The sequence below is a fragment of the Rhinolophus sinicus genome, linkage group LG02, assembly GCF_036562045.2.
Source record: "Rhinolophus sinicus isolate RSC01 linkage group LG02, ASM3656204v1, whole genome shotgun sequence".
In the NCBI taxonomy this organism is placed as follows: Eukaryota; Metazoa; Chordata; class Mammalia; order Chiroptera; family Rhinolophidae; genus Rhinolophus; species Rhinolophus sinicus.
Genome location: NC_133752.1, coordinates 175,137,844 through 175,209,932, shown reverse-complemented (window position 1 = coordinate 175,209,932; position 72,089 = coordinate 175,137,844). Strand labels below are relative to the sequence as shown.

Sequence of the window (72,089 nt, the reverse complement as noted above, 5' to 3'; positions counted from 1 at the left end):
GATTTTTTTAAATGCAGCACATACCAATAGGATACGGACTCTGCTCATTCTAAACACAAGTAAATACAATTTTAGAAAAACGTAACTACTAAGCCAAGTATGAATTGGAATGGTAAATCTCCATGTATCAGAGATTAAGATGGGCATCGAACTTAGAGAAGTAAGAGCATAGGTCAAGGGTGAGATGAACTATGTGGGTAGTGGCTGTAAATATAGGAACTAGGCCCTGAGAGCCATGGTTTTAACACTTATATGGGAACATGGGCTTGCGCCTTTGAGGGTGGGGCCCATAACAAGTCCGTTGTGGGTAAATAGTGGGATAGGAACTCAATAATTCCATAAAAATGTCTTTATTTTAAAAATCCAGTGTCAAAATGTTGATGTGTTAAACTGAATGGTCAGTACACAAGTGGATACTACATTATTGTTTGTAGTTTTCTGTATAGTTGAAATAGTTCACAAGATAAAGCAAAGTTTTAAATAAATAAGTTAGGAGATTTCTTTGTAAGTCAGTTTATATCTCTGTCCCAGACGTTATTTCTTGTGTACCACACTGACTATTCCTACCTCCACTTTGATACTTAATTATATTTCAAATTCAACATGCCCAAAACAGCATTCCTGGTTTCTAACCTTCCCCTTATAACCACAGAATTCTTTCCCATTTCACTTGGTCACATCATTATGCTTCTAGTTGCTTTGTCCAAAAACTCTGGAGATATCTTTGACTCCTTTATTTCTCTCACATTCCATTTCATTCCATCATGCATTCATCTCCACTGATAACATCCTAGTTGGAGGCACCATCATCTCTACTGGAATACTTCAATAGCTGTCTGTTATGTAATATATCTGTTTCTATCCTTCCCTATTCCAGTCTATTTCCAACATATTTGCAGGGTTAGCCTTTAAAAATTCACGTCAGATGAGTATTTCCTCCGCTCAAGATCCTGTCATGAATTCTCACTAGGCTTAAAATACAAGCTAACTAAATCCCTTACAATGTTCCCTAACGCCATAAATACTCCCTCACTCTGCTCCAGGTACACAGGGTCCTTATTATTCCTTGAATATGCAGATATATTCACATTTTAGGACTCTTACACTTTTTTCCCTCTCTATGAGGCTTGTTCTACCTCCATATATGCACATGGCTAAGTCCCTCAACTCTTCAAATCTTTGCTCCTATATCATCATCTTAATTAGGAATTTATGGTATCTCTATTTAAATTTGCAACCTACCATCTGTGAATCCCTAATCCACCTTACCTTGTCTACTTTATTTCCTATACGATTAATTACCTTCTCATATATGATGATGTTCAGGTTGACCAACCATTCTTGTATGCCTGGAATCTAGGGTTTCCCAGAATTCAGGACTTTCAGTTCTAAAACTGGAAAAGTTTTGCACAAACTTAGACAAGCTGGTCATCTTATTTTATGTTTTTAAGTCCATTTATTACAACTACCTTCAATAGTGTAAGAGGTTCATGAGGAAAGAAATCTTTGTGTTTTGTATTGTATATATCAGTAGGTGCTCAATGAACACTAATTGAGTTGGTGGATAAATGGATGGATAATGGGAAAGAGGAAAGTAAGAAATCAAGAGGAACAAAATAAAACTAACTAACATCAAACCAAGAACATTTTCATGAGAATAAAGAACATCATTAACACTTTTGCATGTAGATTTTATATTTAAACTAAATGTAGTTTATTTGTGTAGCTTTTTTATTTGTTTTTGTGCAGCTATATGTAAATTCCAGAGACCATTCATGTCACAGAAATTTGGGTTACCTTCTGATAATGTGTCATCCAACAAATAAAATAATGTACACTGGGGGCTATTGTTAGCAGAAACATAAGAATAAGGGGGGGAAGTACACGAGGTGGTAGATGTGTTAATTAACCTTGATCTTGATAATTACTGTATAATGTATGTGTATATCAAAGCATCTCATTGTACCCTTTAAATATATACCATTATACTTGTCAATTATTTCTCAATAAGGTTAAAAAAGAAAAAAGACAAGAAAGAAAATTGTGATCAGTGAGATCATTAGTCACGTGGAAAAGAATCACTTTAGGGAAGTGGAAGTGAGCCTATTGATATTATTTACTGGGTAACTATGCATTCAGGCTGTCTGCGTAGTGTGGGAAGTGGTACGTGTCTGGAAGATGAAGAGACTTCCTTCTAATTCAGAGCCCTTGAAAGAAAAATAAAAAGTGGAGACTTGGAATATATGTAACTTCCAATGCATGCCTGAGGAGAACAGAAGGGAAGGCTGACTTGAATACAGCTGGATATTATGAAACAAAAAGAGAGGAGAAAAAAAGACAGGAATGAGGTGATGCTTCTAGTCTTGTTCAACAGTATTTATCAGAGCATGCTTCATCTGCCACTGGCATTGTCATCATAGGCAGTTCTTATTAAAATGCAGATCTTCGGTACCCAGACAAGTCATACCAAATTAAAATAACTGTAATTTAATTCAATTTATCAGCATTTTTAACTTGCATGATTCTTAAAATTTGAGAACTATAGTGACGAGTTCATTAACTTCTTAATGGGGAAGGATTTATAAAGACATTATCAAATACATACTACTGTTAGGTCTCCATGTGCCAAAGTAAATTGAGGAATAACCCTGTATTTTATGTACTTGTAGTGTTATTTTGGTTATTTGAAGTCAATTGTTTTTATTGTTTAAAATGTCCGAATTTGAAGAATTCTTTCATATATTATAACACAGATGTATCTGAACTAAATGATCTCAATAACTGAAGATGCCCTGGATGCCCAAAGTCAATATTAAGTGTGCCAGACAACTAGTTAAATAATACAACTGGTTAGTTACGTAATACAGTGGTTCCCAGGTACACTGATGGCAAAGTCAGACCCATGTTGACAGATATCCTAAGGGCAGAGGGGAGGATAGTGATCAGAACTCACTTACCTCCAGTTTTGTTATAGAGCTCACGACAGAGTTTTTCAGCCACACGCTGCAGAGTTTCTGCAAGCTTCCTGTTCTGAGCTTGGAGAGATTGCAGCTGTTGGGAGAGATTTCCCAATCTTTCTTCCTTTTCAGAAATACTGTCTTGCTGACTATTGGAGAGCTGGTAGTACTGAAAAACTAACCCAAGTTACTAAGTCAGAATGTACAGCTTATTTCTTCATTTCTATTTCTATTTCTATTTTCTACATATAGTGAACACAAAACAGTGTATTGTTTATGATCTCAGGACCTGAGATCTCATATCACCTATATTCAAGTTTGGACTGTAGTCCATAATAAATTGTATTACCATAGGTAAATTAATTTCTCTAATTTGTTTTTTGATCTGAAATGTGGAATCATAATAATAATTTCTAACTTCAGGAATAAATTCCTTAACCATATTTACTGCTCAATAAATATTTCTGTGTATATTCTCAAACCATTACTCAATGTGAAACCACAAATCCATGTATCCTTTGAACGTTATATTGAGTATTGACAATGTACCATACATTATCTCATTCAGTCATTAAAATAGTTATGTTATTATTTCTATATTTTAATAGATTTGCAATTGGGCTCAATGAGAACAATTAACTTCTTTAATATTATCTGGCTAGAAAAATTCAACATTTAGGTTTAACTCTCTAGGTTTCAAAGTCTAAGTAGAGAAATGTTTCATGAATCATGAAACATGATTCATGTTTCATGAATCATGAAAGCTGCTTCATATCCTTAAAGAGAATAGTGTTTTCAAAACAATAGTTATATCAAAATGAAGTAAAATTTTGGGGGTTAGAATAGAAACACTAAGAAATACAATTTTTTTAATTTGAAAATTATAAACAAATGTTCTATAAGAACCAAGTTTTTGATATTAAAATATGCTTTTCAATGTAAACTTTTACCTTGAACCACTTTCTTCAACTATTAAGGAAACTGTTGCAGGGTGTGGATCTAATGAAGCAAATTTACCCACTTCTTTTTTTACATTTTTCAACTTGTCCTTATTAGTTTGAAATTTAAAGACTTTTTACACATGCATTTTTCCTTGTTTGATTTTCACAAGTGTATTCAAAATAATTTTATAACTTCTTGAACTTTTTGTAAAAATATTATAGGGATTAAGGACCTGATCTGTTCTTATATTTTGCAGATGGAATATAAATAAAATCTCTTCCCTCTGCATTAAGCCCACTGAGCTAGACATACTAAAAATAAAAAACCACTGCCTGTACTCTTTTGAGGAATGGAAGAGGGCTGAAGCATGCATTCATTCAAAACTGTTGATTTTAAATATTGGCATATAAACAGACAAAACCTTCTTATCTCAAACAGAACACAAGAGTCTAGCTGGCAAGTGATTACTCTATTTTAATGCTTCTTCCACTACTCATCATATACATAGGTACTTTAGAATAAGATACATTGAATTATCCACAGGCTCCAGAATTAAATTTTAAAAAAATTCATAACAAGTATTTCTCATCCTGGACAAACCTTGGAACCAGGATTCTCCCCCAAGTCAGAGCGCAGACTTACACACAAGCCCCAGCGCTGCCAGGCCCATCAGCAGCACCAGGCACAAAGTGAGGAGGGTCAGGGCCGCTGGACGCCAAGCTAAAGAGGGCGGCCGGTGCTCTGCAGGAACAAAAGAAAAGGCAGGGTTTCGCTCTTTCTTCCTCTTGGATCTGTATCAGCAGCAAGCGAGAGGAGTCAATTCTGGGAAAGAACATATTCTGCAGGACAGCAGTAATCAGGGACTAGATAACATTCCTTCTGTCCTCAGAAACGTTGTCATAAGGCTCGGTGCCAAGCTTCACTCATCACGGCTAGATTCTTTCACAAGCCCCACCCATTTCTATCCCCCACACCCACCCCATCCTACTTTCCACTGAATCAAGTTATACATTACCATTTATTATCTTTATATGATTGTTTGTATAACCTTATTTTTGACAAAATTCGAGTTATGAAAGACTCTCATGAAAATGTCTTAAGAAAGAACAACTTTTAACATCATCAAAGAAGAAACAAAATTAAATTTTGTTATTTTTGCAAAACGCCACCCCACCCCAAAGTTCCATATACGCTTCCGCTAAAAAGCAAATTGCATATCAGTAATGAGAAACAATCATTTTACTGTTTCTTTTTGGGATTTCTTTGTTGAAAGTCCCTTTTTTGTAAGGATTTTGTTTGTTCATCCATTTGTTTCATACCTCTCCAAAAATAGATTATAGAGAAATACAATCATCGACTTCTCAAGGATGGAGCTAATCTATCTCACTTTTGAGCCGATGGAAAAACTGTAGGTAGCATCCCTTGCCCACACCCCCACACGTTTGCCTTGTGGTAATTTTAGGGGCTCCACTCAGTGGAAAGTAAACCCATCACCTAGTGAAGTCAGCTATCAATCTGAATGACCTGAGATATCTGACAAGGAAGACCCCCTCTCCCCCAATCAGGTGGAGGTAGCATCTAACACTGTGATTAAAATGAAACAAAGGGAGAGAAACCCTCAAACAAACTGATCTCTTCTTGACCTGAGCGTTTTACTTCCTTGGGAATTCAAGTCAGGTTCCAAAACAGAAAGAGCAAAGAAACAAACTCACTTCCTCTTTAGAAAAGCCCTCTGCATAATATATTCTAGGCACAGAGACTTATGTTAAATATTATTTCCAAATAGGGAATGAGAAGTGGCAAAGATAGTATAGAAATAGAAAATATCATTACTATTCTTTGGAACTTACAATCTAATAGGGAAAATAAGTAAAAATCCTGGAGCCCTGGGAGGGGTCCATGTGTCCATCTGTAGCATATCACCCTGTTGTGTATGTTTTTAAAAAATAAGATTATTAAGTATTATTTTCATGGTTTTTCTGTTTTTGAGTACATTCTATCAAAACAGTGGTCTTGTCTATCTTGTTCACCGGTGTATTTATAGTACTAGAAATAGTGCCTGGCACGTAAGGGCTGAATACATATTTGAACGAGTAAATGAATGAAGAATTAAATGATGAAAAATTAAAATTACCTAAACTATGTAACTTTTACAAAGGCACAGAAGATTATCTAAAGTTAAACCTTATAGGTTGACTTTTAAAAATCTATTGACTTTTCAGCAATAGTTTTTGTCAGCAGACGGGGGGCAGCTAAATTCATCTCCCAGCCATACTGGCTTCTATACACTGACGTGAGATTTTGAATCATGCACAGATCCCAGAGAGTTTTGCTTTCTCCCCTACTTCTTTTCATCAGCTGGCCCGTGTGGTTTGTTTTAAATTTTCCTGAAAAATTGCTGACTTCTCAAAGCTTTGCCCTTAAGGATATCTCAGATCAAAACATCATAAAAGAGCAAGAGTCTAAACCTCCTCTCCAAAACCCAAAGCCTTTTTAAAGTTCTGTGTAACTGAAGAACATTAAGCATGCGGATGTGTCTAGATTGCAGAGGTAAAAGTGCACCAACTATCATGGTGGCTTTTTCACCATATCTGTTATTACCATCAAATAATTATATATCTTATTCCTTTTGATTTATATCTGTCTTACTCCAGTAGAAAGTAAGCTCCTTCCTAGAAAAAGATCATTGTCTGTTTAGCATGTAGGACATCAGTTGAAAAAAAGCTCAATTAATGTTGAATGAATGAATGAATGTATGTGTCTATTATATACAGATATCTCTCTTATATGCCTGTCCACCCCTGCTTAGGTGCATTTACATTGATACAAATGTAAAAGGAATCATTTTTTAAAATGCTGTTATGATTAATATTTCTCTGGCCAAAACTAAAAGTAATAAGAAAGTAAAGGAGAAGAACTATGAAATCAACCTAATTATTCATTCTTTAAGAAATCTGCTTTCCCTCCTATAATATAAATATAAATGAAAGTATTGATTTTCTTTCCAAAGGATCGAAGAGTGAATTTAAATCCTTACTGTGAAGTGGGGGCATGGACTTTAGGAATTAAGATATTATTTAATAACAATTATATCTATGCAAAGAATAAATACACGATCCTTTCTAAGACTGCCTCTAGGACAGAATAAGAAAGAAGTGTAGTAAATCTTCTGTTAAGGAAACAGAAGAATTTAAAAATTCCCTTCTAAGGAATTAATCATCTTTCCTTGATCATTTGGAAATTTTTCTGCTTTGATCTCTCTCTCTCTCTCTCTCTCTCTCTCTCTCTCTCTATTTTTCCCTCCCTCTCTCCTTTCTTTCCTCCTTCTCCTTTTCTCCCTCAATATTTACAGTCTCTTCCTATTTTATCTAGATATCCAGAGAAGCACAATCCTAGGGAGTTTCTATACCAGGTATGGTCATTTCTTAGGAAACCAGTTTTCCAAGATTGAAAGTTTCACTTTTTTTTTTTTCTTTGATGCTGTTTTCCCCCTCTAGGTATTTTTTTTTTCTAACTGTGGGTTTAATGTTCCTGAGTTTTATTCCAAGTGCCCCTGATTATAATGAAGTCTCTCTCTAGGGACCACTCTCACACTAAAATAAGAAAAATAAGCTGCTTGGGAGGTGTTTCAGTTTGGTTTGGCTTTATTGTGTCTTTATTTCTTGGAAGAAAACTCTCATGCTGTCTCCTGAGGCATGTTTAGAAGAAGGTGTGGACAGGCCAAAGAATGATATAAACATCCCTAGGAATAATAAGATATATATACAGAAAGAAAGAAAAAAAAACAGCCCTTTCCTGTATCCTCTTACTATAAAAGGCTGCAGTGTTAAGATCAAGTTTTGAGTACAAATTCCTTTGTAGTTATAAAAAACTTTGTGGATGAAGAGAGTTGTCATATTAAACCAGTTACTCTTCATCGGCATCATAGAGAGGAAATTTTATACACTTCCATTTCTTGGGCCTATAAGAAATGAAACAGACATTATTAAATGTAATCTATTAGCATGCCTCCAACATAGAAAGGATTATAGAAGCTGGAAGAGACCAAGAGAATTTAAATAATTTGCACAAAGCCACACTGCAAACGATTAGCAGAGCCAGGATTAAGCTGCCATGCTTAACTCCACTCTGTATACTTCCCTGTGAACCAGGATCCACATAGAAACAGGGGCTACCCTGATGGCAAGGTACTTGATATTTCAGAAAATACATATCTTCTCCTTTAGATCACTGTACTTTTAACATTTTTTAATCACGAGATATTACTAGCCCATATCTGTTCCTTGGATATAGTTTAAATTTTTAAATGTTGTCTTTTCAGCAACTTCTTGTTTCCTTAATCTTAGCATGTGGCAGTAAACCTCCTCATGAGAGTATTCGAGGTTTTGTGGGTTAAGAGTATTTTTCAGTGTTCATGAAAATGCATGTTTGCTTTCTCTTATGAATATATTACAAATACTTGCTGTTTTCACTCTCTCTAAAAGTAAATGGGTGTCATGCTTCCTATAATTTCAAAAGAACATATATCTAAAAACATGTTATTTCCAGAATATATCAAGTTTCCAATTTACAGCAATTAGAAACTGAATTATACATTTTCTTTTGAGTAAAATGTAAATGAATCAATTTTATATCCCGATCAAGGAGTTTTATTTCTGAAATATAATTCAAAAATAACATTACTATTAATGACAATTGTTAACATGAACTTCTGAGATAAATGCCTTATAAGAATCATATCATCTATCCTTACAAACACCCAATGAGGTAGATACTAGGATTATAATACCCCTTGTACAGGTAAGCAACTGAGTCCTAGAGGGGTTAGTTACTTTACTCAAGGGCACCCAGCTTGTGATAATAATACTCACTGAGTGTGTTATATATATGCTGTGGTATTTCATTTGTATCTCCCAAAAATCATTCAAGAGTATGCCATTTTCAACCTTTATTTGGGTAAGAAAACTAAAGTATGGAGGAGTAACTTAGTTTGCTTAGGGTTGCACAACTAGTAAGTGATGGAGCCAGAAGTGTTATTGAAGCCACTTATTCTAGAGATGAATATTTTAAATCATTCTCCTATCCCTTCAACAAATCCCACATTAATATTTGGTCTTATATGTCAGTTCCATATAGAATTATAGAAAGACTCCAGTGTTTTGCCACTTGCAAATTTTCACTTCTATATTGTGAAATATCTCAGTAATACCCACCTTACATTATACATTCTCCACTCTACCACCAAAGTGAACTTTCTAAAGTATAAATTTAATCTCGTCCTTAAGGATAAAACCATTACTTAGCATGCTATACAAGGCCCTGCATAATAGGATCCCATCCTATGTTTTTGCCTTATCTACTTACATCCCCCTCATACATCACTCCTTTTGAGGATTAACTATTCCTCAGCCCCATCATCTACTGTGCCATCATGTTTTGCCTGCTGACGATCCCCAAATTATCTTACTGATCTAATCTCAATCCAAAATTAACATTTCATCTTTCCCCTCTGAACCCTTGTCTTTCTTAATTTTATCTGTTAATACACTGCACCAAGCTAGGTCCTTACCTCTCTGCTTTTGTGTTTGCAAATGTGATCCTCACAATGGAAATGTCACCCAGTGCGCCATCTTGCTCTACCTGGAAAAGTTGGGCTCAGCCTTACAGACCAGATCAAATGTCATCTTGTTAAAAAACACACACTTGATGTAAACACAATTAGTAACTTATTCATTGCTATTTTCTTCTGTGGCCTCCTACATATATTCCATAGCACTACATAATATTTTCTTATAATTATTGATTCAGATTATTCCTTCCACTTCTCCAAGCACTTAAAAATACGGTCTCCCAGCACCTACCATAATGTTTGATATTTAATAGGTATTCATTAAAGATTATTGACTCAATTAGATGTGATTTATGCCATGACTCTTCAATGAAGGGTTTATGTTGTAGTTGATAAATGAAGCTAAACATTTGGGAAAATTGGAGAATATTGTAATTAATATGAGTAAGGAAAAAGTGGAACTTGAATTTATCATTAAAGTTTTCTTTCCCTTAAATCCAAATCAGTTTCATATTCTTTTGATAGGACTACATTTAATCTTCAGCAGGAATTTTGGTTCATCAGTTATTTCATTTTCTCTCTCCCCAGTATGTTAGTAGTGTGAAGTGTTCTAGCTGTATTCTTTTCAAGCTACAATTGAGTTAGAATCTGCCAGATCTTTAAAAAAAATTTTTAAAACACTCATGCAGCCCCATAATACCTCAGCTTTAACACTTTATCTTTTGTTTTTATAGCTAGGGTCCTCAAAAAAGAAAAGAAAAGAAAAATAACTTAAATTATTTATATTCCTATTTAACGATTAGTGCCTTCCAAACCTATGCTATTAAAAATTACCAATAATCTATTTTCCTTCTTATTGCTAAAATGATAAATTGTTTTTAGACTTCTTATTCCTTGAACTTTCTACAACATTTATTATTTTTTTTAAAATTCACTATTCACTACTACTGTTGTTTTTATCCATTTCTTTTAAAGTTATTGTCTCTTGGCTTCCTAGATGCTTTTCTCTCCTGGTCCACTCCTACCACTGTCCATCATTCATTCGTAGTAGCTCTTATTGCAATCTCTTACTGCCCCTTAATTTTGTATTTCCTAAAATTCTTTCCTTGGCACTCTTATTCTTGCTTTTTATTGCTTGTCTTTTCATTTCACATTCTCTTCTTCAGTGATATCACTCATTCCCATTCTCAGAAGGTTTAATTCTTACCTAAATGCTGACAATTCTCACATAAATATGTAGCTCAGAATCCCTACCTCCAATCCATATGCTGTACATACAAGTGTCTTCAGGCAACTCCAATTGCATGTCCCTTTTCTTACAGGCATCTCAAACTCAAACTGAATTCATCATCTTATTTCCTCTTGTAGTTTCTATCTCAGTTAATGGCAGCACCATTACAAATGAGAAGACAAGGAAAGGAACCTAGTTAACCAATGCTCCTTTCCTTGTCTTCTCATTTGTAACCAATCACAATTCTTTAAGTTCTACCTCTTCAACATCTCTCATATTTGATTCCTCTTCCGCATTCCCATACTACTTCAGTTCAGGTTCTTTTAATCCCATGCTTAGACTAATGCAAAATCTGGGTATTAGCTTCTCTAGTTTCATACTCCTTCAATCCATCCGCCTCATTGCAGCCTAGATGGTCTTCTAAAAGCACAAAATTGATTATATTACACCTGTTTAGATCCTTCAGTGACCTCATTTTACCTACTGAATGGAATCAGAATACTTAAATGTGACATAGTAAGTCCTCCTTAGCTTCCCAGACTTACCCTTTGTTAAGCTTCCCCCTCACTGACTTTAAACCTTAGCCGTAATATATTGCTTCTAGTTCTCTGAAACACAAAGTTACTTAAGATCTCCATAGTTTTCTCTCATTTGTCTGTCTGCCTGTAGCGCCCCTAGTCCCTTAAACCCTCCCATCTCTGCTTCCATATCATGAGGAACATCTTAAAGTCAACCCAACTCAATGATCACTCTCTCAAACCTTTCCAGATCTCCTCTACCCCTACCAGACAGAAGTGACCGAGCTCTCCATTTTACCGTACACATGGTTTCATCACGGCGCCTTATCACACTGATTACTGACTTGAGAATTGTATTGGACTTTAAGTTTCCTCATAAACAGGAATCATATCATGTTTGGCATTATATCCTCAGTACTTTGCAATAGGACTGGCCGAACATGACCCCAAGCACCAGTTTGTGGAAAGGCTTTAGGGTATTGCCTTTCATTTTTGCTTTCTAGCTTCCAAATCATTTAGCATTTTTAACATAATTATAACTATATTTTGAAAAAAATGAAAATCTAGAAAATAAATGAATGTATATTACTTATTTTTATTAATTCTAAAATTTTCCAGTTGTAATTGTGTCACAATATTATGTTGAACCTGAATCTTCTGCATTGCCAAAAAATTTCCAGAGTGATTTTTGTTCTGTCATTTTTAACAGTCAAAATTATATCAGATCTATTTTCCTAAGAAATAATTCAACTTCATAGTGACCTTCCTCTAAATATTTGCATTATCACAAGACGAAAACAAGATTCTATACACACAGGGTAAGATAACTGTTTTCAGATGTTTGCCTAGAAGACACTGTTTTGCAAACTCTACTCCTACTGTTTCAATTTCCATTTCTTACAAAAAGGTTGTCAGATGTTTTAGTTAGTGTTTTATTCCGCACCATCTCCTTCTCCACCCTCCAACCTCAGCAGAATTTGTTACACCCTGTTCCTGATTATGCTGATCACTAATTCTCATGAGAGTTCCTGGCTCTAGTCAATAGTGAAAAATGAAGTTATCCACAAGCCACTTAAAACCACAGCCTTCAGCAGTGACTCTTCACAGGATTTGTTGAAGAAAAATATACTGTATCCTATTATACATATGTAGTGGCTACAGAAACTGACATACCAAAATTGTCACTGTATTTCACACCAACGAAGCTGGAAATCCCCAGTGTCCCCTCATAGCTTACTAGATAATTTAGAAGAGAAAAACCGAAAGCACATAAGTGAGTCTCAGGTGACCAATCATTCAATAAAGAAAGTGAATAGAAAGGTTTAGTAGAGGAAAGGAAGAACACATAACGTTCCTTGGTTAAGAGAAATGGAAGAGAACAGGGTAAGAGTGTGTGCCAGATTTACAGAGGTGAAGAAGACCTGGATATGGTTAAAAGAAAGAACATATTAAGATACAGGCACTTGGTATAGATCTCTTTGATGCAGATTGACACAGAAATGTTAAATAGAACATTTTAGGAATTCTCAAGGAATGGATATTGAAAAGAAACTCACATTGTGTTGTGACTGAAATGTACGAAGGACTTTATGTAGCTAATCAACTTTAGCACTCATAGTCATCTTATTTATAGGAGAGGTTTTGTTACCTCTATTTAACATCTATTAACATGAGTTAATACGTATAAAGTGCTTAAAAATGCCCAGCACATAATAATCACTATATACATGTTTATCATCATTAACATTTTATAAATGAAAAAACTGAGGCCCCAGAATACTTAATTAACTTGTCCAATACCACACAGTAAGTGGCATACCTGGTGTTAGAACCTAGTCTTTTCTGTATTACAGTGTGAGGTCATTTTACTACAACTCAAGTCACATTTTTGCCTTAGATTGGCTGAGTTGCCCAGGAAATAAGATCCTTTTCTATCTATGCATGTAAGTTATCTCTTCTGTGGACTGAAAAATACATATTTTATTACTATGTCACAGGATGAATTATTGGAAATAAAACATAAGATGGAAGCTAAAAATGTAACTGAAATTAAATATTTTTATAATTTAATTCAATTGTCTCAATAATATTCTGGGAGACAATAGGATTTAATTGCACCTGAGGCCACCATTTAGCGCATCAAATCACAGAATTTCAGCGTTGAAGGGCCCTTAGAAAGCATTTGCTTTAATTCCTCTCATTTTACAGATGATAAAACCAAACAGCTGATGTTGACATGACTTTCCCAAGGCCTCTCAACTTCAAGATGCAGAATTATTATAACAAAATACCAGGGTTGACATTCCTGCTTGGAAAGCTCTGTCTAAAGCCATGAATTCAAAACTAACAGAAAGGTAGCCTCTATAAATCTAAATTTCCAGATCAGATCACAGATGGTTAATAAAACAGCATTGGATGTGACCTTCATGGCTGGTGGGAAGGAGAAAGGACATTGCTTTAATTGTAAACGCAACCACACCTTTGCAAGCTATACCCACTTGGTAAAAGCAACACACCCTCAAATGTAAAGCACCTTGCCAGCAACAGAATCTTAGAAAAACAAACATCTGTGCACATACTGAGTTTAATTTTTTAGAGGCTCACATGTGTGGCACACAAGTGGTAGAAAGCGAACAGTTACACATTATTGCAAATCATGAAAACATTTTTCTGTTTTTCATCTATTTTGCACATTCCTAGGAGAGGTAGCTCATCTCATGCATTTATCAAGGATCTGGCCAATTTAGACTTCAAGAGACAGAGACAGAGTACCTGTGTGCCTAGGCTCTGGCCGCTGGGTTGTAGCAGAGGCTCGAGAATACAGGCTCATGGTGGTGCCTTCATCAGCATCCAGCATGTTCCTTGTGCTGCTGTATTTGGCCTGCATCAGGATTCCTGCAAGGGTGAGGGAGAGCTCTGGTTGGATTGCCCCAAGATGCCTGGCGGCTATGAGACAGTTCAGGAACCGAGACACTGAAAGGCACTCCTAATGTTCTTTTCTCCCAGCAAGTGGCAGGGAAGCCTCTGACTCTAGTTCCTGCCTGGAGAGGCCCAGCCCCTCTCCTGTGAACTTGTACTCTGGATGCCAAATCGGTCAGGCCAAGGGGAAACAGCATGTGTTTTCTGTTTGGGCAGTCTCTGTCTGAACAATTACTAAAGGGGTTGTTGTGCTTTTCAGATCTCTTTTGTTCATCTGCTTGTACTTCCTGTTTAACTGCATAAAGACGGCAAAACCATACAATCACACAGAAGTTCCTTCAGGCTCTGCAAAGCAATAATCAATCAGAGGATATACATATACATACACACACACATATATATATATGTATCATATACATATACATACATATACATATATATATATCATATACATATACATACATATATATGTATATGTATGTATTACCTACTTTCTTACCCATCATACAATCACAGAGTCACTTAGATTAAGTTTAATCTCTGTGCTTTTGTGAAGACAGAAGAGGATATAGGACCAGCCTTTTCCTCTTCCCAAGGGCATAGTATAAAGCATCATAGATACGTAATGTCAGTACAAAAGAGTCCTTTTGAGGCTATCTAATTGATTCTATTCTTTCTTATAAAAAGGGAGATTGAAGCCCAAGTAGATGAAGAGATTGCTCTAAAGTTACATAGGTGGTTAGTGACAGAATTAGCTACAAAAATGCTCTCTGGTTGTCAATTCAATGATCTTTCTTTTTGCAGTATGTGGACTCAATTTAACATTTTATAGCACGTTTGGTACATCATTATCATGAACAATTACATATTTTACTGGAAGTAAACACTTTTAGAATTATTACTAACTACCTGTGACTTGAGGAAGCCAGGTAACAATTTGTGCCTAAAATTTCTAAATTGAGAAGGAAATGAGAAGATTATTTTAAATAATGTCCAAAAATTCTTCCAAATCAGTACAGTAGAATTATATTATCCTACCAATACTTTTCTATATTAAGGATAATAACTTGGCTAAATCAAGCATATGAAATATAAGGAATGTGGAAGATGCTTGGGTTAGGACAGCGAGGTCCTATGAGGGATGGATTAACAAGTATACGTTGTGGATTCATTATGTGTCTTAAGCTGTGTATTGTTCATCAGTTATTCTAAATGAAACAAACCTGAAGAGACTTTTTTCTTACATAATACCTTGTAAAAAGGACATACTCAAAAATTATTTGGTAATTTGCATTGGATTAATGTATTAGAAATTGTTATAAAAGAGAAGACAGTAAAATATTTGAAGAAAAAGATAAGTGAAACACATATGAGAATGAAACAAGAAGATGGAATATAAGAAATCACAATAGCTAGGGCTTGAAAAAATACATCTAGGAAGTGCTGATAAGTATGATTCTAATGAAATAACAATTAGAACTATTTTCTAAACTTCAGTGATTCATGTAGATCCTTGATAATTTTTACCAAAGAACTTACACTAACATTTTACTACTAGTCCTTTACTACTGTCACTTTTTTCAACAATGACAAAAGTATTTTCTGAACACCTACTTTATTGCAGGCACTATTCAAGGATACATTAGTATAAAACAAAACTCTCTACTTTAGAGTCTACTTTCAAAGGAAGAAAGCAGGTGATATACAAGGAAGATAATAAGTAAACAGTAGAGTTTATTAGACGATGATAACAGTTATGAAAACATATGGAGGGTAAGGGAGATTAAGAATGTGCAGGAATTTGCTGTCAAGATGGTGGAGTACATAAATGCTGTGTTTGGTGACGTCATAGGAATGGTGGCAGCGAAGTGGTCTTCTTGAGTTCTCCTCCGAAATTTAAAACAAATTGAACATCTATAACCCATCAAAGGACTCCCTGCTCATCACACAGAACAGCTAAGAGACTCGTACTACGAGGATTACTTGAAGGTGAGCAAATTGGGCGAGCAGGGGAAGAGGAAAGGGAGCGGAGTGGAGACACAGCCCGCATAAGAGGCTGCAGAGACTCAGGGGGTCACAGGATAGAACGGAGACCACAAGAGCCAGGAGGTGGGCTCTTTCCCTGCGTCCCACAGCTGATCTCTCCTGCCGAGAGAGCAGCATATTCAGCTTTTGAGGCAGTAACCTCAGCTGAGACCTCCAGCTGGGCTCTAGGGTTGGACAAAGGACATAAACACCATACCTGGGCCCCTCCAACGACTCTCCCAATCTGACACCCGCCCTTCCAGAGACTCAAGCTGGCCCCAGAACTGAAGAGTAGTGTCAGATTACAGAGAAGCCATAGTGCTCAGGATCTGGGAAGACGCGGTTTGCAGCTCTGACCCAGGGAAGAGGCTGGGAAGAGTGTGGTATACTGCTGGGCTAGAAGAGAGAAGACTCCTCCATCCCCAGCCCCCACCTTTTCTGGCCTGCCTAGGACAGGGCAATTACAACTGCAGAGACACACCCAGGGGTCAGCGGTAGGCAACAGATGCAGCTCTGGGCTTTCAGCAGCTCAGAAATCTCCCGCCCTCCACACACACACACACACACACACACACACACACACACACGGAAGAAGTGCCCTAAGACTCAGGAGACCTGGGCACAGGGCTGGTTGTTTTACTCGCAGAGCGCATACATGCAGGCAAGAGCAGAAACTGCACTGACTTTGTAAAAACTACCATCCAGACCTGATAGCCCTACTTATCTAGAACTGCAGTCCTAGAGTCACTCTGGTTACCAGGTGACCAGCTTTGCCTGCGCAAAACTCAGAGGACTCTTTGAACAGCACAGGACAACATGGAGAATACTTGGTGGACTTAAGCCAAGACTTGTGCTGCTTTTTTTGTTTTGTTTTGTTTTTGTATTTTTGGTATTTTTGCCTGTGTTGAGTGTGGGTTATTGGTTATTTTTACATGTGAGTGTTATTGGTTTTTTCTTTGTTGTTGTGCTTGGTGATTTGCTTTGTTCTGAAATTGCCCTACACCAGGGCCCAGCCCAAAAGGCACAAGATTCAACACACCCAGAGGCCAGCTCCAGACCAAATGAGAGTATTACTGGGTTTGACCTACACGTGACACACCCAGAGGGAATTCTCTACAGGCATAAGAGCCCATAGGGGCCAAGCCTCATTTGAGCGGTCAACCCTCATGCAGCAGAACATCCACTCTGGGCAGAGCCAAGTCTCACAACTAGTTAGCCTAGGAGTCAATCCCACCTGCTGACATGCCAAAAGCAATTAAAGATCAACTTTAACAGGACAATATACACAACACAAGAGTCACCTTTGGAGCACATGCACAGAAGAATAAGGAAGTGGTGCAAGTCAAATATAAAGGACACATACTACAGCAAAAACCAAGAAACCTAGGAGATCTACCTAATACATCAAAGCAAACGCAGAAAGTCAGCCAGAATGGGGCAACAAAGAAACATGTCCCAAATAAAAGAACAGAAGAAACCTCCAGAACTGGAACCAAATGGAATAGAGGTAACCAACCTATCAGAGACAGAGTTCAGAACACTGATGATAAGAATGTTTAAGGAGCTTAGTGATGACATAAAGAAGGATAGAGAAATCATAATGAACTACCAGTTAGAACTAAAGAATACAATAACTGAAATAAAGAACACACTTAAAGGAATTACCGGCAGGTTAGATGAAACAGCCCCACATTAGGCTCCCCAGATCAAAGTAGCAGTGCCAGGAAGAGAAGTCCCTACAACTTCTAGCTGTGAAAACCAGCAGAGATTGTGGCTAAGTGAGATGGAGGGCAGCTGCACTCCCAGTTTCTCCTCTTAAAGGGCCCAGGCACAGACTTGCTGGCTGACAGACTCACTTGCTCTGAGCTCCAGTGCTGGAGCAGCCCCTCAAAAGGTGCCAGGGACATACGAGGAGGAACTGAACTGCCTGGTTTCCTGGCAAGGGCTGGAGGAGAAGCTTCCTCCCAGACAAAAGTGCTGGCAGAAGCCATTGTTCCTTTATTGACTCCTCCCCCATCCCAGTGTGCAGACGCAGGCACGAGCCATATCTGTGTCTCCATCAACCAAGCTAATACCATTTGCCCCACTCTGGTTATTCCCTGAGACTTTGCCCCATCCAACTTGCAGTCCCATCCAAGCCACTTCCAGTGGCTTTTATGAACAAATGGCTTGTCTTGGTTCATGCTTCAGACTCTCCAAAAATTATCTCATAGGTTCACAAACCCCCCAAAAGCAGCATCTGGCCTCAGAATGCCTTATATCTCTTGCTAAGCAGCCCCAAGTCCAGCATTAGAAGCAGCTGGCCTCTGTTCATGGTTTAGCCCATCCCAGGCACCTCCAAACCCAGCACAAATGGCAACCATCTATAGATCACTTTGTAGCTCATACCAAGTGGCCCCAGGTAGTGGCTGAATTGGCCTGCAACAGAGCCTCTCCCAAGAGATCCCATGAACCAACACACCCGGTGGCCAGCTTTGGACCACACCAGAGCACCATCCATCCACGTCCATAAACAATACACCAAAAGGGAAGACTGAGCAAGCACCAGAGCCCTGCTAAAGTGAATCCCGCTCTGTAGGGTCAGCCACTGCACAACAGCTCCTCCACTGTACTCACAGCCAGTCCTCACAACCAATCAGCCTGAGGGTCAATCCTCTCATTGATGTGCCAATGGCAACCAAGGCTCAAATACAACAGGAAGACAAATACAACCCATACAAGGGAAACATCTGAAGTACCTGGCTCAGATTACCAAGGAGACTGCCAATGGCCCCTCCTGACACCTACTACATAAAGCCACTTTACTAAGACCAGGAGACATAGAAGTTCTACCTAATACATAGAAATAAACACAGGGAGACAGCCAAAATGGGCAGACAAACATATCCCAAATAAAAGAACAGAACAAAGCTGCAGGGGAAAAAAAAAAAAGAAGAAGAAGAAAAAGATAAAACCTAAACAAAATGTAGATAAGCAAGCTACCAGATTCAGAGTTCAAAACAGTGGTTGTAAGGATGCTCAGTGATAACTTCAACAAAGAGATAGGAAACATAAAAATGGAGATAGAAAACAAGAACGAGAACCAGACAGGAATGAAGAATACAACAATTGAAATGAAGAACACATGAAAGGGAATCAACAGTGGATTGGATAAAGCAGAAGATCGAATCAGCAATTTGGAAGATAAGGTAGCAGAAAACACCTAATCAGAACACCAAAAAGCAAAAAAGCATCCAAAAAAAAAAAAATGAGGATAGTTTAAGGGGCAATTGGGGCAATATTAAGCATACCAACACTCACATCATAGGGGTACCCGAAAGACAAGAGAGGGAGCAAGGAATTGAAAGCCCATTTATAGAAATAATAGTAAAAAACTTCCTAACCCAGTGAAAGAAATAGACATACAAGCCCAAGCAGCACAGAAAGTCCCAAACAAGATGAATCCAAAGAAGCCCACACCAAGACACATCATAATAAATGCCAACGGTTAAAGACAAAGAAATAATCTTAAAAGCAGCATGAGAAAGCAGTTATTTACCTACAAGGAAGCTCCAACAAGACTGTCAGCTTATCTCTCAACACAAACTTTGCAGGCCAGAAGGGGTTGGCACAAAAGATTCAAAATAATGAAAAGCAAGGGCCTACAACCAAGATTACTCTACACAGCAAAGCTATCATTTAGAATTAAAGGAGAGATAACGAGCTTCCCAGACAAGCAAAAGCTAAAGGAGTTCATTACCACCAAACCAGTATTGCAATAAATGATAAAGGGACTTCTTTAAGAAGAAAAAGAAAAAAAAAAAGATAAAAAAGATGAATGATAAAATAACAATAACTACATATATCTATCAACAATGACTTTAAATGTAAATGGATTACGTACTCCAATCAAAAGACATAGTGTGGCTGAAAGAATAAGAAAATAAAAGCCTTGCAAACAAGACCTTGCGTACAAGAAACTCACTTCAGATTTAAAACACACACACACACACACACACACACACACACACACAATGAAAATAAAGGTATGGAAAAAGATACTTCATGAAAACAGAAACAAACAAAAAAACAAACAAAATTGGGATAGAAATACAGACTTTAAAACAAAGGTTATAACAAGAAACAAAAAAGGACCCAGTAATCCCACTTTGAGTATTTACCCAAAGAAACCCAAAATGCTACTTTGAAGGGACAAGTACATCCATACATTCATTACTGCATTATTTATAATAGCCAAGATAAGGAGGCAACCTGGGTGTCCACCAATGGATGAATGGATAAAGAAGAAGTGGTACATACAAACAATGGAGTCCTAATAAGCCATAAAAAAATGAATCTGCAACAACATGAATGATACTAGAGGGTATCATGCTGAGTAGAGTTAAGTTAGACAGAGAAAGCAAACGCCATGCAATTTCACTTATATGTGGAATCTAAAGAACAAAACAAATGAGCAGACACACATAGAAACAGACTCATAGATACAGAGAACATTTTGATGGTTGCCAGAGGGCAGATAGGTTAGAGGGATGGATTAAAAAGTGGAAGGAATTAAGAAGCGCACAAATTGGTTGTTACAATATAGTCATGGGGATGTAAAGTATAGCATAAGGAATATAGTCAATAATATTGTAATGATTTTGTATGGTGTCAGATTGGTACTAGATTTATCTAGGTGATCACTTTGTAAGTTATATAAATGGCTAATCACAATGTTATACACCTGAAACTAATATAATATTGAATGTCAACTGTAATTGTAAAATAAAAAATTATTTTAAAAAATGTATGTACAGGAAGGAGGGTTGCTAATTTTAAATAAGGTAGAGTGAGCTTCTTTAAGAAAGTGATATTTTTGTAAAGGCTTGAAAGAGGTAAAAGAGTAGTTTCTGCAGATTTCTGGGGTAAGAATCATTCAGGTAGAAAGAGCAGGAAGCTGAAAGGCTCTGAAGTTGGGAGACAATATAGAAACCAGTGTCCTAAATGGAATGAGTGAAGAGGAAAAAGTAGATTAGCTCAAAGGAGTAAAGTGGACCACAGTAATTGTCTTATAAGACAATTGTAAATGTCTTCTGCTTTTTGTTTTGACATCTTTTTTTTTTTTTTTTATACTCTGAGATATATGGGAAGTTGAGGAGAGTTTTAGTAGAGGGCTAACATGATTGGTTTTGAATTTAATGGAATCACTCTGCTATGTTTGAAAATGGACACTAGAAGGACAAGGGTGGATACTGGGAGACTACTTTGAAAATCACTGCAATAGCTCAGGCAAAAGAGGATGGTGGCCCTTCAATAAGAAAGTGTTTCCTCGTTACTCATCTTGAATTTAACCCTTAGACATAAGTTCAGCTAGCAACTATTTCCCCTTATATATCTCTTAGAAAAGTGTGGGTGTTTTCTATTCATTGCCATGTACATTTCCAAGTAAGCTATGGTATAAAATGTATTAACTAGTCAGATATAGTATGTCTTAAACAACCTAAAACAATCTTCCTTCACACCATCACTTTTGTTGTATTCATGCTTTTATTTTTAAAGCTTAGGTTATTGTCGCTTAGCCTATATGTTCTATTAGGTTGGTGCAAAAGTAATTGCAGTTTAAAAAGTTAAAAATAATTGTAAAATCGCAATAACTTTTGCACCAGCCTAATAGCTAGGTACAGCTGGACATTCAGCATCCAGAATTATTTTCCTTTATTATCATGATTCCTTCAACTCATCCAATCTATCCTGGGGACCCAGAAGGAAACAATCAAGCCAAAAATTAAAATTAAATTAATTAAAAAGCTAAATTTAAATTCAAACTCAAATTAAAGTACATGACATCTCTTCAAAATTCCACCTTGTATCTTAATTTAACTCTCAACCTGAATTATCTTTCCCCTTTCCTCATTTCTTATCAGATAGTGACAAGTTTGTATATTAAAAGTCAACAGTAAATTCACCAAAAATCTGTCCTCTCCTCTTAGATTTTTAAATATTTAAGACCGCAAATTTATTCTTCAACACTAAACTATCTACTACACTAGCTTTTCTCCAGTGCCAAATTCATCATCATTTTTGTAGAGAGGGCAAATTGTGATAGTGTTTATTACACAAAGCATATCACTTGGAGGCCAAAGATTGTTTAACATTTTTTTTTATTAAAGTGAAATTTGCATTATACAAAATTAACCATTTTAGAGAAAAAAATCCAGTGAACTTGACACAATTTCTGTTCACATATTAATAAACATAGGAAATCAGTAAATGCCTCTCCAATAATATGGAAATCCCCCCTGGAAATAAAAATAGCACTGGTGGGAAAGTTTAAAGAAAACAAAAAGAGACAAATCATCATATGAGGAAACATAATTATGTTCCAATACCGTTTTTTTAACATCAATTACTGAGGAATTGCTGAAAACTGCAAAACATTATTCAGTTTTAAACACACTTTGCATTCTAAAACATTAATAGTTCTGTCAATAGAATTTGTTACTTTTTAAATATTCATTACCAGATCTTTTTTTGATTGATGGTATTTAAAAAGGAGAAAACTTTCTTATAATAGCAGTTTCCCTACAATTTCACCTTATACAAGATCCTTTTACTCAGAGATGTAGCAGACATGTTCTCTGGGCTATTTCATTGTTAAAAAAAAGATGGGTTTGCTGTTGTTTCATGATGCTTTTGATCACAATCATGACAATATTGATGAACAAAATAATAAAATAGCTCTGATTGTAACGAAGATTTTTTAAAAATTTCTTTAGCTATTTAGAATTATATTGTGCCTTCCACCTGTGTCTGATGCATTCCTAGATGTAGAAGAAAAAGTCATGGAAACATACCACGTGTACTCCAGTGGCAATTTTTAAGGACAAAAAGCAACTCTGGTAGAACAAGAAATTAAAATCTCCTTGAAATACCAAGGAGTTGTGGCTAATCCTAGATAAATACCAAGTCAATGGTAGAATAAAAATTCAAGTTCAGCTGCCCTGGCTCCATTTCTGGGCTGTTAATTAGAACATGATACTGTCCTACCATTAGCATTATATACAGAAATCAATGTTTCCATTTTGTTTCTCAGCAAAGATTAAAATTGGCTAAGTTTTCTTGATATTTTCAGCATTTATTTTGACCTCAGATATTTCTCTTTTCTGTTTTGTTTTCTGCCCTCTCATATTTCTGCCCTCTCATATTTCTGCCATCTCATATACTTCTCTCTGCTCCTCCACACCAGTACCACCATTGTTATTTCAACAGCTTCTTCTCACAAATACTGAATGAGTACACACTACATGGTTGGTCATAAATTATTGAATCGTGAATCCATACACAATTGTGAGGTGAGGTTTCCTGGGTAGCTGTGCTTCTGATTTGAAATCTGTTAAAATAAAATATAGTGAGGTAATTAGAACAAACATTATGAATAGTGTCCAATGTCTACACAGTGCTAAAATAAACTGATGATGATATTAGTGAAAAGAGTTTCTAAAGTGTGTATATTATTGGAAAAGGAAACTTGAATTTAGATTGTATTAGTTCTCAAATGGTAACAGAATAGCCTTCACAATGTTAAGGCATAAAACTTTTCAAAAGAAATTTAAGGTATAAATTTTTTTTAAAGAAATACTGCTAGTTGCATAAAATTAAATAAACTTCTTACAAAAAAAAAACCAATTAATATTCTATAGACAGTTCTCTTCTTATCGCTCAACCTCTTACCTAGAAGTATATTTATGAAATAAAACAACAGTTTAGTAAAATTATTATTGGGTGTATTTAGTGAGTAGAGCAAGATTTATTGCTGAAAGGAATCTAGAACTAAATGAGGAACAACATATATATATCGTTTTTATCCTTTTATCCTTCACAATCCTTCACGATATATATATATCAAGTGATATATATGCATATATATATACATATATATTTTAAATGCAAGGCATATATGTATATATATATATATTTTAAATGCAAGTGATATATATGCCCATATGCATATATATAGATATATATTTTAAATGCAAGGCAGATAACCCTATATATTTTAACGCATCCTTAAGGCAGAATTATATTATTATAGAATAAAATGACAGACAGTTATAACAATTACCATGGGTAAGTGGAAGCACAGCTCTGTTCTATTTGCTCGTCAGTCTCCTTGAAGCAGCAGTGTTAATTACTCAAGCTCATAGGACATCACCAAGCCTCAGTGTAAAAGCTATAGTCTGATATTCTGCATCTTGTGTATCTATCTCTTCTTGGCTCTGGGCTTGGAGGATTGAAAGCATTCTTTTGTAGAAACCACTAGGCTAAGGACATGAAACAACTTTGATCCAGGCCTCAGGGAGAATTCTGACGAGTGTTCTCTAAAAATTTGCCTTCACATACAATAGTTTTTTTGGATATGAACAGAGCTAGATTAAGTTACTGCCACCCAGGAAACCAAGGCATAGTAACATATCAAAATGTTAATTTGGGCCCACTCTTGTGATTTTAGAAAGAACCCATTAATCATATGTTTAAAATAGCAAAAGAAAGCTCAAGACAAGTGCTATGGAAAAGTGGATGTATATTTTGTCAAGATTGTTAATGAATTTACTGTGCTTGTGTTATTGGCAGTCATATATTAAGTGGTGTAAAAGTAAAAATGTCATCATATTCAGCAATTTGTCTTAGTCACACCAAATGGTGCCTGCCAGAAGCAAATGAAAAGCTACTCTGTAAGCTTCAAATTAATTCTACAAACATTTAAGATATAATGTTAAGCACACATCACAAATAGTAAGGCATATAAAAAATCAACATGAATGAAAAATAGGAGAAAAATGTAGTAGAAACAGACACATGAGTATAAGACATTGGAATTATCAAAGACAAATGTTAAAACAACTATACTCAGTGTATTCTAGGAGTTAAAAGACAATACTGAGAATGTTGGAAGTAAGCTACTAGGAATTATAAACAGTGACAGGGTAAATTTAGAAAGAACTAAGTTGAAATTAAGAACTGAAAAATTCATTGAACAACATTTAAAGCTTTAATGAATACTTTTAACAACAGAATAGCAGGAGATGAGAAAAAAATAGTGAACTGGAAGATATATGAGAAGTAAATAAATGGATTAATTGTGAAGGATAAAAGGATAAAAATATATGAAAAAGAAACACGTCATATAAAATATTGTGAATGGGTTTATAATACACATAACTGGGATCCCAGAAGAAGGGAAGACAGGAAAAAAGCAACATTTTAAGTGAGAATGGCTGAGATTTTTCCAAAGCTGAAAAGAAACATCAGATTAAAAAATTTATTACCTTCAAACAGCTTACTTTTCAAAAACAGCAGTAAAAGAATAGAACACATTAGAATAATATCTTTGAATGGCTGAGAGGAAAAATTAAAAATATTTAATTTATACTCAAAGAAAATATTTTTTAGAAAAGTTGGAATAAAACAACTTTAGACAACCAGAATTCAACTCTAAAATTTCAACTCTAAAAGAAATACTAAAGAGTATTCTCCAAGTTTAAGGAAAACAACTCAAAGTGGAAGGTAGGAGAGACAGAAAGGAATAAGACACAAAGAAAATTATAGAAACTTGAGAAAATCTAGACGAACTGACTGCATAAATCTATATGTCTACTGTTTTCTAGGGTTATATTTTTATTGAATCCAAGATGCCATCAATTGTTGATGTACTAGTTATTTAATCTAATACAGTGAAATAAATTTATCAAAGATAGAAATGTAAATGAAAACCTGACGGAAGTTAGAAAACAAAGGACTATTTTGGGGATGGAATAAATGAAAAATTAAACTACTGAATAGAAAAGAATAACAATGAAAAGTGCATGTCTCAATCTTGCCACCAGGTGGAAGATAGGAGGCAAAAATTATGTCCCCTGAAAAGTTGAACCACAAACTTGTACTCATACAATTCTTCTATCCGTCTGAATCCATAATACCAGTGTATTGGGGGGAAATAACATGAAACAAACATTCAAGTGGAATGTTTAATTTAAGAAGTCTCAAAAAAAAAAAAAAAAAAGAAGTCTCAGGTTTGTGGTGTCTCTCTTTGGCAGAACAATTGCTAATCCTCCTTGACAATGCTCAACTTCAGTTCAGGCCTACAGTGATTATAAAAGGCCAGCAGTTTGCCAATTTTAGAGATATTAAATGTGGAAAAAATATGTGTCAACATTAAGTTATGCACAAATAATGGCATGTAAATTGAGGACGGAATACACAGAGTAAAGGAATATTCTAATATTTTTATATTGCCCAGGAAGAACATAAAAAGGCCAATTAATATTAGACATGGATGAGTGAAGAATAGTTGTTGTAATCTCTAGAGAATCTAGTAAAATATTAGTAAAAGAGTAAATCTACATTAATATAAGAAAAGGTGGAATAATAAAAAGTATTAAATCAGTTCAAAAAGAAGAAAGAAAAAGTACCCTGAGTAGACCACATACCTGTAAGATATAATAATTCTAAGTCTATATGCACCTAATAATGTGGCTTTAACACATCCATTAAAATATTTGCAGAATTGTAAGTAGAGCCACAGTGGAAGATTTTAATATAATTCTCTCCATATAGGAAGAAGAAGAAGGTGAAAATAAGAAACTTCAATCACACTAAGTATGTTCTCTGACCACAATGAAATTAAGCTGAAACTTAAAACCAAAGGATAACTATAAATATAGATATTTATAAATTTAGAAATATGTTTTGAAGTAACTTATAGGTCAAAGAACAACTTTTGATGCAAAAATAGAAAGTATTTTGAACTGAATAACAATGAAAATACATTAAAATTATAGCCTTAAATGTACATATTTGAGACAAAGAAAGGGTGAATTACGGGAGTCAAGCATAAAATAATGTTGGAGAAAGAACAGCAAATTTAACACAAAGAAATTGGTTGAAAAGAAGTAATAAAGATGAGAACTGAAATTAATTTAAAAAATTTTAAAAACACAGATAAAAGGAAAGAGAATTAACAAACCCAAAACTTCTTTCTTTGAAAAGATTAATTAAATTAGAAAACACACCCACTGAAATTGATGGGGAAAAAGAAAAAAGAAACAGGCACACACACACACATACACACACGCACACACAAACACACACACCAATAATAGAAACTTAAAAGGGGAATATAATTTCATATTCTGCAGGTATGAGAAGAAAAATGAATGACAATTGCAGTGAGGAAGATTTCGATTCGTCACTTTGTGATGGTTAATTTTATCTGTCAACTTGACTGGTCATACCCACATTAAACATTATTTCTGAGTGTCTGTGAGGGTGTTTCTGGATGAAATTAGTATTTGAATCAATAAACTCAGTAGAGCAGATTGCCCTCTCTAATGTGAGTGGGCATCATCTAATCTGTTGAGTGCCAAAATAGAACAAAAAGGCGGAGGAAGGAAGAATCCATTCCATTTTTCCTGTTTCACTTTGTGAGCTGAGATATCTCAGTTCATGTCATCTTTCCTTGCCCTGTTACTGGGTTTTACACCATCTGCTCCCCTGGTTCTCGTTCCTTCATACTTAGCCTGAATTACAGGACAGGCTTTCCTGGGTCTCCAGTTTACAGAGAGCAGATTGTGGGACTTCTCAGTCTCCATAATCCTGAGAGCCAATTCCTCATAATAAATATCGATACAAAAATTCTTCCTCATTGTGTGTGTATTTTTAGGGTTCTTCAGAAAAACAGAACCAATAGGCGATCTACATAGATCTCCTTCTCTGGAGAACTTTGACTAGTACATACACAATGAGGAAGAATTTGTAATCATGCAAACATGAAATATGTTTAAAGGAACTTTATAAAATGTGAAATGTAGTTGCTTTTAAAATGAATAATAATAGCTTGTATTACACATTTACTATGTGCAAGACACTATGCTAAGTGGTTTTGCTTTTATTGCCTTCATCTCAAAATCCTGAGAGGTAGATACTATTTTTAGTTTTATTTTTAGATGAGGAAAGAGGCTCGGGCAGGTTAAGCAACTTATCCAATTTCACACGTGAGTGAGCCAATCATGGACTCAAGCTGAGACCTGACTCCAAAGCCCATGATCTTAATCACAGTTTTACACTGACCAACTGTGACTGCCCTGTACTGGACAACTTCAAACAGGTGCTAGATGCCCTCCTGGTGAGAAAGCTGAGGGAACACTTGTGTTGATAGAGCTAGATGGACACTCAGTTCTTTTTTACTGTGAAGTCCTCCACTACCCTCTTTTTCTCCTGGCTCACTTTTTCTTTCTCCCCAACACTATTCATCATTCTCTCTGTCTTTCTTATATATGGTGAACAAATCGAATTCTTAACTGCTTGACGTGCTCTCACCTTTCTGAGATACTTACAAGTTAGAAGAGAACATTGAGCCGTCCTCCCAGAGCCATGGTCCTTTAGTCAGCTGGCGAGAGAGCCCTATCCAAAATGAATCAGCACTTTTGAAAGAGCTTTGCTTTTTTATAAATGTCTGTAGGGAAACAAACACAAATACATGTCAAGGAGAGACAGAGATAGAGATAGAGATAGAGATAGAGATAGAGATAGAGATACACAGACATAATAGAGATAGAAAGACAATGACAAAGAGAAACTTACATTGAGAAAGGGACAACAGATTGAATCACCTTGGTGAAGGATACATGCATACACACTGGCATCAGCCTAGAGAGAAGTGCCAATTCTTGAATGCCACTGTCTCAAAAGGCATATTTCATTTCATCAGAGTAATTTGTTTAATTTTCCACAAAGAATAGATTCATAATGTCAAAATTGTACTCCATTTAACCTCCCTGACAAAATCCAAGGACAACAGGTTCCTTAGGCAATTTTCAAAGATGATTGGTCACTATCTTTTGCTCAAATTGAAAATATAAATTTATATGATCATTATGAAGAAATGCTTCTCAGAGTTAGATGACAACTTAAAAATAAATTTGTCTGGCTGCATGTTTTATGAATAACTAATCTGGGGTGTAATGATGACATTTGAATTGTTGACAAATATAGCACCATATAGAGGCAATTACAGGAAGGTCTAAGAGCCAGATAGACTTTGGGTCCTTTTCTTTTTCTTTGCCATACATCTATTTCCATTAATTTTCATGTGAACTACAACTGTTGGGTAAGACAGGACAGAAACAAAAAAATTAAGAGTAGTGAAAGTAAATGTAGAAGTTACAGATTGTTTAGATTTACAGTGTTGTTATTTCCTGATTATTACCCTCTTCTCATAGCCCATCTGAGTTCTATACTCCATTCATAATGCATTGAAAGTCCCACTTTTTCTGTAAAACTTTATGTCCACAGACCAATCTCTCTCTCTCTCTCTCAATTCCTATCACATTTATTGGCAATACCAAATATTTAACTTTTAATAGCTGTTGAGGTGTTTATTTTTTCTTACAAATTATATATGCAATGCAATAATAAGTTTACTTTTTAAACCTGTTTACCATTCCGAGTATCCTGCAAGGAGCAAATGATTTATAAATGTATATTAGCATTGCTGTTATTTTTCTTAATAATTATGATGACAAGTAGGAGAATTTTCTATTTTACTCCACCAAATTTAAAAATTGAAATCCAAACCCACAAAAATGAGTAGTGACCTGATTATTATTAGTTATGCCGATTTGCAGTGTGTTTGAAAGGGTTTGTTTTAAAATGAAATGTGTTTATTTTTTAATTAATTAATTAAAAAGAAAAGCATATAAAATGTACTTTAGCCTGCTTAATGCATGCTATTATTATAATATAATTAAGGAGATATTAAAAATGACTTTCTCTTGGGGAAAATTATCATTACCTGGAATCTAACTCTGTTTTTCTGCTCAATATAGACCACAGATAATCATAACTGAAATCTACACTCACCAATTCATTTGAGCTATCTATCTTCAGGAGACTAGCGCCTTGTTGAGAGCATTGTGTTTTACTTCCCTCCCAGGTATCCAGCGGTGTGCTAAATAGGTAACAGCTGTTCTCATGTATAACCCAATTAGGGGGACAAGAGCTGGAAAGAACTCCTGGAAATAAAAGATAAATATGATGAGATTCATATTATACCACTTTACTCTGTCAGTGCAAGCACCATTCATCCTTAGGATACAATAAATAATCAACAAATTGCCATTAACATATTTCATTTTCAATTCAAACTATAGAGATATGATTTTACAAAAGAAACCACATTAAAATATCCCCATTCATTTAAAATTACAAAAATGAATTGAGTAACTATAAAAGTGTTATAGACAGTCAGCCTTCTTTTCTTTCTTGACTTGTCTTCCACTCCCTTGAATTCAGCCCAGAACTCCCTTTCTTGATAAGTCTTAAAATAAATCAACTCAAAATCAATCATTAAGGTATACAGTAATTTCATGTTAATTTATTTTACAGGTGTAAGATCCATTTCAGAATGCAATTTTCCGAATGAGAAAAGTATGAGTAATTATTTACATTACAGAGTATCTCTGATTATATTAATTATTTGATACATATAATGAAGAGATATGGGTCCAGAGATGGAAAACTGAAGTCAAAATATCATCATAGTCAATCATGATGCCATTAGAAATAAAGGTAAGTGTATATAAAATTGTAATGAAATAAATAAAATTATATGATTAAAGAAAACAAATTTAACCAGAGTTTTCAGGAAGACATCTAGTAGGTCTATTTATTTTGCATGTGTTTAATTTAGCCTCTTAATCCTTATCAACATTTGTCCTTTCCTTTTTCTCTCCCTCTCTTCCTTTCTGATGTGTTATTTCTTATTCTTACTGTATCACCTTAAAATATTAGTAACTTAAGGGCAGAGAATACATTTCAAGTTATACAATCTCCTGTATGCCTAGACACACAGCCAAGAATAGTTACTGATTTGAAAAAATAAATACAACTTAGAACTGTCCAGCCAAGTACATGAGGGTATCTATGATATCACTTTATTGTATATATGACAGGGGCATATTAGAGTGAGATAATACTGATGTGTGCTTTCGTTGAATGCACAATCATGTAAAAGTCCTCTCTTCACCCACCCCCCACCCCGCTCTAGGCTGGAACACCAATAATTAACCCTCCTGAATCCAGAATTCCATTAATCATTTAACTCTGCCCTTGCCTGTGGTTTTGAGAGCCTTGGTAGGAGCCACACTCTGTTCTAAAGATGATTGTGTGGATTGACTGTGGTTCTCTTTATTCCTTGATGGAAAATTGTCATTCTTCAATGAGTTGCTTCCTGAATTGGATCTCCACATACCTTCACATACCACCACCAACAATAATGACAAAAAAAAAAAAAAAAAATCATTTTACCATGTTTGAAAATTAAAATCCCAAAATCCATATTTTTGTTGTAATATAAAGAGATGCATTCTTGATTAATGATTAATGGGTAATACACTGCTGATGGAGGGGTAAAGACAGAGAGATGATAGATAGATGGATAGTGTGGGGACAGAGCCAGGCGTGCAGTTTCCAGGCTCTTGGCCTCACGTGGAAAGGTGCTGGCTCAGGTAGTAAATGGCCATCAACTGTGATTGGATGGCCATCAGCTGTGGCTAGTTGGCCGTTAGTTGTAACCAGTGAGCCATTGGCCACTAATATAATTGCTGTGGTTACGCTAGCAGCAAAATGGGGGCTAGCAAGAAGATGGTGGCTGAGCCTGCAAGTGGCGCAGTGAGGGTTGCGAATAGTGTGGCTCATGCTTCCTGTGTCTCCAACCCAGCTGCCAGTGAGAATATGGTAGTATGACTCCCCTATCTATGTCTCTGTGGGTGTTCCTTTTTGGCCTCACCATGTCCTGCGTTCTTGTGTGGGGAGCTGGACTAGAGACCCCGCGTGATACCCCGCATGACAGATAGATATAGATAGATGGTAGATAGATAGATAGATAGATAGATAGATAGATAGATAGATAGATAGATAGAAAAAATAACTTCCACATAGAAGGTATAGTAAAAAAGAGAAAAATGGAGCAGGTAGAGAAGGAGAATAAGTATTAAGGAGAAAGCAAGTGACAAATGGAATAGAGTTAATTGGAGCCATGATAGATTTGAAATAATAGTAAATTTTCTACCTTTCTTCTGTATTTTAAAAATGAGAGCTGCTTGAAAACCTGTCCAGTACTTATAACATAGACTGTACCCAATAAACTTTTGAATAATTAAGGAATCTAATAAAGACTCCCTGAAAGCACAATAATACTTTATTGACAATAGAATGCTTGAGATATAAAATCTAAGGAAAGTCATTCATCAATCACAAAATATGTACTTAGTATTTAGTAAGTACCTCAGGTAATACCTGGTATAATCCAAAGGAGTTTAGATTAAAGATGAGGTATAAAATAGTTTCCTTAAATCATGAGATTCATAAAAATAGCTTATAGTCTCTTTAGGGCATTTGTTTTATTAGGAAGGTAGCACCAAAATATACTTCCATCTTAACCTTTACTAGTTTTCTTCCATTGATTTATCCTGGGAATTCTACAGCTTTGAAATCAGCCATTCAAGGACGATAATAGAGCAATGTACTTAAGAGTATGAATTTTTCAGACAGATGTCCTAAATTTCTAATTGTGGTCTTACCACTAACTAATTTATGATGCTGGAAAAGTAAAATAAACTCCCAGTCTCTCACTTCCCTTATAAATAAACTGGAAATTAATAACACCAATTCAATAGGGTTAATATACAGATTAAATTAGATTATGCATGCCAAGCTTTTAAAAGAGTGTCTACTATATTATAAATGCTTATTAAATGTTTCTTGTTAATCTTCCCCAGCAATACTCACCTGTGGCACCCAGGACCACAGCTATCACCAGTATTATCAAGCATAGGATTCCCAAAGTCACAGCAATGGAACGCCAATGAGATTTCCCACAATATCCTGAAGACCAGACAGAGCAGAAATTGAATGAAGAAATAAGACAATGAATTGTGGAGTACTTAAGTTCTATAATTCATTAAAATCTGGTAAATTCTGAAGTGAACCATTAATCACTGATAACCAGATAATCCAGTTATCTAGGATTAGTCTGAATTTCCCCCCAACTTTAGCATTCGTCTTCAGGTTCTGGAAATGTAATTTGAGTGACTTGATAACTATGCACTCCTGATTTCAGTGACTTGAAAACTATGTACTCCTGATTTCAGTTCCACATTGATGGCTATACGCCTCACACCACCAGGATTCCTGAAATCCCACTCATTCTTGGAAGATACAGCAGAAATACAGGGGAAATAACACTGATGACTAAGAGTAATCTTCCCTTTTTACTTATTTGTTGCATGATCTTGGGCAAATTATTTCTTCTGTTTTTCCATTTCTCTTTGTATAATATTGGGGTAATAATACTTCAAAGGATTATTGTGGGAATTAAGTAAGATAACACATGTAAAAGCACCCAGTTTTGAGATGACTAGCACATTACAGGTTTGTCTACACCTATGCATAAACACATGCACGCCTCCCTACCTGTTGCGTTATCCAATTTTTCCACTCTCCCCCAAAAGGTTACCCAAGAAAAGTATTGCATACGTGGTGAGAGAAAAATAATTGTGCAATGTGAACTACCAGAAAGCAGAAGAGAGCAAACTCTGATGTCAAAACCTATGAATAGTCTCTCTCTTGATAACAGGGGACTCATGTTATGTTAACATCACCACCAAGAACATAGTTTTGCCTTTGACTGAGAATAAGCAGTCAGAACATTTCAGAGTTGTCAAATAGGAGAATCATAAAGGAAACTAAATGGCTCATTTTATGAAGAGAGAAATCTTTTAACACCATTCTCCATATATCACTTTTACGTTTTGTTTAAGACTCATGTCCTGCTAATAAATTCTTTTCATCTATAACATATATTTTTCTTCACTGGTATATGAAGAATTGCCTTTTGTTTTAAAAAAAAAAAAAAATCCAAATCAAGCTCTTACCACACTATACATATCAAATTTGGGATTATAAATCCTGTGACATCTGACTTCCTTTTGGCCTTTACCACAAAATTACAAGTTTGTTTTTTTCCCTCACCTATCTTTCTTCTTTTCATTCTTCTCTTTCTCATCTCCAGTATCCTGATATTGTTAACATACTTCTTTAAGTTTCCTGGACTTCCATTCTACAATTTAGACCTTTCTATCAAACAAGCAATAAGCCACTCCTATTGAAATTCTTTCATCTTTGCAATTCATCATACTTATTACCAACTCCTCACTACAGAAGTTTCTATTTCTATAGAACAGAGACATTGTATTTTCTGTCATCATCATAATTTAATGTAAACACTATTAATTAGCCACTGAATGGTTGCCATGAAAAATGTCTTAGTACACATTCAAATTATCTTCAGTGACTTCTGAAAAACTTTTAAAATGTAGTAATAAAATCCCTACAAATCACAGGCCTCTCAAGTTTTCTCCACTTAAGTTTTTAATTTATGAGAATGAAAATGTTGAAGGCATAAAGAAAAAATACCTTTCTCTGAGAACACAGGTCTCCTGGGGACTCTTCGAGAGCTGAAGTCTAATTGAGTATATCCATCTTCATCCAAATTTTCTAAATCAGGGTGATACTCCATTGTTCTATTGCGTTCCTGAATTGACAGAGCATTTGAGAGCTCTTTCCTCTCTTCCAAGACAACTCCTTGTTTACAAAAGAGGATCTATGACTCAAATCACGTGGGATAGGCCTATACTGAGCTTTAACAAGTTGAGCTTAAGTAGTTCAACCAGTTATCCAAAAGCAGGAAATGGAAACGATGCTGTGTTAAGTTCCCATTTGTACCTTTAGATCCTGTTTTCTGAGACTGATGACTCTTTAAGAAAATTATAAGGTCTCACAACAGGTTGGGTTTTGTTTCAGACCAAATAAAAGAAATATGAAAAGATTAACATCTTATGCTGCTTTCATTATTTTTACAACTGAATTTGACATCATTAATTGACTTGGCCTACACAAATGTAAAAAAAATTTGGTACCTTAAGTTTACCATTACTTCACTATAAGTACACATTCCTTCATTTATTCATGTATTCAGTCATTCACTAAACATTTGTCAAATGTCCGTCTTTTCAATTGGCAGGAGCTGGGGATACAAGAATAAATTATACCTGTGAAGGAGCTCATTGTTTCATAGAGTAAAGCTACAGATGGGTATATGAAGGATGCCTTAAAGAGATACATTGCTGTAACAACACAGAGAGGAAACAAATCTTTTCTGGGATTTGTTAGGGATTAATAATAAAAAGTAGTAATTATTTATTAAACAATTACCATGAGCCAGGTACTACCCTGTGCACATGTTTTATTCATTCAATCTTAATTTTCCAACAAGTCCCTGTGGTAGGTATTATTTTTCCTACTTTTAAATGATGAAGATAAGACACAGAAATTTTAGTCCCTTGCTCACTTTTAAGAAGCTAATAAAAACATTGAAGCAAATGAAGCAAAGGAATCAAACCAAAATCTACTATTTCTGCACAATTCATGATCTTTTTTTTCAGAAACTGCCTCTTTCACCATTCTGTCCACCTATATTGCTAGTAACTGCTTATGAAGAATTCTAGGACTGAAATATTATGCTAAATGTTTGATTTTTCTCTCTCTCTCTCTCTCTTCCAATTGCTATTGTAATGCCCAAATTAAGGAGATATGGAAAACAGTTATCCTTGCTGGAAACTAGTGATGTATCCAACCCATTTACAAGACTAAAGTGAACAGAATGAAGGAGATATCTGACATTGAAGCAATGAGGACAGATGTCCCTCAGTAGTACTATTACAACAGAGAAGAGGACCAAGCGTAAACTGACCTCAACTTCTCCAAAACAAAAGACTGAAGACTTTTTAAAGGCTTGGGTGTGCTCAGGAAAAGGCACTGAATCTCCTTAAGGGGGGTGGTGAGAATTAACTCATGTGACAACGCCATCTGGATTTGTTAACTGATGCTTATCCAGAAGAGAAAAAAACTATCTTTATGACAGGAGGTAGTGGTGTTTGTTGAAACTGGGTGGTGCTCCCACTGAAGTTACACCCTCTTAACCTCCCACAGGAATTGGGAGAGCAAGAGGTATGTCCCTAACTCCCTGATTGTTTGCATTCAAAGAGATGGCTCTCAGGCCCTTGAAGAAATTTTCATAACCTTCTTATATCAGTGTCTCACAGCTGTGTTTGTGCCAACATGTGGCTGTGTCTTGCTGAGTGGCCTTCATTAGTGTTGCGTGTTTTTGTGTGCCATCACGAGAATATCTGCACGTGAATTAGAGCAACGAACAAACATTAAATTTCTTGTTAAACTTGGCAAAACAGGAAGTGAAATCAGGAGCATGTTAGTCTAAGTTTGTGGGGATGATGCCATGAAGAAAAGCAGTGTACAAATGGATTAAATGTTTTTCTGAGGGGAGAGAACGCGTCACTGATGAAGAGAGGCTAGGGTGGCCAGTAATGAGCAGAACTGATGAAAACATTGCAAATATTCATTGAATTGTGCATCAAAATCATCAGCAGACTGTGAGAAGCATAGCAGACCAAGTAAACATTGATAGAGAAACAACTAGAAAAATCTTAACTGAAAATCTTGGCATGAGATACGTGTGTGCAAAATGATCGTAAAGGATGCTCACTAATGAACAAAAACAAAGGAGAGTCGAAGTTTGTGAAGACCTTTTGGAAAGGCAAGACAATGTGTTAGGCTGTGTTATCACTGGTGATGAAATATGAGTGTATCAATATGACCCTGAAGCAAAGTGTCAAAATGCACAATGGAAGGCAGCCAATTCTCCACAACCAAAAAAGTTCTGTCAGTCCAAATCAAGAGTCAAACGATGTTGCTAACCCTTTTGATATCAGAAGGATTATTCATTATGAATTTGTACCAAGTGGACAAGCAGTTAACCAAGTTTACTATTTGGAAGTGCTGACAAGGCTGCATGAAAAGATGAAAATGACAACAATTAATGGCTCTTGCATCACAGCTATCCACCAGCTTACACGGCACTGTGAGGGAGTTTTTAGCCAGTAAACAAATAACTGTATTGGAGCACCCTCCCTACTCACCTGATCTGGCCCCCAGTGACTTCTTTCTTTACCTGAAGGTAAAATAAATATTGAAAGGAAGACATTTTGATGACATTCAGGACATCAAGGATAATATGATGACAGCTCTGATGGCCATTCCAGATAAAGAGTTCCAAAATTTCTTTGAACAGTGGATTAGGCGCTGGTGTTGGTGCATAGCTTCCCAAGGGGAGTATTTTGCAGGTGACCATAGTGATATTCAGCAATGAGTTATGTAGAACTTTTTATAGGGTGAAAGGTTGTGAACATAATTGTCAGACCTTGTATATCTCAACTGTTTATGATTAGTCTCCCATCCACATGTTTGTAAACTCTTGAGTTAAGAATATTGTATTGCTTGTCTTGGTCACTGATATATCCCATGTACCTAAACTAGCTTCTGATTCATTGTAGGTTATCAATAAATATACATTGGGTTGATATATAAATGAATGTATAAAAATAAATGAAAGTACTTTAAAAGTAATAACATATGTACAATACATGTATAACTACCTTCGTATATTATAACATAAAATTACCCAGTTCTGTTGTCGGATTCGGTTTTTGAACTCCAAAAGGACAAACATTCTATTTCTATTGGTATTCTATATCCAATATGTTGTGCAATGTCTCAATAGTCCTATCTAATGGGGGAAATAGACAAGAAAATGAACAATTATGTTCCTTGTGAACTAAGAAATAAACTATAGGTAATTCCAAGTTCTAGTCCCAAATCACAACCAACTTATCTTAAATTGCCTTAAAAGAACAGGGGAAAATAAAAAATGGTGGTTGTTATTTTTAAGTGGGAGCTGTTTTTTGTGTTTGTATATTTGTTTTAAGTTACATGTGCCATTGTCTCTCTTTCTTCCACCACAGTGACTCTTCTTTTTCTTTTGCATTTGCTTTTTACTGTATGGGCCATCCATATTTTGGTTGAATTTGTTGACTATGTTTTATTTATTTATTTTTTTGTGCCCTTAAACTTAGCATCTTCTCTAATAGGAAGAAAAAATATAGCCAAGTGTGAAGCACAACAGACCAAACAAGAAAGTCTTTAGATTGCCCCAGTATTGATACAACTAGAGAATCTCTGATTTTGCTTGTTTTATATGTGGGAATTTCATTTAGAAAAAAAACAAAAAACAATTGAACCCGCAAAATATTTGGAAGATATTCACCTGGTATATTTCATTCATTCATTCATTTTTCCTTTTTTTTTTTTTTTAAGATGGGAAACAACCCAAGATAAGGAAATTGAATTGCATAAGGGGAAATATCTTCAAGCTATTGTCAGAACTTCTAAATTCAAAGTCCATGTTATATCTAATAAATGTATCATGTTGTCCTGTTGCTCCTTGTTCTGTCACTGATTGACTGAGTGACTTTAGCTGTGTTGTTTAATTTTTCTCTTCTTGTTTCCTCACCAGTGAAATGATGATTGGTCTTAAATCTCTGTAGGGATCCTTGGATGGTGAATAAGAGGGGTACAGGAAATGTAAATATTAGATTCCTGGTGGTGTGTGATCTGAACTAAGTCAGTATGGATTAATCAAAAAGATTTATGTCCTCTGCCCATTTTTTGATTGGCTTGTTTATTTTTTTTGTTATTGAGTTGTATATGTTTCTTATATATTTTGGATATCATCCCCTTATTGGATATATCATTTGTGAATATAGTCCCACATCCAATGGGCTGCCTTTTGGTTTTGTTGAGGTGTCTTTCACTGCACAGAAGCTTTTTAATTTGACTTGGTCTCATTTGTTTGCTTTTGTATTTGTTTACCTTGCTCAAAGGGACATATCCCTAAAAGTATTACTCAGAATGATGCTTTCTTCCTGTGTGTGTGTTTTTTCTAGGAGTTTTATGGCTTCAGGCCTTACATTTAAGTCTTTAGACCCATTTTGAGTTTATTTTTGTATATGGTATAAGACAGTGGTCCACTTTCATTTTTTTGCATGTTCTTGTATCTATCCAGTTTCCCAACACCACTTGTTGAAGAGATTGTTGTTATTCCAGTGTATATTTTTACCTCTTCTGTCATAGATTAGTGACCATATAAGCAAGGGTTTATTTCTGGGCTCTCTTTCTGTTCCATTGATTTATGTATCCGTTTTTGTGCCAGTCCAATACTGTTTTTATTATTGTAGTGTTGTAGTATCGTCTGAGATCAGGGACCATGCTACCTCCTCCAAAGAAGACATACACATGGCCAACAGACATGAAAAGGTGCTCAACATCACTAATCATCAGAAAAATGCAAATGAAAACCACAATAAGATACCACCTCACACCAGTCAGAATGGCTACTATCAAAAAGTCAAAAAGCAAACGTGTTGGCAAGGCTGTGGAGAAAAGGGAACCCTCGTGCACTGTTGGTGGGCCTGCAAACTGGTACAGCCTCTATGAAAAACAGTATGGAGGTTCCTCAAAAAAACTAAAAATAGTTATACCATCTGACCCAGCAGTTCCACTTCTGGGTATTTATCCAAAGAAAACAAAAACACTAATTTGCAAAGGTATATACACACCTATATTCATTGCAGCATTATTTACAATAGCCAAGATATGGAAGCAACCTAGGTGTCCATGGATAGATGAATGGATAAAGGAGACGTGGTATATATACACAAGAGAATATTACACATCAATAAAAAAGAAGGAAATCTTGCCATTTGCAGCAACATGTATGTATTTAGAGGGTATTATGCTGAGTGAAATAAGTCAGGCAGAAAAAGACAAATACTAAATGTGGAATTTGTATGTGGAATATAAAAACAAATCTAAAGAAACAAACAAAACAAAAACAGAACTCATAGAAACAGAGACCAGAAGGGAGAAAGTAGGAGGACGGGTGTAAAGGGGAAGGGGAATATAGTCAATAATATTGGGATAAGTCTCACACAGTAACGCATGGTTATGAGAATTAGTGGGGTGATCATGCTGTAAGGTATAAAAGTGTCAAATCCCTATATTGTACACCTGAAGTTAACATAACCAATATAAGATTGTATATCAACTATACTTTAAACAAAATAATAATAATTAATTAATTAAAAACAAAAGAAAGGAACAAAGATTTAGAAAAATCAGGTGAGAGTGAATGAGGTGATAGTGCCATCTGCTGCTTTGTATTAGAAATTTCAAGGCAAGTTACAGGAAGTTAATCTATTTTACTCACAAGAGAGTAAAATTAAAGAGTTTCTGCAGCCTGGACCTGAATTACAATAACAATGTGACTTTTGTTCTAATTAAGGCATCTCTATTTCTTCATTCCTAAGGAATTGTGGTTGGTAGGAGTTGCTTTCTATTATGAGCAGCCATTGGATTCCTTCAATAATTAGCACATATGTTTATTTAATATTCAATTTCTGCCACCTTAGCATAAATTCCAGAGGGCGGGGAACTTTGTTTTGTTCACTACTAATTCCCAGCATCAAGAGTAGTGCTTGCACATTTTAAATGAATGAATAAAATAGCATATATGTAGCTGTTTTTAATTTGTTTATTTTCTTTCTCCACACTAGAGTATTTATAAGAACCACGAGAATAGGTCTTATGTATATTCATTATTGTCCATCCTGTTAGCACTAAAGAAAAGCCATCCGAGAGAGTTGTTAAATGAATGAATGAACAACAACAACAAAAAAAGGCGAAAAAAATTTCTAATGCACGTCTCTTCGTCAAAGTAAATTAGAATAATTTGGAGATATCAAAATATCCTGATACTATTATTTTGGTATTTAAATTACTAATACATATACAATAATGCATCACTTAACAACAGAAATGCTTCATTAGGCAATTTCATCATTATGTGAACATTATAAAGTGCGCTGACACAACCCTAGCTGGTACAGCCTACTACACACCTAGACTATATGGTACAACCTGTTGCTCCTGGGCTACAAGCCTGTACAGCTTGTTACTGTACTGAATACTGTAGGCAAGTGTAACACAATGATTAGGCTTTGTGTATCTGAATATATCTGAATATAGAAAAGGTACAGTAGAAATATGGTATAAAAGATTTTAAAGAAATGGTATATCTGTATGTAGATGGTACTTGCCCTTAACGGAGGTTGCAGGATTGGAGGTTGCTCTGGGTGGGTTAGTGAGTGAGTGGTGAGTGAATGTGAAGGCCAAGGACATTACTGTACACTACTTTATATAAACACTGTACACTGAGGCTACACTACATTTATTAAAAATATTTTTCTTTCTTCAATAATAAATTAACTTTACTTACTATAAAATGTTACTTTAGAAAGTTTTTAATTGTTTTAACTTTTTAACTTTTGTGATGATGACACTTAGCTTAAAACAAACACATTGTGCACTATATACAAATATTTTCTCTCTTTATATCCTTATTATATGAACATTTTTCTATTTTTAATTTTAAAAAATTTTTTACCTTTTAAACTTTTTTGTTAAAAACTAAGACACAAACACACACATTAACCTCGGCCTACACAAGTTCAGGATCATCACTATCACTGTCTTCCATCTCCACATCTTGTCCCAGTAGGTCTTCAGGGGCAATAACACACATGGAGCTGTCATCTCTTATAACAATACCTTCTTCTGAAATACATCTTGAAGGACCTGCCTGAGGCTCTTCTGAAGAGGTGTCACTCTTTTCAGAAATATTCCAGTGGTTTGCTTCTTTTTTTTTTTTCCACCATAGGTTTGCTTGTAACAGATAATACACCATGAACAATGCTCTCTAGTAATGAAAACCTTTTGGAGTTAGGGTCTATGTTTTCAGACTTTTTAAGGAGTTTGTTGGAGTCTGCAAAAGCTTCTGCTAAACACTTCACTCTGAATTTTTTGGAGTATTTTTCTCCTGTGGTTAAGCTTCTGCTAAACACTTCACTCTGAATTTTTTGGAGGATTTTTCTCCTGTGGTTTCCTTTTCTCTTTTCTCTTCAGCCATGCATTCCTGTTCCAGTTCTAACAACTCCTTATTAGACAACGTCTCAGGAACCATCTCCAGCTCCTCAGTGTCATTCTCATCCACATCCAGGTTAAAATCATTTACCATTTCAATCAATTGCAGCCTTGTTGATCTTTGTAGCTTCCTCATCTTTGACAAATTCTTTGAAGTCATGGAGGAATCGCTTGAGTATCTTTTTCCAGATGCCATTTATACAGTCCATGGTGACATCACCTCAAGCCCACGCAAGGTTTTTGATACAGTCATAGATATGATCCTTCCAGAATTGCATCAGTATCTTCCTCAGTTGCAGCAATAGACTGGGCAAAGCTCTTCCTCAGGTAGTAGGCCTTAAAAGTTGCCAAAATTCCTTGATACATTGGTTGGATCAAAGAGGTGGTGTTTGGAGGGAGAAATGCTACATTGATATTGTGAAAAAAATCACCAATAAAAGGAAGATTCCAGGAGCATTATCAATAATAAGCATGTTATTCTACAAACCACTTCATTTTGCTGGCATAGCAATTCAAGAGGGCATCTTGGAAGAAGAGCTGGGCCATCCACAGCTTCTTATCGCTCCTGGAGTACACTGGCAGTGTGTGCTTATTAATAGGCTTGAAGACCCTAGGGTTCTCACTTTGCTAGATCACAAGGTTTCAATTTGTAGCCTGCAACATTGCCCCCAAGCAAGACTGTTATCCTGTCCTTATAAACCTTGAAACCTGGCGTTTAGTTGGCCTTCTTATGGATGAAAGTCCTTTCAGACATCTGCTTCCAGGATAGGGAAGTTTCATCCATATTGAATATTTGATCTGGCAAGTACTTTTCTTCCACAATCAGTGTGTCTAGAGTTTCTAAAAATTTTTCAGCTGCCTTCACATCATAACTAGAGACTCACCACTCACTTTCACATTATGTAATAAATAATAATTTTTGAATCATTTAAATCACCCAGAGCTAGCAGGAAATTCAACGTTGTAGTTGGATCAAGACTTCCCTTTCAATGTCACAAACAACTTTTTTCTTTGGCAGTCATCGTCATGGTGCTGAGAGGGATACACTTCTGTGTCTGTTCTGTAATCCAGGTCATTAGAAGTTTCTAATGAGGATCTGATGAGGATCTGATAGTAGCCATTCTCTTTTTGTTGTTGTTGTTGTTGTTTTTTTGTTTTGTTGCTTCCAAAGAAGCTGATCCTTTGGCAACTTCTGTCATTTTGTTCTTATTCTTCAAGACTCTAGCTACAGTGGGATGGGGCATGCCTGACTGGTCAACAATAACCATCACTGATTTTTTATCTTCATAGTTCTTAATCACTTTTAATTTTGTTTCCAGGTCAATTGCTTGATGTGACCTCTTACTGGCAACATCAACAGTGGATTTTGTATGTTTAGGGGCCATGACGAACAAAACAACATGAGATTAAATCAAGCACAAGTGAAAATGATGCAATCAAAAGACAAGGTAAACACAAGATATACGAGCCTGCTGCCAGTGTAACGTGGCCCACAGTTTTACAGCAAACTTTTTTTTTATAAGTAGACAGCGTTCACTCTAAAATAATGATAAAAATACAGTATAGTAGCGGGGTGGGGGGTGGCGGGTGGGAGATGAAGGTAAGGGGGATCAAATATATGGTGATGGAAGGAGAACTGACTCTGGATGATGAACATACAATGGGATTTATAGATGATGTAATACAGAATTGTACACCTGAAATCTATGTAATTTTACTAACAATTGTCACCCCAATAAATTTAATTAAAAAAATACAGTATAGTAAATGCATTAATCAGTAACAGTCATTTATTATCATTATCAAGTATTATGTACTGTACATAACTGTATGTGCCAAACTTTTATACAACTGGCAGCACAGTAGGTTTATTTACACCAGCACCACCACAAACATGTGAGTAATGCCTTGTGCTACAACTTTACAATGGCTATGATGTCACTAGACGATAGGAGTTTTCAGCTCATTATAATCTTATGGGATCACCATGGTATACGTGGTTCGTGGTTGACTGAAACATTGTTATGCCACTCATGACTATAATCAGGTATTTTAAAATTATATATTAGGCATCCTACATCATTTCTAAAATATAACACACATGCTTAATGAGATGGGAACAATATTTAGAAAAAGTTGCTTATTTAATTTTTAAAAAATGTTTGCGGTTTGTTGTAAATAAATAAAAGATTTGGTGTTATATAAGCATGGCTCAGAAAAGAGCTTAGCAAAGGTAGATTATTTGATGTTTATGAATATATTGAGGTAGATTCCTGCTGTCAGTCTTATAGGATGCTTTATTGAACTTAAATTATTTATGTTAATATTGGATTTATTATTCTCTAAGAATAGAATTATCTGTCAGCTGTGCTCCTAACAGAGCAAAAGAACTGGGGAAGAGCTGAAGTACACGACCATTTACTGGAGTATAACATGGACCATTTAGCTTGAATGTGTTCTAACCAAGGACCAATTGAATAATTTTCAAATCCACTTAGATTTTCTTATGGCCCAGATACAAATCAAATGGCTAAAACTCCTCGTTAGAATTCAGAGTTTCCCAATGTGCAAATGCTTATAACCACTTAATCCTCTCTCATTTTAAACATTTGGAGATACTAAGATATAAAGATCAGATATTTTTAATTTGCTCATTTTGCTTGCTCAGATTTAAAAATTTGAACAATAAAGTCAGGAAAACATACATGCCCTGTTCAGGTTTCCAAATCAGAACAGCCTAAGTCTGTGAAATACTCTAAGGTAATCCAATATTTGAAGTAATATTCACTTATGTACTGTCTAATCCAATACTGAACCAAATACCTTGCAGAGCCCTAATAAACTCAGAAAACCTCTATCTAAGGAACTGAAAAAATATTGAATGATACTTTCTATGTTAAGGAAAGAAGCGCCAAGTCAGGGTGCCTTCCACAGCACACTATTTCAACAACAACAAAAGAATTCCAAGCAATGTTTACAAATACAATTAAACTTAAGAAGATCACTGAGTTATTTAGTCAATTTTCTGTAAAAGGTTAAGAACCTATTGTCAAAAACAGAAACACTTGTGGGACCTTATAAGACAGGGAAAAAATGAATTAATAGCATAAATAGCTAACATTTTTTGAACTCTTATCAAAAGCTAGGCACTATGTGAAGTAGTCTATAAACATTATCCCAGTAAATCCTCAAATATCTATGAACTACTAGATATGATATGAGGATCTATGAGTTACTAGTGTCATTCTTATTTTTCAATTAAGAAAATCAAGGTAATAAGGTGTTAAGTAACTTGCCTCAGATAACAGAGACAGTAATAGACTGAGATTTGAACTCAGGTAGTCCAAATTCAGAGTCCTTGTGCATTTCTTTAATGAAAAATGAACATGGCATAAACAATAAGTTATTTACATCAGGGATCAGCAAACTTTCTCTGCAAAGGATGAGGTAGTAAATAATTCAGACTTTATGGATCACTTATAATCTCTGCTGCACATTTTCTTTTCAACAGGACTTTAAAAAGGTAAAAAAAAAGTCTTAGCTTTCAGGACATACATAAATAGGCTTCAGGCCAAAGGTTGTGGTTGTAGCCTTGATTTAAACAATAACAAGAATAAGAACATTTATGTGGTTAAGATCAACAAGCAGCATATAAGCTGGGGGGGGGGGGGAGAGAGAGAGAGAGAGAGAGAGAGATCCCCAAGATAGATCAGATTAGGGCATCTGTCTCTGAGCCTAAGGTTTAGGAAGATAAGTCACCAATATCTGTAAGAATGGGAGACAGAAATAGGAAGGGTTACTGGACAATGACTCATAGGTCCTGTCAGGTTGGCTAAAGAAGATAGTTCTGTCATCAAGTCTGAAATAGAAACTATACCAGACACAGAGGCAAGAAATTAATCTTCCACCCTTGGACTAGAATTTTTTCCAGGGATTTTTTCACCTCAGCATGTCTTTGTTCAGAGTTCTCAGTAGCTCCAACAGAAAGAGAAACTTAGGTAACTGATTACGAAACCTTGTCTTGGACTGTTGCTTAAAGCTAAGATGGAGTAACAAGGACTGGATTTACCTTCCAATTGGACAGAAACAAAATCAAACAAAATATATAAAGCAAGAATTAAAAAAAAACCACTAGATATAAAACAACAAAAGACAATAATTCATGCAAATTAAAGTGACAATAGTACACCACTACATGCCTATCAGAATGGTTAAAATTACAAAACTGACCATACCAAGTGTAGACAAAGATGAGGTAGAATTGGAATATTTATGCACTGCTGGTAGGAATGTACCAGCATTCAAACTTTGGAAAACAGTTTGGCATTTTTCTTAAGTAGCTAAATGTACACCTACAGAATGATCTAGACATTACACTCTTAAATATTTACCCAAGAGAAGAAAAATCCTAATGCTGATACACAGAGTTGTACATGAATGTTCGTAGCAGCTTTATTTATAATAGCTCTTTTCAAGAACCCAAATCGTATCAACAGGTAAATGGATTAAAAAAAAGTGTGGTATATACATAACAATACTCAACATTTAAAAAGAATGAGGAATTGATACAAATAACAAGATGGATGAATCTCAAAATAATTATGTTAAGTGAAAGAAGCTAGATGAAAAGAAAAGAAAAAAGGCACACTGTGTGATTCCATTCATATAAAATGCTACAAAATGCAAACTGAAAGCAGATCGGTGGTTGTCTAGGGAGAAGGTACTGGGGAGACACATGATGAAACTTAAAGATGATGGATATGTTCGCTATCCTGATTGTGGTGAAAATTTGAAGAGAACATATTTACATATGTGAAATCTTATTGATTGTACACTTTAAATATGTTCAGTTTATTATGTTAATTATACTTTAATACAGCTATTAATAAAAGAAAATATCTCTTGTCTTCCTACGGATGAAACAGTTTTATTTTTAAAAAAAATAAGATTGGTGCTAGATTATGTGAAATAAAATGGAAAGGCTTCCTTTGAAGGAAGGTAGAAAAGGGGTAGAAGCACTGAAAATAGAAGGAATATTCCTAATTCCATCTGTTTCTATCTAGCAATATTTCCATACCTGGCTCAGTTTGTTCTAGAATTGAGTGTCATTATTTTTTTGGTCCTGTATGTTTCTGCATTATAGCATAACATAACAAAATTGAGAAGAGGTCACCTATAAAAGGTATGTACTTTAGGGGGGAAAAATCAACTATTTTTCCCTCTGAGCCATTCACCCCATGAATCTAACACTGTTTGGAAGAATTAAAGGTATTAAGCTGTCCTTTGTTAGAGAAAAGATGAATAACTCATTCAGGAACTGATACTTATTATAGACTAGTTCACTTCTTGAGACACCTCAATTGCCCCAAAATGTGAGGATATGGTGTGTGTGTGTGTGTGTGTGTGTGTGTGTGTGTGTGTGTGTGTGTTACACGTGTAAAGGATGGAGTCTGGAGAGAGACAATTCCAAAGATTAACAATTGGTAGCTTTTAACATTGAGAATGCAATTTTCTTGATTCTGGTATGAACTTTCCCTTTTTCATTTCTTCATGTGCTCTGTTTCCCATGCATGTTTCCCCTTTTTTGCCCTCTGCCAGCAGTTGGGCAAGTTCTCCAGGTTCTACCTTCTACGCAGTTTTAAGAGAGTGAGGGGACTGAGGTAGAGAGGGTTCCCAAGGCTTGGAGAGGAGCAAAATGTTATAATTTAAAAGGGAAGAGGTATCAAAGGCTGGCTGGGAGGCTTGGGACAAGCTAGGTGAAAAAATGTAAACAGACAGAATCAAAACTTTTGACATAAAGGTGTCAGGCAGCTGGAGCCCCAGTTTCTGCTAAGGAGTTCTGTCAGGTAATATCAGTTCTCAGGGCTCTCACAATTTACACCTAAGTGAGGAAGAATAGCTTAAATTCCAGAAGAGAATTCAAAGATCAGCTCCTCCATTTTTCCCAGAGCAATCAAATTCACTGTGCTCTCAGTAGAGTCGCCTTCTTCTGACATATACTGAATGCATTCAAAATGCAGTTGTCGGCAAAAACAGCTCCCCTTTGTATATATGCACAGGTGCCTGAGGGATACTTCTGGAAAACAGCTCCCTGGAGTCTAAACCTGCATGTGGGGAGAAAAAAATAACATAGATTTATTGCCACCTGCCTTGCGTAAGGATTTTAGCTTTGTCTTAAAATTTCAAATCAGTGATGACTGTGGGAAAGAAAACCCAAGAGAAGGGCAAGCCCCTGTGTGAGATGTTTGAGAGAGACTCTCAGGAATTCCCCCAAGTTTCTCTCTGGCAAGAAGAGGACATTGTGTGAAATGCTGCAATAATTTCACTAGCAGATTCAGCAAAGTATAGGACACTCACAAGTGGGACATCAAAAAGAATAGGAATCTTACACATGGGACATCAAAGGAGAACCGTCCTCCCAGAGCCAAGCGTAGCTGGGTTTCCTCTGAGACAACCCTGTCCAGAACGGGAAATTGGAATGGGCGCTGGCTTGCTTGATGAATTCCTGTGGGGAGTAACATTTCTGAGTTGCGGTGGCATCAATGTAGTCATTTTAGATTAGATTCTCAAAACCAAAAGAACCCAAAGAGATCTTTTACACCCCTCAATCGTTTCGCAGAAATGTTTACTGAAGCCTCCATAACTTGGCCATCAAAGGTCATGCATATAATTAGTGGCTAAGCTAAGCTACAAAACAGGTATTCTGACTTTCAAGAGTTCCTACACAGACAACCTAAACCTGATTTATTTCCCTCTAAGCCACTATTCCAGCCCAATACACAGCCATAAAAACTCACCAGGTCATCTGTACTATTAATTTTCAGCATCTGGGCATCCAAAGACAAGCAGTTCTCTTGACTTCTTTCCCAATTAAATGAGCTGGAGGAAAATCGGTAACAGTGTTCTTCATGCCAGAGCCAGTCTTGCGGACAAGGACCTAGGAAGTGTAGTACATCTAATGAGTGAATTATGCCTGAGTAAGACTATTTCTAGAATTCTTAGATCAATTCTTCCCTCAGGACTCCCACATGTATACCACCTCTTCTTAATCAGAATGAAACCCAGACTCTGCAAATACCGCCACAGCCTCTGAGCATTTATTTCTCCAGTTTTTTGGAGAAAAAGAAAAAGCATTCTGATTTTAGTAAACTAAATTTAAAAGTAAAGCAGTTAAAAAGCATGGCTTGAGCTGGTATGTAATTTTAGAATCTGATCTATTTTTTAAAGTGAAGTTTGAAATAATGGAAGTGAGAGTTGGGGGAATGTTTACTTAATAGCCATTTGGCTATTAAAAAGATATGTTTATGTGTTTTAGAACGTCAGATCTTTAAATAATGGATTTAGACTTCACTAGCATGCCTCCTGATTTTAGACACATGTTGTATGTGTAGTAGCCACATGTGGGTCATGAGTACTTGAATTGTGTCAAGTCTGCATTAAGATGTGCTGTAAGTGTAAAATACACATCTGTTTGAAAACTTAGTATGAAAAGAAGAAAGTAAAATATACCATTAATAATTTTCATGTTGATTAGTGTTGAAAAAATATTTCAAATATATTGTGTTAAATAAAATGTTATTAAAATTAACTTCATGCTTCTTTTTCATTTTTAATGCTGCATATGCAGCAACTATATTTCTTTTGGACAGAGATGTTCTAGGCAGAACAGCATATTGATCCAAAGTGAGCATTTCAATTTCAATAAGATTTCAGAAAATAGGGAGTTTTCAGTAGCAAAATTTCTAGGGAGTTCAAAAAACCAAACTGAGGGCTTAAGCAATAGGCAAAATATGCCAATGTCTATATATTTATGGATATTTTAAAGAACCTCCAAATCCTCCTGCTCAGCATCATCATCTTCATCATCATTACCTCTTCCATATGTTAGTAACACTTGGAATTTCTTTCATAAGAAACAGAGCCTTTCGGTCTATGTTACCATGTTTTCCCGAAAATCAGCTCTAATGTGTCTTTTGGAGCAAAAATTAATATAAGATTCTGTCTTATTTTACTATAACATAATATCAGGTCTTTAATATAATATAGTATAGTATAGTATAGTATAGTATAGTATAGTATAGTATAGTATAGTATAGTATAGTATAATATAACATAACAATATAATATAATATAATATATTCTAATATAATACTGGATCTTGTATTAATCTTTGCTCCAAAACACATTAAAGCTGATTGTCTAGCTAGGTCTTATTTTCGGGGAAACATGGTATGACCAAAAAATAAAATAAAATCCTTGAGAAAGATAACATTTTAATTTGAATTTTTATTGTGGCATAAAACCATTAGATAATTTTATAAGACTAGGACTTATCAGAGAGGAGAAAGTAGAAGGGTGCTGAACTGTGGAAGAAGAAAGTGAATGAGAAAGGGCATACAAAAAGCCAGGCTGAAAGCAATGAAAGCAAGTATTTACTTCTTAATTTTCCTAGTCCCATAATTTTATGTAAAAGAAAAGAATGTATTGGTTTTCGTGGACTAAAGGACAGTCTAGGCAGGTTTTCCAAGCTATGACAAAGCGAGAAAAACAAATCTCAAAATGCGATATTCAAACCACCTCTATTTATTTTAATTATTATTTTTACTTAACAAACACAAATATTGCTATGTGCCAAAACTGTTGACAATACTTTACATATATTAACTCATTTAATCCTCATAACAACACTGTAAGATAAGTTGCATTCATTTTCTTTGTTTCACAGGTATAGAAAATGTGAATTGGAACCTAGGCAGTCTAACTTTAGTATCTCTGTGTTTAATCCCTGCATCACACTATCTCTAAAACTCTGAGTTCTAGTTGATTGAGGAAATATTTCTTGGTGACCATCAAGACATTTTGATACAGAATCTTGGGATGAAGCTGAAATCTACCATTTTAAACAAGTTACTTGGGTGATAATTTTGTACACTAAAGGTTGAGAACCACCACCAATTCTGAGGCTAAAGGTAAAGTATGTTATTGTGAAGACCCTGAGTCTTGAGTCTTTCTAGCTGGATGACCTCAAGCAAACCACATATGGTAACTTCTCAGAGTCTCTCCCTCTTCATATATACACCAAGGACTACAGATTTGTTAGTAAGAAAGATAAAACTTGTCTCAAACTTGAGAAAACTGGCACTTTTTTCCATATGGTGTTTTATTTTTAATGTTTTTTGAGAATCTTCTCAAACCTGCTTAATGAAAAGCAGTACTTTATTTCCTATCAATACTAATTGGCCTTTATCTGACATTGTCAAGGAATGGAACATGTTACATAGTATATCTGCCAGTGAAAAACATATCACTTACTACTTTTAATTAGCTATCCATGCCTGGCATTTCTGGGAGATGGTTCTGAATGGTCCTGATATACATTTAATTCCATACAACTGATAAAAACAAAACTGTTTTATGGCCCCACCTGTGAAATAAACCATTGGCTGGTATGTAGCTATGTCTACTTATATAAACATTCTTATCCTGGATATACTATTCCGCTTATATTAGCAATTTTAAAAAAACTTGTAAATATTAAAAGGATTTATAAACTGTAAAACTTTATACAAAATTGCTTATCATTATTATCATCATTTAACTTATCTGAGTTTCAATTTTTTCATCTATAAAATAAAGGGATTTGTGGTTATCTGTGAACTGTTAGTGTATAATATTTATTCAAAGAAATTATATGGTTGAGATTAAGTGAGCTATACAAAAAACTGGAGAAATTTCTGCTTATCAGTGATAGTTAGCTATTAATGCTTAGAACAGGAGTCATGCATATACTTCCAAGGAAGCAATGTACTCCATTTCACACCCTCTAACTCTCCTTATGACTAAAAGCATATGCCTGATTTAATTACACACTGTAGGAAGACTAAATAATACAGACAACATCTGTAATAACATCAGACTTCACATTATCCTCTCCTCTTATAGATGTTACTATTTCTACCTGCCTCTTAGAGCATGAGTCCATTAGACAGCTGAGGTCAACTTAATTCTTCTCACAATAAACTGACTTCCTGGGCCCCCCATATTTTTGTCTAATCAGAAGCATTTACCTAACACTTCCAAGCCAGTCTACCTTCATTGATTCAATTTAAATTGATATAGTATACGTCTAGAAATAGTGCTATAGAATAAAGCTAACGTAGAGGTAGATGTTCCAGGGACAAAAGAGACCCCTTAGGAAAAGAAATTAATGATTAAGATACATTGGAATGGAAAGAGATAAGAACATCTATGGCAAGGGGTAAGAATGGGACAGTTATTCCAGAAAAAAGATCTCAAAACTAGAATTTTCTTTTTTAAAAAAAGAAGGTGCTTATAAGGAAGGAAGGAAAACTTAAATCCACCAAAAGTGGGCTTAACTAAATCAGACGTCTCAAGAATTTGGCAGAGGATAGAGTTGGAATGACAGAAATAGAGAACTTCTGGTGTAGAACATTGTAAAATGATGTTATAACATTATGTAAATAATGATACCCATATTAGTATGCCAATTTTTGTATCTGGAGATGTTTCTAAAAAAGAGTTAAGATTAAACAGGGAAGTTTCCTCTACCTCTCTTCACTCCTCCCTCCCCCATACCTGAAAAATTTGCTGCTTTCTTCAGAGCTTCTTGAAGATGCAGGTTCTGGTAGTGAAGTTCCATTAGTTCTTTGGATTTCTCGTCCAGCTTCTGGGCAAGGGTTTCTATCCTTTCCTTGAGTTCATTTTGTAACTCCTGGGAAGTTCTTTCCTCCTGCTTCTGGGGTGAAATCTGTCCCTCCCGTATATTTTCCTGGTGAGTCAGGTTTGCTTGCTGTTGCTTTAGAAGATCAGACACCTGGGATACTAAATCATAGTTGAATTAAGACTTCATTTCCAATCCCCAATAAAAATCCCTCTAATGGATTTTGAAGAAATCAAAGAACTGAATCAAATAATCTGACAACAGATAAACTGCTAGAAAATGACCCATGTTTACTCAGAAATTATGGACTTGAAAGTGTTTTGGTGTTCCTGCAATAATTTTTTTTTAATATTAGGAACTGTCACAGACACTTGTGATTAACGTTATCAAGATTTTACTTGTTACTGAGAGTCACACACAAGTTAAAAGTAATCCCAAGGTAACTATCAGTAGCATAAATAAAATATAGACAAACTAAAATAGTCACCAAGCAGACTCAGTGACTATTAGTAAGAATATCATTAATGATCTTCTCTATTTGTGTTTTCATTCATCTGTGTCTCTGTGTCTCATACCCTTTCAGACTTCCTAATTTTATTTAAGAACTGTGATACTCACCACTTTTTTGAGACACCCTCCCACAGAATTATTTTAAGTTACTCTGTCACAAGTCATAAGAGTCTCAAAACTTTTTTTTTTTTTTTTTGCCGCCACAGCACGTTTTAAGAAGGATGAAGATGCAATGAATGTTGTGAAATCAATCAGGCAACAAATGTTAATGCTCAAATGTCTCAGTTCTAGAAGCTTGATGGTTCAAATACGTAGCAAACACCTTGCCTTGAAGGCCAGATTTAACCTTGTTATAAAGTGATCAAAGCCTCAGAGAAAGACTCTCCAATAGTCACTAATCACTTCTTCCAATCATTAGGAAAGAGCTTAGTGTTTACCAATTGAATAAGTAAATGGTTTGCGACCTTAAACAATTGAAAAACAAATAACACTTTAAAGGCCTTAACCTGAATTCTAAATAGCAGAAATAACGTAGATCTACAACCTAAATACACAGGCTGTTTAAATGGACAATCAACACCATCTCTTCTCCTTGGCCACTCTCATCCTTCTTTTCATTTCTTTTACTCTCAGCATCCTCTCTTTCCTAAATGGCCATCCTATAAATTTGAAGTATATTTTGTTTTAAATATTTTATTTATTAAGACTGTATTTCTGGTTCTTAGCTTTAAATTGGTATTTAATCATCTCTATTAACTCAACTAAACTAAACAATATTTCCTTTACTTTTGGGTCTCTCGGGTGATTTTGTAGATAAGCAACTTCAAATTATTTTCTTCCTCGTTATTTTAGGGATTACATAGGCTCTACCCACGAAGTTATGAAAACAAATCAAAACAAAAATCTACCATTCATCATCTTCATTCTATGCCACAGTCAATCGAGAGACAAGTAAAATATACCCAGTCAGATTCCCACTCATTCTAAAAAGAGTTTGCTTAAAATGTGTCTAAATAGCTACTGCTATATCTAATAGAATGACTCAGTCATTGGTAGGAGGAAGGAGAGGCTTTGCTTCATATTTACTGACGCAAATTCTTCGGTTATGTCTATTGCAGGTGGGGATGATTCTGACAGTATTTCAGGATATTTCACTAAATAATTTATGAAAGGGAAAACTGTACTTTCCATGAGAGTTTGAAGAGAGGAATTTGTACACAATTTTCAGATAAGGAAGTGAAACTCAAAAGGGTAAGTCACACTAAATTTGAGGGAATATATGCATTTAGACCAGATTGATTCCAATGCCCGTATTGTTTATTTCACTGTAAAAGACTATCTCCATACTGCGTCTTTCATAAGTTGCACATTTCCCTTTTTAATTTTGACTGTTTTAATTAGCAATTGACTTAGGAATTTTAGGGTTTAATCTCTAGCCATGGTGACCTAGGTAATTTTACAACTTAATTCCGGGTTGTAATCATATAGGGGCCGTATAGCATAGCAGCACAGAAAACTTTGGATCCAGATGGAGCTAGTTTCAAATCTTTCCTTTGCTATTCCCTTGATCTGTAATCTTGGGGAATTACTTAACACTCTGAACCTACGTCTTTGTCTGTAAACTGAGACATTATACTGTCCAATTCATAATGTTAATATTGTTGTTACGGGACTCAAATGAGATATTGAGTAAAACTGCTTAGCTTTGTACTTCAAACATAATAAGAACGAAATAAATGACAGTTCTTAATATTCATAGTACTAACCAGTACAGTTGAATTGCCTGTCAAAGAATTTCATTCTATGTATGATTGACTTGAGTCACAAAGATTCTTCAGTGGACTATATGTATTCATTGATAGAATTCATACCTATTTTCCCTTCACAACTTCTTAACCATAAAATAAATATCTCTTTATAGTTATATATGCCTTTTTTGAAAAGCCCTTATCTATTAGAGATTTGTTCTGAAATATTTGTGGGAAAAATGATAGGATATCTGGGATTAACTTTAACCTAAACCAGGAAAAATAAAAGTAAGGAGACACATAAAATAACATTGGAGAAAATATAGAAATAAATAAAATACCTAGGATAGGAAAGAAAAATCACCAATATTGACACCTTATTAGGACTTTATTTCCTTCCTCCTCCCTGGGTTTGTTTTTGTATTCTTTTTTTCTGCGTAGAGTATCTGAGACCAAGTTGAAAATAGTTTACTATCATTTAAAGTTTTATTCTACGACACACTTCATACACAATAAAAGCTTAGCATGTAGCAAATATATCTTAGTCGGATCAGCTTGTAACTAAGCTTACCTTTATCCTTCAAGCTCCATCCCACTTCCATTGACTGTGCCAGGAAACAAGATTGGATCCATTTCTTAATTCAACATGGTGACTTTCACATAAATAAAATCTCAGGAAAGTTTTTAACAATGATTTAATAAATACTGAAATTATATCACAATGAAAAGGACACCTTATTCCCCACAGTGACTCAGTTATTTCATATCAATACACTAGTAGGTTAAGATAAGACATATAAATACATCACTGGCTTTCCTGGGTCTCCAGCGTGCCGGCCCACACTGCACATTTGGACTTGCCAGCCTCAATAACTGCATGAGCCAATTTCTTATAATCAATCTCTCTCTCCATGTATATATACATCCTATTGGTTCTGTTTCTCTGGAGGACACTGACTAATAATACTCCCCATTCCTTCCTCTTCTCAGCCCCTGGAAACCACCTTTTTATACTCTGTCTTTTTGAATTTGCTACTCTAGGTGCTTCATATAAGTAAAAGCATACAATATTTGTCCTGTTGTATCTGACTTATTTCACTTAGCATAATATTTTCAAGGTTCATCTAAGTTGTACCATGTACCAGAATTTCCTTCCGTTTTGAAGCTAAAAAATATTCTATTGTATGTATAAACCACATTGGGTTTATCCATTTATCCATTGATAGACATTTGGGTTTCCCTGTATTTAAAGATCCGGGGGGATAGTTTCTCTAACCTTACATGGCAAATAGCTGGACAGACTTGTCAGACCATAAGTAGTCTTCATTATCCCTGCTTCCTGGTGTTTATGCCCTTGTGTTACCACCTACTTTTGCATGTGGGTAGGATTTGTGGCTTGGAGTGTGGCAAAGATGATGAAATATATGTGATCATGTATACGTGATTACATGAGATATATTGCCAAACTTGCTAAAATTTCCCTCCCTCTTCTTTCTCTCTGACTGGACTTAAAGGAGAAAGCTTACATGAATCCCACAGTCACATAGAAATGTATTCTGCCTGAGGAAGCTTGGAAGTGTATTCTTCCCCAGTTGAGCCTTCATATGAGAACACAACCTAGTGGACACCTTGATGGCAGCCTTGTGATACCCTAAGCAGTGGACACAGCTATGCTCTTCCGACACTTCTGACCCACAGACACTGTGAGGTAATAAATGCCACTTTACATTGCTGCTCATATGATTTGTGGTAATGTGTTACGTGGCACATAAAACTAATAATCCTGTGATAAACTTCATCCTCCTCTTTTGTTAAACTTCCGTAAATCTAATCCTACCACTGACTTTCAATGTTTCTGAGGTTGCCACTCAAACTCAGGCTGCAATCTTGCTTCATACAATAGAGACACTTCCTAGTGGAGTGGTTGCAAGATGGAACTGGTTTCTTCTGCCACATTATCTATTTTTGAAGCCATGGCTATAGCTCAACTCACTGCTCAGCTCTTTCTAACCCATACTTGATGCCTCAGAGTAATAATAGTCCTGGCCCCTATTTCACTGAGGCACAGCGAGGAAGGGAATCTATGGTGGGTCACATGATTTAGGCAAGGTTAAAAGGAGAATAATCAAAGAAACCATAAATAAGTAGTTCTTTAGTCCCACTTGTTGCAGCGATTGTATAACAATTCCCTGAAGCATAGGTGAAAAGGCCTGTGTACATGTACCCTCATTGGTTCCACTCCAAGTCCTTAACAACTTGTGTATAAGCTAATGATTCACAAGCTTAATGGAACTACATGATTGTGTAGGATAGTAATGAGATCATTTCTCTCTACCTCAGCTACCTGCCCTTCTGCTGTGGGCCTTCTCTAGTCTTCCCACCTGAATCCTTTTTCCTCTCCTATGAGACTGAGCTCAGAGTTAAACTTGCCACAGGGCATGATCACTTTCATTGAGATAAACAAAAAGTTCTATTTCTCCAGGGAATAACCCATTGAGAGAGAGAAAAAAATGGCAGTGGTAATTCTGAGAAAGAAAAGCAACAAGGAGGTCATTAACAGAATCCTATTTTGTTCAAACCAATTAGGAAGCTGGAGGGCAAAAAGTTGATGGCAATCACATGGCAGGAAAGGGCACTGGGTGGAATAAATAGTCACGTTAATTGGCAAACCTGTTCATGCAGGTGAAGTCTGGCACCACTGGGAGAAGAGATGGGGCCAGGATAGCAAGGGGAACTATTTAAGATCTGGAATTCCAGGAAAGGTAAATCATGGTCGTGGTAATAATACATATGAGAAGCATGGAGGACACTAGTTATCCATGAAGGTGAAGGTCATTGGTAAAATTGAGTGGAATCAAGATCATCTTAGTTAACACTTATAAAATGCTTGTTGTATCAAGACAATGATATGCATTTCACACACATTAACTTATTTAGTCTCTATAAGTATATGAAGAAAAATTATTATATTATTACCCATTTGTGGAGACAGAGCCCCAGAGAGCAGTTTCCAGGCTCTTGGCCTCACGTGGAAAGGTGTTGGCTCAGGTAGTAGATACCCGTCAGCTGTGGCTAGTTGGCTGTCAGCTGTAACCATTGAGCCTTTGGCCAGTAATATAACTGCTGTGGCTATGCTAGCAGAAAAATGGGGGCTAACAAAAAGATGGTGGCTGAGCCTGCAAGCGGCACAGTGAAGGTTGAGAATTGTGTGGCTCCTGTTTCCTGTTTCTCCAACCCAGCCGCCAGCGAGAGTATAGTGGTATGACTCTGTTATGTGGGGCACCCTGCTCGCTGCGCCATTTGTCATGCAGGGCGGCCTGCGGGGTGTCATGCGGGATCTCTGCTCCTGCTCCCCACATAAGAACGCAGGACATGGTGAGGCCAAAAAGGAACACCCACAGAGCCATAGGTAGGGGAGTCGTACTATTATATTCTTGCTGGCGGCTGGGTTGGAGACACAGGAAGCAGGAGCCACACTGTTCGCAACCCTCACTGCGCTGCCACTTGCAGGCCCATCCACCATCTTCTTGCTAGCCTCCATTTTCTGCTAGCGTAGCCACAGCAGTTATATTAGTGGCCAATGGCTCACTGGTTACAGCTGATGGCCATGTAATCACAGTTGATGGCCATTTACTACCTGAGCCAGCACCTTTCTATGTGAGGCCGAGAGCCTGGAAACTGCTTTCTGGGGCTCTGTCTCCACAGACTCCCCTACCTATGGCTCCGTGGGTGTTCCTTTTTGGCCTAGCCACATCCTGCGTTCTTATGTGGGGAGCGGGACCAGAGACCCTGCAGGCTGCCCCGCACGACAAATGGCGCAGCGAGCAGGGTCTCCTGCATGACACCCCGCACGACACCATTTTATATAGAACGAAACCGAACCGAGAGAGATGTAAGAACTTGCCCAATATAAAACAGCTAGTAAGTCAGAAAGCAAGTATTTAATCTCAGAGAAACCTAGCCGGTTTCTTAGTCATAATCTTCTATCTCTCTGACAAGAGAAAGAGAAGTGAAAGTTTGATGATGCTTTTCAGATACATGGCACTCTAAACAGAAATATTCTAATCAAATGCCTTTGTGTCTCTGATTGTATTTTCTCTGTGAAACACCATCTAGGGCAGGTCAAATGGACATTGCACTCCTATTTTATGAATGGGAAAATTAAGAACTGAAGAGACTACATAACAACTCAATAGAGGGCCCGGATTAGAGTTCTGCTCTCCTTGTCCTACAAAATACCTTACTCCTCACCACGCTTTCTGCTGAAATTTGGAAAATACTGTTCATCCTAACTCCATCTTCCTTACATTTAAAAAAACAAAGCAATGCTCATTTAGTTTTGGAACTGACTGATTTTAAATCATCTGTGTCATGCTAGGCTTTTCTCTCACTATTTGACTTTTTTAGCTATGGAAAAAAAATAAGTTTTTATTCTCCATTCTCATGTAATACTGTCATGCTGTGTGAGCACTCTTAGAATCAATCTCACCCAACAGTTCCCCCTCAATAATCACTCAGTAAAATTAGATTTTTAGAGTTAGAAAGGATTTGAAAAGTAGTTTTATTAGATTCTTATGAGAGAGATATATCTCTATAAACTAATGCCTAATTTTCTTATAAAATATTTAGTAAATTTTTAAATACTTTCTAGTAAGTAAAAGATTACTAACTTAAGTATAAATCATTTATAGAGCATTCCTTCCTGTGGATATGTTTCTTTATAAATATCCTACATTCTTTCCATTTGCGCTTATTTTCACTCTTACCTTATATTTTATTTGAGAGAGAGAATGAGAGAGAGAGAGAAAGAGAGAGAGAGAGAGAGGTCTGGGAACCCAGTTTAAAAAACATATATCTGTCTGACTTATCTGTTTCAATGGGAATTTAAGTCAGGGTGAAGGAGAATTTCATGGACAGGACCCAGAAATTCTCATTTTTCATATATGCTTTCTCCAAAGATGGGATGGCTTTCCAGTTCATTTGGCAACTTCTCATTCCCACTGCAATGGTTAGAAATTAATGACCCAGAACCAGGAGAGTTGATTATCAACATAGTGAAGGGGAGGGTTTCAAAGAGCAAGGAGGGCTAATCACATGGAGGGGGAGTGAATGGAAATTGGCAGGGTGACTTTCAACCTTCAACAGTCACCCTGGAGTGCTGCGGTGAAGGACCAAGAATATTTCTGATGGAGAAGAGAACTTATTTGGTCACCAGCAATCTGCCTTTGATCCTCTTCAAAGTCAAGTTTCTCACCACTGCCTAGAAAAATAATCTAATTCAGAGGACTGATGTGTCCTCCTTGAATGTCTTCCTTTTGGGGGCAGTGGGAGAAAGTTAAAGACATATAAAAAAGATTAACAGTAGAAGGGAAGAAAAGAAGACAAAGGGAAGCAAATGTGGAGACCCTAAAACCAGAAATAGGAATAGAGAGAAAGAAGCCAGGATGAAAGGGAAGGGAAAGACCACAGAAAATAAAGCCCAGGGGAATAAGAAGAGAGAAAGAGAGAAAAGGAAAATGAATTTATTGCTCAGAAAAGTTTCTCTCCTTCAGTCCTCTAGGTCAAGAAATCAGACATGGCACAGAGCATGGAAAGGAGGTAACAGACCCCAGTGTGTGGTCCTGGAGAAGCAGGAGTTCAATCCAATGGGAATACGAGCCCCTGCAGTGATGGCTTCTGCCCTGGTGTGTTTCATGCAGGTGAGTTGCAAAAACACAAGAATAAAGCTTTTGTTTGTTTCTCAAATAAATCAACTCTTAGAAGAATCTGGACAGAAATGAATCGGGGGGAAAGATTTCTACAGAACCAAGAGGGTAGTGGGAAATGAATAACTAGAATGTTTCCTTAGTATTATGTGGTTACATAGTGCAGGACTGATGAATGACAACTTCAGTGAAAAGAGGGACAGAAATTAGGGCATTCATAGATACAAGTAGAGTGGCTATGGCAATTTAGAAGAGCCACTTATGTGTATTTCTATCTTTTAGCGGCTTATCACCCATCCTTCAAATTCCCAAGTAAATGATCAAAACTAGCTATGTAATTCCCCTAAAGAGAGTTTCCCGTATCAGCTTTAATACTATTCTTGAAGTTTATAGGTACCTCCAGATCAGAAGTAAGTCAAAAGAGGGAAAATTCTTTAAAAATACTTTGGATCTTTTCTTTCTCCTCATTAAAAATCAGAAGCCCTGCGTAACTCATTAGCTGGGAAAGGGGTCACTGGACTGAGGGATTCTGGCCAACTGTCAAGGGGAAGTTTACACAGCTATGAAATCTACTAAGAAGGAGAGCAAATGAAGAAACTGGCTAGTATCAGGTTCCTGCTCAGCTCCTAGCAGGGTGTGGGCTGTCTGTTTCACTTCTTATGTACAGTTAAATTAATGTCTGAAAAATGCATTTCTTGTATTCTCTTCTTATTTCCTCTTCTTTTCCGTGACCTTCCTGTCCCTTCTTTTCTCTTTTCTTCTCTTTTTGCAACAGTCCTGAAAGAGGCATTTTATCTACTAAGTACTTTAAGTGTTTCTAGCTTTTAGTTAACCTAGAGAGGTTTTTGAAGGAGAAAGTCAACTATAATGCAAGGTAGAAGGAGTGGAAGGTTTATTTACTAGAAGGTTTATTTGAAGAGACTTGACAGGAATGTCAAAGGGTTGTTAGAGCAGATTTGTCCCTGGTTGTATTAACTCAGTCAACACACATCTATAACTGAGTTTGCTTTGAATTATGGCCAAATCCATAAATGTGTGCAGTTGGTCATGCTCCTTAAAACCCTACACCTTAACCCCCAGTTCCTTAACCATTCAAAATAAAGTTAAATATACCCACCTATATCATTATTTTGATAAAATGTTATGAAATATTCAAAGTTCTTAACAGTGTGACTGGCATATAGTAGCTGTTTGATAAATAAGTCCGCTCACTGCTCTTCTTGTTTGGTGAGTTATTGATGTGCTGAGGGAATGAAAAAGAACAGTGGGGTAGAATTCAGCTTGCACCGGGAAAGAATTAGGAAGACAATAACAATATCCTGAGGGACAGATCAGGTAATTTCAAGGACAAAGAAAATGATACAAATGTTACTTCTCATTCACAAAACAGTGATGCCCACTCATCACAAAAAAAAAAAAAAAAAAAAAAAAAAAAAGGAAGGAAAGAAGGTAGGGGGAGAGAGAGAGAGAGAGACCAGATTAGATAGTTGTTGTGCCAAGTTCCCCCACTTCAAATGTAGTAATAAATAAGCATGGGAGAGATGAAAACACAGCCCTAAACATGGCTAACCTTATGACCTTGTCCTTACATCTACCCTGCTCTTACTAATTGATCTGAGCACAGTCATGAGGGATAACAGATAGGCTGCTGAGCGCAGCAGATGAGACAATTTCCCTGTCTGAGACTCTTTCCCTTCCTACAGCTTCCTTGGGCAAGATGTGAGGAGAACTGTGTCAGTCCTGCGCAGTAAGTATCTGAGACTACAAATGGGGAGGAAGGAGAGACAGACAAAAACAACAATACACAAAACAGGGTCAAGAGGTCATCAGATATCTGTGACTTCCTTTATTTCTACTTAAATGGGCATCAACTCAACCCACTTATCTCACAGATGGATTATCCAGAAACAAAGACAAGCATTTGTGTCATCCTAAGCACTCAAAATAACACCACTGACAGCATTTTTTCCAAAGCCAATCTTCCTAACAAAAGAGCTGACTGAATCTCAATTTATGCAATCATAGAGATTTGCAGTAGACTTTCTTATCCGTGCTTCTCAGTGACTCATCAAGACAGACTGAATTCAGTAAATATCTTAGTCATAAGCAGATATATTTGGGTGATTTCCAAAGTGCATCACTACTTCAAATCTGAAAAGCATTTTCTATTTTTTAGGACATGATGATATATATTGCAGACATCATTTAGCTATCACTTTGAGGTAATTATCTCTTAACCTAAACCTGTCACAATTAGGTCTTATGTTTCATTCCACTTGGAGGTAAACTAGTAAAAAAAAAAAAAAAAAAAAAGCAGGGACAGTGTGAATAAAAAGACTTGCTCAGGCTGAAGGAAAACACATATTTAGCCATGAGAAGGGTTTCCCAAAAGCCGAATATGTTACACCCAGGAGAAATGGTGATGGCCTTGGTTACTTGTTACACACTCTCAGGTTTTAGACACCTACCTCCATAGGAAGAGTCATTTTTAATAGAAACAGGATCATAATGTGGTAGAACTAGAAGCAAACTGTATATTCTACAACTGTTCAAACAAAGAAAGGATATAGAAGTGAATTTGAATATATCAACAGATCAGAAAGTATTATTAAGTTTACTGATCTTCAAAGATAAACAAATATTCTCCTTTCCCTCTCCTTTCCACTCCTGAGCTTATCCCATACTCCTTCTTCCATGTAATCCGTATTTTTTATCCCTAAGAAGAAAATTGCCCTAGTTAATTCAGAATACGTAGTTAGCTTTCATTATGATAAAGTTGGTTTTTACATTTTTTCCTCCTTTTTGTTTGGCCTCAGCAGATACGTATATCAGTTTTAATTCTGGATGTGAAAATTTAGGGCCCTTTTTATGGTGAGAGTTTTTATGATTTCATGGTGGCCCTTTTTGCAACAACTTGCAAAACAGAAATTACAAACTTCATTGTATTGCTTTCATGCTTATAACTAAAATTTTCTTTATGTTTAAATTTTATCAACCTCAAATACATACAAACCTTAACTTTCACACCCATTTTCAAACTCACTCTGTAAATTTGCATTAGAAGGTCTTTGTTGGTAATTTTCATCATAACTGTTTACAATGGTCATGGTTATATTTTCTATTAACACTATTTCATGATCATTACCTTAGTCTGTCTTATAATTTACAAAATGATTTACGTAATGCCATCTATAGTATAAAACACTAATTAAGGCATCCCTTTTCACAATAGATTCAGTTGGTAATATTGAAGTTATAAACTGTGATGCTTTTATTATAACAATGTATCATATTATTGTAACTCATTCTGATTCTGGAATCATAAGAAGTATTGACTATATTTTTATTGCAAAATTTTTTATTCTTTCTTCATAGTTGCCTGACCACAGATTGGGTACATCTCTGGTATATATGGTAAGTTTCAGCTTTAAAACCCAGAAAGATATTTAATAGGGACTTCATTTTTCTCAGGTCTTATTTATTTTTTTAGTAATTTTAGTTTTTAAATATTTGTCAGCAGGGGAAAAAATGTATGAAACAGCCAACCTACTTACCTAGTGTCTCATGGAGTAAAGTTTATTTACTTCATCACTACTCTCTGTGACAATATGCCAGGATTTCCTATTTCAATACCATCTCCTCGACCAACATGAACAGGTTATTATGTACTTTCTCAGGATCAGTTATAGAAATATCCACATAGAGGAGATTACTTCAGTAAAGTTAAAAGCAGCCTCTCCAAACCACATTAAATCTCTTACCAATTGTTCTAATAAACAAACTAGTCTTGCTGACAAAATAAGGAAGTATATATGTGAAGTGAAAGCCTTGAAATTAAAGTCTTATAATTATTCTATAAAATATTCACATAAGAATCAAAATGCAGACATTGAAGACTGATTATGCCAAAGTTGGGAAACAAAGTAGATCACAGAGCTCTCACTGCCCCTGGGGCTCCTTGCAGGTTGCTGGTGGTGATTGGCGCTTTGCTTCTACTATGTGGCTTGACTTCTGTGTGTTTCCGCTGCTGTCTGAGTCGCCAGCAAAATGGGGAAGACGAGGACCGGCCACCATATGAAGTGACAGTCATAGCTTTTGATCATGACAGCACTCTCCAAAGCACAATCACTTGTGAGTACACTGACATTATACATGGGAGGTGAACCAAGGTTTAAACAAACAGGATGGTACAATGGTATAAAAACATTGATTGAATAATATTAAAGATTCTGGAACTCAGGGTAGTTTTAATTTCCAGAAGCCTGAGAGGGCTTTCGCAAATGCTGTATTTTCAAATATTGGTAACATTTTTGAAGAAATTGAAGAGTGAAGAAAGAAATGAAATGTTCGAGACAATACTGGAAATGATTTGTAGGGAGAATTATCCAGTTCACAAATAGTTATTTTGATAAAATTATTTTAAACTCTGAGCAAATCCCTTTTTCAAAAATGTTTTGCGTTTTGTAAAAATTGCCATTTTCTATCTATACTCTTTTATATCTTTAGAGAAATTTGTCTTGGGTACTTTCAGTTCTTTAATCTCCAAGTCTTGATACACTAAATATTAACCCCAACATATCCTTCATCGTCAGTCATAAGACACTTTATTTTTTTCTGTTTTCTTTATATTCTTTCCTAAAATCGGAGAGTAAATACCAGGCAGAACAGCAGGTGGTAAAACACTGTGGTATTTATTTTGCGAAGAGAACAATATAGTGTGTTGTTTTTCATCTTTCCTGCCTCCCTGTTCTCACTATCATTTTTGAGAAAAGATGAATAAGGCAGAAATAAATATTTCTAAGTTGTCAGTGGGTTAGTGTAAAGGGTTCTAAATCTATAAAGGGGGAAAGAGGGTTATAAGATGGGAACACAATTTAGATTATTTTAAGATACCAGAGAAGACAGAATATTCTGGCAGAAAGTGAAGTTGGTTTCTAAACAAGCTTCACAGGATTTTCATAACATTTGTGGCAGAGAGTTGACAATGTGTTTGGACACTTGTTAAAAGTAAAAGGAAATTAAGTGTGTTGTAAGTCTGATTTCTGAGGATGTCACATTTACTTTAGCTCAGTTCCTTTTTCCCTCACCAGCCCTGCAGTCAGTATTTGGCCCTGCGGCTCGGAGAATCCTGGCGGTGGCTCACTCTCACAGTTCCCTGGGCCAGCTGCCCTCGTCTTTGGACACCCTCCCCGGGTATGAGGAAGCTCTTCACATGAGTCGCTTCACGGTTGCAAGATGTGGGCAGAAAGCACCTGATCTGCCCCCGGTGCCAGAAGAAAAGCAGCTGCCTCCAATGGAGAAAGAGGTTCCTCAAGTAGAACACTCTTCAAATTGATGGGAACTCTAGTTTTATAAGTGGGGTGAGGGTGTCCCCAGAATTGGTAAAGATAGACAAATGGAGCAATTTTTTTTTAACTTTCAGAAGATTTAGGATGACATCTAAACATAATTTGGTGGAAAAGATAGGTTCCAACTCTTTATTTCCAGCCTCATGTATTTTCTGATATGGAATGCTCTAATTGAGAACTCTCATCTTTATCCAATAGCCAAAATTTGCAACTAACTTCTAGCAATGCTGATTACTACTGAACCAGGAAAACATCAAAGGTCTCTTCAAATTCCTTCAGCTCTTGAGTTCCTTTACGCATATGATACTGCAAGCTGCTCTTCTCTGCCAGCTAATAGATAATAATACACTTGAGGAGAAAGACAGCCATAAATATAATTCACCAAATTCACGCTTCCTCTTGAGAGAACACCCACTTTTATACTGAATGACAATGATAATCTTGGATATCATATAATACCTAACTGGACATCCAGCATCCAGGGGTGGGATTGCAGGTGTGGGCTAGGAGAGTACACAGTACAGTATTGAAGCACAAAATATCAAGGGCTTTCTTTCACTCCCGTTCTATCCACCAGTCGTGTGAGAAACTGCATAGAGTTCTATTCGTTTTTCAGTTCCTCTGCCCTATGAACACACACACACACACACACACACACACACACACACACACACACACACACACACACACACACACACACACACTTTTGTGACTGAAAGAAGAGCGTTGCTTTGCTTTTTTCCTCCTTCCTGCTTTGACCCCTTAAAATCAACTGTCTGCAGTGACAAACACTAGTCTCTAGTGGTGGGCTTTACTGCCACCTAGTGGACTCACGATGGAAAATGCATTCTCCTGTTTGAGCCTATCCTCACATCTCTCCAGTTCCTGCCACATTAAGTGAACTAAGCCTGCAATGAAACCCTTTCCCAAGGCACCATCCAGCTGTGTGACGCTAAACTGTCCACCTAACACACTACCTCCAAAATGTACTGCTATTGGAAAATTGAGGCAGTAAAGAATATTTGGGGAAAGACGACTCAGTAGTGTCCTTAGATAAGTCACTGAAATCTTCCAAGCACAGTTTTCTCATCTGTAAGATAGGCGATAATAACACCTCACAAGATTGTTGTGAAGCTAAAATAAACTAAGTATATATGACAAGATTTGTATAGTATTATGCACATGTATTTGTTATTCTTGGTATGGACATCTAATTTTCACCTGCCTGCTATTGTTCTGATTTGTCCTTTTGCCACATTACTGCTAAGTCACACTCGAAGTAGATAGCTTTACTTCATCAATAATATTTGTTAATTGATGTAAACAACTAAAGATATGTGATTCCTCCTAATATTTTCTGTGTAGAGGTAAGGAACATTTGAGAAAACTCACTTATTAGGGAATTAGCTCCCGTACTCAGGGAGACATGACAGAGGCCAGGAATGGCTGAGTAGTGCAGCACCTTGTTAAATCCATTCTTTGAGGCATTCTCACTCAGCCCAGCCACAGGGAAAATGTTCTGAATATAACCTGCGGGTGATCTGCATCTGTTCTGAGTCATTTATCAAATGGCCTCTGGAAATTGTTGAAATGCATGGATTGTTAATAGCACCTGAGGTGGCCTTGTTTTGCCACTGCCAAATGAATCACTTCATTATCACACATTCCATAAAATATTCTTGGCTCATTACTCCTTCAAGATACCAGGGTCTTAAGTTAAAATGTCGAAAGGTATAAAAAGATCTTAGAAGAAATCCTGTTTTATTCTAAAGAGATCTCTCTGCCCCACCTCTCCCTGTCCTTTTGCCCCTCACCTCAGCCCCGGGAAGACTTTACTCTTGTTGCCCTCCCATTTTGTCACAAGCTATTAGCATCCATTTGGCGTCACTTCCTTCTATATGCAATCTGAATTATATATTGTAAAATGGAAAAAGGGTATAGTAAAATGGGAGAGCTAAAGAAAAAAAATAACTGTCACATTCTTCAGCCTTGTAATAATTCAGACACTGAACTTGAAGACAATCTGGAGCTACTTAATGTGTTTTTAGTAGGACAGTGCCATAATGTGATCAACATTTTAGAAAGATACTCTGATGTAAATCGGAAGTCTTAGCTGAAGCATGAAGAAGGCAGGTCTTTATTCTACCTAGGAGCACACTGTAAAAATCCTAGTTAAAAGTGATGCGAGCCTGAAAATAAACATGGGGAGTAGTGATGAAATGGATGATAATTACTTCTTTTTTTCAGCAGAACTCTCAGCTGTGCTCAAATTGAAAAATAAATAACAAAATGGTTGGGAAATGGGATGTCTACCCCATTGTTCTCTAGGTCTTTTCTCTAATTTTAAGCAGTAGTGATTCTCTGCCACCTCTTTCTTAGCCCAAATGACACCTTGTGTATAGACCTGCAACTTGGCCACGAAGCTGCCCGACCCATCCTGGACAGCTTTCTTTGGGTAGCCTGCGGGTGATTACACTGGGCAAAAAGCCACCTTTTACATCACTTTTTACTTGCCAAAACCGAAACTCCTGCAAACAATTTGGGCTGTGTCTAGTCTGATAACGATATCTGAAAGGAAGTGTCCATATCAACATAGCAGGAAATAACTCTGACAACACAAAGCTCCTAATCTCTGAGAGACCTGAAAGACCAGTATATATTAGTTTACACAGGACAATACAGGCTTTCCTTCCTGAGGGAAGATGGGTCTGAAAGAAAATTGGGCTGTGATGACTGGTTTTGTCTGTGGTTTGGACACTTGCGTTGGCCTTATAGATGTGGCCTAGAAGACCTTTATTAGAGGGTCTGATTAACACATTAAGAGTTTACTTGTACATGGGTATATGGAAATAAAGCAAAAATGAGATTTATGTAACCAATTTAAGAGACAAAAGAGAAAAATTGCAAAGTCTGGGAATAGTGAATTGTGTTTTCTTTTCCTTGGGTAAGCAGATTGGCTGGAAAGCAATAAAGAGGCCATGATGGGAAGTCTGCCCTTGAGCAGACTGACTGAGAAAACAATTTCAGTGATTTATGGATTGTCTAAGATACACTGAGAGTTAAACTGTGGAAAATATTTTACATGTTGTGATGTTGGTCAGTGTTCTCCTGCTGGCACCTTCACCTTGGTTAAGCCAGATTTACACTGTTTCCCACTTCAGAATTCCTTCTAACTTTGAGTTTGGAAAAGGTGTCATGGAAGTGGTAGTGTTTCAGTTGAACCCTGATTTATGATAGAATTGTAAACATCAAATACACAGTATAAGAGCATTTTCTGTCTATGCACAAAGATAGAAATAATGAGAATGTGAGTCATGGAGAATGTTAAAAAATTTCAAGAGTGATATAAAAAGAATGAATCTGGAAAGATAGGTTGGCATCTTTTTATGGAAGGTATTACATGGGAGTTTAAGCAGTTTGATCTTTAATCCTACATTCTATGAAAGCCATCATAAGTTTTTGAAAAGGGAAAGAGATCATGTAACTTGTATGATGCTTTGGCTGTCTCTAGAGGATGAAAACGAGAAGTGAAATGTAGAAGAGTGAGACCATTGTGGCTACTGAACTATTCCACAGAGAACACATGTACTTTTTCAATTTCTTTCATAAATGCTTAGTTATAGGCAAAGCTATGAAATAAGGCAGGCTCAATTTACACCTCTTTATTTCAGCTTCATGATAGTCATTCTTTAACTGTTTAAATTGCTCTTTGGCTATTACTATCCTTGTTTGACAAATGATATCAGTGTTCCAAGTCTCTAGATGTTTCTTGAATACCAGTTTGTATATCAAACTTGCCTACACAGGCTCTCTCTTATACGCCCCTCTTGCACTAGATAGAACCTGCTGTCCCATATGATGTTAATACTAATTACTATAGGTGGGAAAGTTGAGTACTACTCGCTCCCTTTCTCAAAAAGGGTTGTAAATCCACACTCAGTAAATACCAAAGCGGATGAATACACAGTCAATTCAAAGGGGACAAAAGTTCATCAAAAGCCAAATAAATAGCAAGTAAACATAGCCATTTGAATCCCTACAGAGCACCATTTAATTCTCCAAACTATGTGTTCCCTTTTGTCAGCTTTGGAGGCTGAATTGCAGGAAGTGATATAACTTGCAGGGATCTGAATGTCTGAGGTGGTTTTACACTCAACTTCCTCAAGCTTGAACCACCAAATGGAAAAACCTTTTGCTCTTATTTTTAAATTTAATTTTATTATTTGAGTTAAAGGTATGCATTTATGAAGATTAAAAAGTCAAAGAGCTCTATAAGGATTGTGAAGAAAAATAGCACCTTCCCACTACACACGTACATGTACGCATACTCCCTACTTTTTCAGCTGACTTTGTAAAATCTACATTTCAACAAATACTCTGCATATATTGCTACTCTTGATTTTTATGTTCAGTTTGATGCATCATCTATCAACTTGCCATTATAGAAGAAACAAAATTTACCCCTTTTCGTTACCACGATCCCTACCTTTGCTACCATGACACATCTGAACATATCTTGTGCCTCCCATCTTCTAAACATAGTTATATCATAATTTTAATTAGATGAGTATAATGGGTCATGGCAAAAAGACTATTATTGAATAAGAGGCTGAAACCAGGCTTTTGGGCTTTTTCCTTACTCCTTGTCCAGTCATGGTATAGTCACTTAATCATTCTATGCTTCAAATTCTTAAGTTGTAAAATGATAAATTGAGTACATGTACATTATATTATTATGTGCAGATCACGGGGGTTAATGCATATACACATACTATACATAAAGCATGCATATTATATCCTCTTTCCTTTTTGCATGTCTTTCTCTTTGTCGAAATGCTCTCCTTTTTAGAAGGCCACCAATTATACTGGATTAAGGCCTACCCTAATGACCTCATCTTTTGATTATCTGCAAAGACCCTATTTGTAAAGTCACATTTATAGATACTGGGAGTTGTGACTTAAACATTTCTTCAGGGGACATAATTGAACCTATGACACAGTTGATTTAGTGGATTTTCAGGAGACAACAAAGAAAAATATATCTTTTTCAATCCACCATCTTAAATCAGTAGTCTACCCTTTACTTTCTTGACTATGACATTGTCATGCACGGTGTCATGCGGGGTCTAGGCTCCCGCTCCCCAAATAAGAACGTAGGATATGGTGAGGCCAAAAAGGAAGACCCACGGAGCCATAGATAGGAGAGTCATACCGCTATAGTCCCACTGGTGGCTGGGTTGGAGACACAGGAAGCAGGAGCCACATGATCCGCAACCCGCCGTCCACTTGTTTCTGCCAGCCAACCTCACTTGCTAACTGCAATCCACCTCTCTGCAATCCGTAATCCACACTCTGCTGTGCTAACTGCAATCTGCTCTTGCTAGTTCAGTCACAATCTTCTTGCTAGCCCCCATTTTCTGTTAGCGTAGCCACAGCAGTTATATTAGTGGCCAATGGCTTACTGGTTACAGCTGATGGCCATCCAATCACAGTTGATGGCCATTTACTACCCGAGTGAGCACCTTTCCACATGAGGGTGAGAGCCTGGAAACTGCTCTCCTGGCTCTGTCCCCACAGACATACTATGCACTTTTTGAGTCTTCACTTTGTATCCAAAGCATTGAGGATATAAATACAAGTAATATGTTACCAAATAGCACAGAGACTACCTGAAACTAGGGACTTAAATGCCATTAGTACTCCCTCCAACTCTGTCTTTAGATTTATCTCTATCCCTAGCTATATATCATGAGTTTCTGACTGACATCTTCTTTATCTTTCTTATCTTGGACTGGTGCATTTAGACTGCAAATTTGGACTTTATGAAATTAATACAGTGGCTACTGTAAGCCTCTGATCGTATATCATCAAAACGTCATCATTAAAAAAG

At 36.2% G+C, this 72,089-nt stretch overlaps 4 protein-coding genes across 8 annotated transcripts in view; 1 reads left to right on the top strand and 3 right to left on the bottom strand.

The window, feature by feature from the left end:
- Positions 1-14,326, bottom strand: part of CLEC1A (C-type lectin domain family 1 member A) — an 18,082-nt gene extending 3,756 nt beyond the window's left edge. The window contains exons 1-3 of one of the 2 annotated variants that reach the window (XM_019713516.2): positions 13,990-14,326; positions 4,542-4,640; positions 2,958-3,134 (exon numbers count right to left, since the gene is read on the bottom strand). In XM_019713516.2, the coding sequence (XP_019569075.1) occupies positions 2,958-3,134; positions 4,542-4,640; positions 13,990-14,104 (391 nt within the window). In that variant the 5' untranslated portion in view covers positions 14,105-14,326. Of the gene's footprint in view, positions 1-2,957; positions 3,135-4,541; positions 4,641-9,468; positions 9,506-13,989 lie in introns of those variants that run through there. The other variant, XM_074326019.1, reaches the window with a different exon arrangement.
- A 7,956-nt stretch (positions 14,327-22,282) lies between these two features.
- Positions 22,283-34,887, bottom strand: CLEC7A (C-type lectin domain containing 7A). Of its 4 annotated transcripts, XM_019713458.2 has the most exons (6): positions 34,672-34,878; positions 32,986-33,081; positions 31,310-31,447; positions 30,058-30,209; positions 28,533-28,651; positions 22,283-23,530 (listed from the first exon to the last, which is right to left on the bottom strand). In XM_019713458.2, exons 1-6 carry the CDS (start codon positions 34,772-34,774, stop codon positions 23,398-23,400), a joined length of 741 nt encoding a protein of 246 aa, XP_019569017.2. In that variant the 5' UTR covers positions 34,775-34,878; the 3' UTR covers positions 22,283-23,397. The 4 variants fall into 4 exon arrangements, with proteins under 4 accessions (XP_019569017.2, XP_019569018.2, XP_019569019.2 ...); XM_019713459.2 differs by lacking the exon at positions 31,310-31,447 and having other exon boundaries at positions 34,672-34,887; XM_019713460.2 differs by lacking the exon at positions 28,533-28,651 and having other exon boundaries at positions 23,319-23,530; positions 34,672-34,887.
- Positions 34,888-46,439: 11,552 nt separating this feature from the next.
- Positions 46,440-53,076, bottom strand: OLR1 (oxidized low density lipoprotein receptor 1). The gene is made up of 4 exons (XM_074319522.1): positions 52,804-53,076; positions 49,005-49,144; positions 48,597-48,712; positions 46,440-48,311 (listed from the first exon to the last, which is right to left on the bottom strand). The coding sequence occupies exons 1-4, from the start codon at positions 52,865-52,867 to the stop codon at positions 48,167-48,169; spliced, it is 465 nt and encodes a 154-aa protein (XP_074175623.1). The 5' UTR covers positions 52,868-53,076; the 3' UTR covers positions 46,440-48,166.
- Positions 53,077-60,239: 7,163 nt separating this feature from the next.
- Positions 60,240-67,362, top strand: TMEM52B (transmembrane protein 52B). The gene is made up of 5 exons (XM_019713462.2): positions 60,240-60,845; positions 62,555-62,598; positions 64,227-64,265; positions 64,816-64,982; positions 65,942-67,362. Exons 1-5 carry the CDS (start codon positions 60,591-60,593, stop codon positions 66,184-66,186), a joined length of 750 nt encoding a protein of 249 aa, XP_019569021.1. The 5' UTR covers positions 60,240-60,590; the 3' UTR covers positions 66,187-67,362.
- Positions 67,363-72,089: the final 4,727 nt, after the last annotated feature.

Coding starts and splice junctions, on each gene's coding strand:
- CLEC7A (XM_019713458.2), bottom strand. CDS start 34,774: ATGGAGTATCACCCTGATTTAGAAAATTTGGATGAAGATGGATATACT. Junction 28,652..30,057: donor TAGATAGCTCAAATGAATTG/GTGAGTGTAGAT, acceptor GTTTCCCTACAG/ACATTTATAAAAAAGCAAAG. Junction 23,531..28,532: donor TCAATGTTCTCTTCTAACTT/GTAAGTATCTCA, acceptor TTATTTTAACAG/ATTTCAAATCAGAAGCACAG.
- OLR1 (XM_074319522.1), bottom strand. CDS start 52,867: ATGGAACTTCACTACCAGAACCTGCATCTTCAAGAAGCTCTGAAGAAA. Junction 49,145..52,803: donor GAAAGCAGCAAATTTTTCAG/GTATGGGGGAGG, acceptor TACACTTCCTAG/GTCCTTGTCCGCAAGACTGG. Junction 48,713..49,004: donor TTAATAGTACAGATGACCTG/GTGAGTTTTTAT, acceptor TACTCCCCACAG/GAATTCATCAAGCAAGCCAG.
- TMEM52B (XM_019713462.2), top strand. CDS start 60,591: ATGAAAGGGAAGGGAAAGACCACAGAAAATAAAGCCCAGGGGAATAAG. Junction 64,266..64,815: donor GTACATCTCTGGTATATATG/GTAAGTTTCAGC, acceptor GGCTCCTTGCAG/GTTGCTGGTGGTGATTGGCG. Junction 64,983..65,941: donor TCTCCAAAGCACAATCACTT/GTGAGTACACTG, acceptor TTCCCTCACCAG/CCCTGCAGTCAGTATTTGGC.